Here is a 70,734-nt window from a genome sequence, read left to right on the forward strand (position 1 = left end):
AAAATGTGAGTGAGGAGCATTTTGCATGATCTATCATACATGTATTGCTTGATTTTTATTCAAATAGGTTATAAAACTTGTGTGCTAGAAGCAAGTATTTATCACACTAGAAATTAAAAAGGTAAAAATAAAGTTAGCCTATTGTCCACCTTGATGTCCTGAGAAAAAAAAATATGATAAAAATAATTCTTAGTTAATATTGTTTGCATAAGTTTAAAAATTTTAAATTAAGATATTAGAGAGAATCAATGATCTATGTTTATAAATTTTGAATATCCGACAACTTGATTTATTTCAATAATCCAAAAGATTATGTTTCTTGTCCAGTAATTTTACAAAAAACTAATAGAAACACTTAAAAAATTATTTTTTTAATTACTAAAACAAAAATGTTCATTTATTACTAAAACAAGAATGTTAATAAGGCATATACAATTAACATGTTTAATATCGATAGTGAAGAAATATATTATTGTGTTTTTCCATATTATACAAAGAGTTTACAAAATTACTCGAAACATAATATAGAAACAAATTACATTTATTTAATAATGTCGATGATATATAGATAAATTTTGGTTCAACAAATTAGTTCCCGGAAAGATTTCAAATCAAGGCTTTTGTACATCATTTTTCATTCCCAATGATTTATTATACTTGCATTTTCATTTCAACTATTTTATCTCAATTGCATTGAAAAAAAAAGGAAATTATAATATACAAGTTTTATTTGATAACATGTATTTTTTATTCTTGTAAAGAGATTTTTAAAGGAATAAAAGTCATTCATTATGCAGATGCATTTATGGCTCAATCTATGATCTAACAATAATTATATATGTGATTGACACATTATTAGCCATTTATCTTATTTTTTAGTTTTGAAACTTATTATTTTTTTTACTTACACATAATGTAACTATGGAAAAATGAAAGAGATCATGAAATATTATTTTTCTTGAGGTGCTGTATAAGATAAGAGGAGGGTTCAAATGCCTTCATTTTTTGTGCCTCCACCATACCTCCATTTTTTAAAATTTTAATAACTCAAAATTTAAAACTTAAAAGTCAAAATAAAACCGTTAGATGTGATCTATGTGCTCATAAAAAATTATCACATTTATATTTTATTTTTATGTGAATCAATAAGTTCAAAAATCAACGTCTAGAAATCATCCAAATTAGTGCGATTTTTACAAGCTCTTGATGACAATCAAAATAAAATTAAAATATCATAATTTTTTACATCTGAATAGATAAAATGATGTAGATCATATCCAATGGTTTTATTTCGACTTTTAAGTTTTAAATTTTGAATTATTAAAGTTTTTAAAAATGAAGGCATGGTGGAGACACAAAAAATTGAGACATTTGAACCCTCTTCATAAGATAATAGCTTAATTTTTTCATTCTTATATTATAATAGATGATTCAAAAGTTTTTTGGAAGGGTGTTACTGGCTTCTTAAATATTCTTCTTCCAAGTAAGCCTAATCCACATTGTCAATTAGTTAAATTCTCACACTAATTTTATTAAAATACAAGCTGAAATATCACAATATTCACATATATAGACAAAATAAGAAATCATATAGTATATAAATATATATATATTTTTAAACTATTAACAAACTAAATTATTAGATATATTTAATATATCACGTAATATGCATACACAAGAATCTACATCATTTTAATGTTATCTACTATATGCATCAAGAGTTAACAAAATCAACAACTCAAATTTTGACGATTTACCCTCTCCTGATGGCTATCGAAATGAGTATTAAAATTATATCTATTCTATTCAATTGAATGTAACTTGGGTGAGTTATCATTCAGATCACAGGGTAACTCGAATAAAAAGAAATAAAAGACAATTTAAATCCAGTTAGGTTTTTGAAGTAGGGTTCGTGCATATTTTATTAATATATATATATATATATATTTTTTTTTTAAATATCGAAAAAGCTGAATCATCTAAGGAAATTTTGAAATCTAAGAAGACCGGTTCATAATGTGTAGATAACTCAACCACTAATTTTGCCGACATCGCTAAATTTAAAAAAAGAAAAGAAAAAAAGAAAACTAAACGTTATGATCCCTAATGTCCATTACTGGTTTCGTTCAAAACACAATTTGTTTGGATGGCAACTCATCCGCATATCATTTCTCTCCTGATTTCGTTTTGGGGTCAACAATTTATTAGTTCACGTGGAGGTAAATCTTATTAATTTCATTTTGTTTGTGTCCTATGTTATAATACTAGTGGTACAATTAGCAGCATAAATTTTTCAATCGCATTAAATGAAATAAAAACGAAAAATAATGGCAAGAGTGTTCAACGTTATGAACCATAACATTCAGGGTTTTTTAGTTTTATTAATGATGTTATAAAGATTATAAACTGTATAACGGTTTTCTTAGATTTTGAATTTTCTAAAATCATTAATCTTTCTCGATATTTTTTATTTTATTTTTCTATTAATTAAAAAAATCGATATTTTATTGGGCTCGGTCCGGTCGGATATGCAACGCTCTACCGCCTCTATCGGGTCGAATAACTGCGGGTATTATACATAGATTCGAATTCAGAATCTGTGCAATACCTGACAGTTTATAATGAGATCTGAATCGTCAGTTTTGAACTGGCACGAATCACAAAACGGATTCCCTGTATCTAAATAAACACCTTATTGTACTCAGTCCGGTACCTGAGGAGATCGTACTCACATAATTCATCGACAATTCGTGCAATTGGCTAGACTCTACAGTTACCTTGCACAGTTTCCTTCTCTACAATGGCACCTTCTTCTTCCTTCTCTCCTTTTTCTTTCGGCATCTATCCATCACCCGTCTTCTTCCCCCTCCAATTTCTCCCCTTTTCCAAACCTCACCACTTCCGGTCTCGCTCCCGGATAAATGCTATCCGACAATGGCGAGAATACGAGGATGCAGTCAAAGACAAGGACCTCGCTCGTGCTCTCCGATTCCTTCAATCTACTCAATCCTCTTCCATCGATTCTTCCTCAAATTCCAATCCAGGTCTCAATATTAACTCCGGTTTTAGTGCGCTGGATTGGGAGAGGCCGGAGAGGGATTGGGAAATGCTGGATACTTGTTTGAATGCTGATGATATGAGGCTCGTTGGTAGCGCTTATGGATTTCTCCAAGGTCGAGGTCTCTTGAAAAATTTTGCAAAGTGCAGGGATATAGGTATAATTTGGAAGCCCATATTAGATTTTTTATTGTCTATAGTTTTGATTACGTCAAAAGTATGAAATGCTCTTTTGCGACTGCTCAAGTCTAAAATTTAAATATCAGTACAGTCAATTTCTGAAAATCTATGTCAAAATCAAGATAAAAAAAATACACATAGATGAAAGGAAACATTATATTGAGTTCAACTGGTTCTCAATCCCGCATTGGATCAGTATTTTCATAAATAGTAATCATTTTATTCCGTGTGTTATTTTTCATCAGAAATTGATCATCAGTTCTGTTTCCCACTTTGAAGGCTGTGAAGAAATGACTAATGTTATTTGCTTCTCTGCAGTTATTGAAGGACCAAGGGAGGTTACTCCAATGGTTTTAAAGGAATATACTGGATTGGAAGGTGAGATGTCTAAACACCCATAATCGTACCAGCTGATCAAATCATCCTGGTACAAAGACAAAATGAGAGAGCCTAGCTTCACTTATGTCTTAATTAAGCTAAAACTTTAACTAACTACCATTCTGTCAAAAGAGGACCTCCATCACAATGTGCAAGCCAACATTTCTTATAAATTTTATTTCTATTACAGCTATTAAGCTTGCACCAAAGAAGTGGGGCATGTCTGGAACCTCTCGGCTTGCTTTGATTGCATTCTTTGGAGGTTCCGCATTCTTGGTTAACCAAGGCATCGAAATTCGGCCAAATTTGGCAGCTATTCTTGCACTGGCAATTGCGGATTCAATTTTTCTTGGGGGCACGTGCCTCGCTCAAATCTCTTGCTTCTGGCCTCCACACAAGCGCCGTATAATAATTCATGAAGCCGGGCATCTTCTTACTGGTACGCTGCACAGTAAAACTTGCTAAAAAAACTATGCCGGTCTTTTGGGTCTCTACCATGGGGCTTTTGGTCTTGACTAGCTTGAACTGAAGCTTATATCGGCCTTGGCCCATATGCTGGAATTAAATTTTGATTTATAGTTCTATAATATGTTAGCATTTTGGTCTTTAGTCCACAACACATTGCTTTGCTACATTTTGCACTGTAAAATCAGTTAAGGTTGATTCAAGTTCATATAGGTGCAATTGATCCTCAATTGTTCAGTTGTGGACAAAAACATCAATTTAAGGAAATTTACACTTGTGCAACTAAACATCATATATCAATGGTGGTCTTTGTTAAACATCCTATATTACATTAGAGATAAGTACTGTTTCTTGGCAGGATAAAAGCCTGTAATTGACCCCTTTTGATTCAATCCTGACAGTTGACCAGAAAGCCAAAATTTATTTTCAGCTTATTTGATGGGTTGCCCAATAAGAGGAGTTATTTTGGATCCTTTTGTGGCTTTACAAATGGGCATCCAGGGGCAGGTACGCTTTCTCTTCATGCATTTATATTTGTGGGTTGGTAATAGGAACGTGCTAAGAATAATGTTGGTCAAAATTTGTTTTATTTCTATTTTGTATGCATAGGCAGGAACTCAATTTTGGGATGAAAAGATGGGAAGTGAACTTGCTGAGGGTCGTCTGAGCAGCACAGCTTTTGACAGGTAAAGGTGTTGATTACTACTAATTATTGAAAGATCTATTACCATGGTAGAGGTTAATTGATGGATGGTGTTCTTTAAAAATCAATTTGCTTTGTTAAAACGTCACGTATTGACATGATTCTTTTATTGGGGTCTGGTGTTGTCTGGTTCTGTTGGGTCTGTTATTGGGGCATTGATACTATCAATAGCAAAATCGAATGGTTTTTTTTTTTTTTTTTGCATATTTTTCACATGTGGAACTAGCTGGCAACATGTATTTTTGGTGCCTTTTGCAAATAATACTAGACTGTAATAAATAAAGGTAAAATTATTAAACTTTAATAAAACTGCCCTTCGGCGTTTTTAGCAAGCAATAGTTCATGAACCAGCTGTTACCAACAAAATAGTTGAAACATATTCTTTCTTAATATAACTTTGGTTAATGAGTTCTATTTTCACCAAAGGAAGGGGAAAATATGCATTTAGTGCGAACTTTCTTTTTTTTGGATGGAATATTGTTAGGTATTTATATTTCTATTTTATTATATGAGGGAGGATCTGGTGACAATTCTTTGTTTTGACAATATTGACAATTTTTCAAAAGTAAAGTTTAATTTTGGGTGGCTTGACAATTTTATAGTATCTATCAACATGTCCAATAACATACCTACAAATTTACTTTCTTTTCACTTTTATTTGACCTTTTTTTATTTTATTTTTAAATTCATTGCCGAGATTGTCAAATGATCCCACCTCTGCTTGTTTTTCTATTCTAATTGGTATGCCTTGCAGATATTGTATGGTGCTTTTTGCTGGAATAGCAGCAGAGGCACTAGTCTATGGTGAGGCTGAAGGGGGAGAGAATGATGAGAACTTGTTCAGGAGTTTGTGTGTTCTTCTCAAACCTCCTTTGACAGTACCGGAGGTCTGATATTTTCCTCCTTGTTTATCTATAACACAAAGATCTCAAGTTAAATACCTTGATTTGGTTTTTTCTACTGATTGCTTTTGGATTTATTGGGATAGTTCTCTTCTTTTTCTTTTCCTTCTTTTCCCTTTCTGTGCTTCATAACTCATAAGCTTTGTTTGTGTTTTTCTTGTACTTCATTAATTCTCTTATTTTTCTTTGTTCCATTTGGTTTTAGCACCCTTGTTCTAAAGCATTGTGATACCATCCTGTAGTCTTTTTTTTTTTTAAATCACTGAAACTCGTGATCTTTCACGGGTTGTTTTTTTATTTTGTTTTGTTGGGCTTTTAATTTGATTTAACTTAGAATTAATTCCTCGCCAGTAAAAACATGGAATAACTTCATTGACTGCTAACATTTTTTTTTTCTTAGGGAGATTTAGTTGCAGGTGTAATTCTAAAGATATAAAAGTTTATATAAACCTTTTGTTTTTTATATTAGGTTGCAAAACTTAAGCCTGCAAAAGTGAAATTGAAAGAACTCCATGCCCTAAACCCCATATTTTTAGACATAAAAGGCTAAAATGGTAAACACTGGCCCTAATCCTTGAAGATGTGTGAACCAAAATCATACAAGCATATTATGTTTATTTAGGATTTTGGTGAAAAAGATTTCTTAAATTGGTCAGGTATTAAATCTCCATTTTCTTTTAATCTCAGATGGCAAACCGGGCTCGCTGGTCAGTGATGCAATCATACAACCTTCTCAAATGGCACAAACGTGCACACAGTGCTGCAGTCAAGGCACTTGAAGCCGGTCATAGCCTCAGTGTTGTCATTAGGAGCATTGAAGAATCTCTTTCCTCTGGTGTATGACTGTACATAAATGTGTTCCCTGCTCACTAATTACATGGTTGGATTTGATACAGGATTAACCCATAGACCAGATAGACTGAAGATCCCTAAGTAGAATATGCACGCATTAAATTAGATGGAGACATTAAAATTACGGGCAAGGATCATCGCCTGAAGAGATTCTTGTAAAAAAGGAATAGAAGTTTGTAGATAGGACAAAAATTAGATTTCTTATTGAGCTCTATTCAGCTTCCAAGGGAAGCAAGAACAGCAGGTTCCTGGAAGACTAGCTTAAAATGTAAATCTATATTGTGTGGCATTGGATGGTAAATCTTCTGAATAATTACCAGTTTTGATCTTCATGTATGCTTCTAGTTTAGTCATTGTTTTCTTTCAAATTCATTATAGTTATTGATGTTAGTGTTCTTTTATTTTTTTAAGCCAAGATCTTCAATCTTTTTTTCTTTGGCCTATAATATGCTAGTTGTGGTTTGGGAATTGGGAGGGTATATCTCCTTATTGACTCCGAAAATCGGATTTGCTTTGCATCAAAATCGGATTTGCTTTAAAAAATTGCCTTATTGACTCCGAAAACCGTTCCTTACAATTTAATTTTTCCTACCGCAAAAGATTTACAGCAAATGCTATATAATAAAGAAAAAACAATTATTTGAGTATTGTCACTGTAGCACTCTCAAAATCTCCGCATACCTAGAGGTGCTACTTTTACCCGATTACCCGGATCCGATCCAGATCCGATCCGGAACCGATCCGGATCCGACCCGGAACCGACCCGGATCCGATTAATTTGGATAGGGTATGGTTTAAAAAATATAACCGATTAAATTATGGGTATGGGTACAAAATTAACAATTTAATATCCGATCTGGAACCGATACTGTAATGGGTAGGATATGGGTATCATTTAATTATCCGACCCATAACCGAACCCGACCCGATACCCGATAAAATATATATTAATAACTCTGCATCAAGTTTTTGTATTAGATAATATATTTCAGCTGAGCTATAGTTTGATAAAACTTAACCAAATTTATGCTACTGTTTTACACTACCCTTTAATTACAGCCTTAACTAGCCCTTTAATTTCTGTGCTATATTATACACATGTGACACATGACACATGAATGTCAAATTTATTCTTCCATAACCAGCTTATTTTATACCTTTTTTTCTTCTATTACATTCAATTCATAGATTCTATTACATTCAATTGGGATAATGTACTTGCAAATGTTGAATCAATAGGATAGTATTTTTTAATTTAGATAGATAACTAATAATTTAGAGTTATTATTTTTATTTTGCTATGTAGCATGATATATTTTATTATGAGTGAGTCTATGGTACTATGCATATCACGGGTTGTTACCGTGTTACGGCTCTATATTCAAGTTTTTAAATCTTAACGGTCGATCCGAACCGTTCATCTTGTTCTCCATATTAATATGTGTTTGAAAACCAAATTTTACATTTTTTGAAATTTTTTTACTATTTTTTTAGATATTTAAAAAATCACTTGATCTGAAAATTCTGGACCATCCAAAAACAGTGATTTTCAATAAATCTAAAAAAATAGTAAAAAAATTTCAAAAAATGTAAAATTTGGTCTCCAAACACATATTAATATGGAGAACAAGATGAACGGTTCGGATCGACCGTTAAGATTTAAAAACTCGAATATAGAGCCGTAACACGGTAACAACCCGTGATATGCATAGTACCATAGACTCACTCTTTTATTATTTATGAACATGATCAATAGTATAATTTTTATTTTGCAGTAGTTTTTAATTTATATTGTAATGATTTATTATATAAGATGTTTAATAAATTATAATTATATTTAAATGTAAATAATTTCTCGAATGCTTTGGAGTTGTGACCTATACCCGTTCTGGATCCGGAACCGCCCCGTATCCGAACCGGACCCGATAATCCACAAATAAGTTACGGGTATCTATCTACCCGGAACCGAAAGACTAGACCCGAAATATCTACGGGTAGATAGGTATCCAGATCCGGACCCAACCCGATTTGAAACAAATAAGTATATGGATCGAAATTTGGACCCGAACACTTTTAGGGTACGGGTCCAAATATAATAGTACCCAGACCCGACCCGACCTGATAGCACCTCTACGCATACCATCTAGAGAAATTATGTACTATAGTTTTCACTAATTATATGATCTCCATTAGTTATTATTTTAAAAAGATATTATATGATTCTCACTAATTATTATTCTAAAATCTCTACAACACTCTTCCTCTATAATCTCCATTAATTATATGGTTCTCTTTTCTCAGTCATCGCACTCATTCCCGCATCAACTTTTATAGATATAAATACTTGAAAAATAAGATATTAATAATATAAAAATAAGATATAAATACTTTGATGCATAACTTGTTATGATCTCCCTAATTATATGGTTCTCTCTCTCCACCTGTCTGATTGTTTCCATACTCCTGCATAGCCCGCTAAGGTCCTCTTTTATACTTTTTCTTAATTCTATTTTTGTGTGGATTAGAGGGATTGCTTTGAATTGGACAGTTTTTTAAGTTTGAACGATCAAAGAAGGAGAAATCAAGGAACTGAGTAGAGAGTAGATCAATGAGAGTGGTTTTAAAAAAAAAATTCAAGAAATTTTGGTTTTTTTTTTCTTATTATGATTTATTTTCGGTTTGTCTGGTTCGGTTTTTAATCAGTTGATAGACTAAAATGGTTCGGTTCGGTTCTGTTTTTGAAAATCGAAAAAAGTTTGGTTTGACTATTTTAGTTCAGTTTCAACTGAACCGATTGTTTGAACACCCCTAGTCAGATATGGACGAGATTGAACATAGAAAAAAAAATCCACCTTTAAAAATGTGTATGGTGTCCCCGTGTAGTTTGAGTGGTCTCTCACAGGTATTTATGGTGCGGATATATTTGAGAGATTTGATTGAGACAATTATTTACGTAAAAATTGTCCACCTTATGGGTATAAATACTTCATTGCATATGTATTAATAATTTAGAAAAAAATCACGTGCTGGAGTTTTTGTGGTTCCCCAGATAGTTATAGTAGTTATGGTGCGAGTATAGTGCGGGTACTGTTATCAGTTTTCAATAAAGAATTCAACGAATGCTAACGTTTGTCTAAATATAACAAAGAATGAGCTAGACTTAGATGTTATAAATAACATAAGATCTTCAGTGTTATTATCTAAAAAATATATCGTATAAATTTCAAACAATAAATCTAAACTGTTAAAACTACGTACTTTGTCATTGATGCGTTTACATATCAAATTAAATAACCAACCACTCAAGCAACCAATTTGAGACCAACCGGAAATTCAAGATTTTCTTTCTTGGGCCTTCTCTCCTTGGGCCCTCGCTCTCACTTTCATGGCTTCTGCTGTTGCTTTGCAAGACCTGGAGTCTGCTATGCATCGAGTTCTTGCGGAGTTCAAACGCCTGCAGCCATTAACTCATTGTACCACGGATACCTCCCTTACTGCCTCATCCAATCCGGCTCTAGTCACTCAGCCACCCATCACCGTCCGTCCTCATCCAGACGGTTTTAGTTCTTGGCAACCCTTCCGTCTCTCGAAGATTCCACCTCTTTCCAACTTTGCCGCTGCTCTCCCCTCCATTCTTGGTCCTTTCTCCAGTTCCGGTTCTGGGCTTCAGAGATCCTCTACGTCTCTTCCCCAACCCTCCAACCCGTCACATGTACAGCAACAGCTTTCGGAGTCCCTTTAGTTGCTCCTGACCCGCATCCGCCTCCTCTCTCTGCACATAATCCGCCTCATGTCCCAATTTCTTCTACCCTAAACCCTAATCCCCCTCTTTCTTCTTTGAAAACCAGTCTTCCCTCTCCTGCTCATAAGAAAATCAACACAATCCGCAAGTCTACTACAACAAAGAAACCTTCTTGTTACCGCTGTGGGGAACGGGGTCATGTAGCCTCATCCTGTCGTAGTTCTCTTGTGTGTTTCGCTTGCCACAAGGTTGGTCATCGATCTGTTCAGTGCAAAAACCCTACCTGTCTTCTTAACCCTTCTTCACCTACTGCCTCTCAGATGGACTCTCTCAACACCCGACCTTCTATGAAATTTTTCTCAAACAAAGACACTTGCCGTTTGCGTGAAATCCTTCTAAAGGGGGTTGTCCTCTTTGATCAGCAAAACAGGGGTCCTCAATACATCCATTCTCATTTACGTGCTCGTTTTTCCTCTATGCCTGACTGGTCGTGGGTTCCTCGCAAATTAGCATCTCAATACTATCTTATTGATCCCCCTGATGAGGAATGGCGTACTATTGCGCTCAGAGAGAAAGTTATCTCTTTAGGAGATGTGCTTTTTCCTATCGAACCCTTCTCCTTCGCTCGATTTTCTAAGGGTTATAGGCCACATAACTTTTGGGTCAATATTATAGGATTCCCTCAAGATCTATGGATACCCAGTGAAATTCGTCGGGTTGCAGAAAATTTGGGTGGCGTTTGGTTAGCCACTGACCCTCAATCATTCGATTGTCATGATTTTGAGATTCTGCGGATTAAGATTGGGGTTCCAGATCGGGCAGTCATCCCTTCTTGCCGCCGTCTTCAGTTCACCGATGAAGATAAATCTGTCACTTATCATGATCTTTTCGTGGTAGTTGAAGATCCTACAGCTATCGATCCTCAGCCTGTTAGACATCAGATTCCTTTCAATGCAGTCATTGCTCCACCTCCGCCAGTGGCCCTACCACCTCCTCCGCCTCTACCAGTGGTCCTACCGCCTCCTCCTCCTCCACCTGTTCCTACCCATCCTGCTGCCACCTTTGTTCCCCCTTCTAAGCCGATTTCTCCCAAATCGGTACCCCACTCAACCTTTCCTGACACCTCTAACTCCTTCTCTGTGCTTGCCAACACAGCCCTCGAGTTGGAAGGCTTAACCTCTGACATTCTTCCTTCCCACAACGAACCCACCCCTCCTGCCAATGACCCTTGGGAGATGGCGGTGGCGAATCAGACTAATCCAACCATTCAGGAACCACCATTTAAGGGCAAGGGCAAACTATCAGACTCTTCCTCCACTGAGCCGCGTAATAGCTTGCGTTTGAAGCTGATGTCCACCACTGACAGCAAAGGAACAACTGACAAACCAGTCAGGCGCAGTACTGGTAAAGGTATTCAGAAATTACTTGATCAATTCCCCTATGCTCACTTAACTGATTCTGAATTGATTTCTATGTACGAGATTGGTGGTTTTTGTTTAGGTCCCACTGAGGACATCAAAAACAAAGTTGTCCAAAAATTTCATACTATCTCTAAACTTGGTCTTTCATCAGTTTTAGATGTTTTACAAGCAAATAACCTTGCTGTTCATTTACCCTCCTCTTTGACTGATATTAGCGATTTGGTGCTACAAGCACCACAATCAGGGGCTTTGTCTTCTTCTAATGGTTAGATGCCTTACTTGGAATGCCAAAGGTTTAGGTACGGCAGTCAAACGTAGATTAGTAACTGATTATGTGAACCAACATTCCATTGACATTGTCGGTATTTTAGAAACTAAGAAAGAACATTTTACTGAACGAATGCTTAATAATATGGGCAAAACCATGACCCATTGGATTCAAAGACCTTCTCTAGGATTATCTGGTGGTATTTTGGTTGGCTTTGATGGCTCACAATTTGAAATGCTTAATAATTGGCTAGGAGACTTTTCCATATCCATACATTTTAAAAATAGGATTGATCATTTTGAGTGGGTATATACAGTTGTTTATGGTCCAGTTCTGTCAACCAAGAGATCTGATTTTTTCAATGAACTAAGATTAATTCATAGCTATGGCATAGATGCTTGGCTATTAACTGGGGATTTTAACCTCATTAGACATAGAACTGAAAAAATTGGTCATTCTTTTAATATTGCTTTAAGCAATAGATTTAATTCCATTTTAGCTAGGCTGCAACTCCTTGAAATTTCTTTGTCAGATAGAAAATATACTTGGTCTAAATCAATTCATTCTACTTCCCATTATCTCTTAGATAGAGTCTTCTGTTCATTGGAGTGGGAGGCACACTATCATTCCCATCAATTAACTTCTTTGCCTAGATTCATGTCTGATCACAACCCTATCATACTACAAACCTCTGCTCCTCTTTTTAACACTACAGTCCCTCTGCGATTTGAAAAATCATGGCTTGCACAAGAGGGATTCATTGAATTAATGACTGAATGGTGGCAGACAATCCAATTAGGCTTTGATTTAGGTAAATCTTGGCAAGTCAAACTTCAATTTCTAAGGAAAAAACTTAGGAGCTGGCATGCTAATGTTATGGGAGCTCAGAAAAGATCCAAACAAAATCTCCTCTCTCAAATTTCTAAATTTGAAGAATTAGACGAGTCTAACTCTCTTGCTCCTATTGATTTTGAGGTTTGGAATCAATGCCAATCTGCTCTTCATCAACTTTACTTGAATGAAGAGGCCTATTGGCATCAAAGATCTCGAATTCAATGGTGTTTACAAGGGGATCTTAATACACGATTTTTCCATGTGACAACCTCTTCTAGAAAAGGAAAAAATACGATTTTTTCCCTTGAAATTGATGGTTTTACTTGTTTTGATCCTGTCTTGCTGCGGAAACATGTTACTGACTTTTACAAAACTCTCCTGGGAACCACCATTGAGAGGGATATTTCTCTAAATCCAAATTTATGGTCTGAATCTGAAAGATTGACAGTCTCTCAGAGCATCAGTCTTGAATCCCCATTTTCTTTAGAAGAAATACGACTAACACTTTTCTCTTGTAACCCAAACAAGGCACCTGGCCCTGATGGGCTGGCCTTCTTATTCTATCAGTCTTTCTGGGATTTGGTTAAAGGAGACCTCTTTCATCTCTTTGAAGCTTTTTTTAACAATTCTCTCGACCTTTCTAAATTGAACTTAGCTTCTTTGTGCCTCATTCCCAAGAAGGCAGATCCCAAACTGGTCACTAACTATCGGCCCATTAGCTTAATAAATTGTAGTTTTAAGCTAATTACAAAAGTTCTAACTAATAGATTAGGGAAGGTTATTGATTCTCTTATTAGTGACTCACAAACAGCCTTCATTAAAGGTAGACTTATCATTGACAACATTGCTTGCGCCCATGAGGTATTACATACTATTCATAAAAAAAACTGCAAGGGGTTTTATTCAAATTGGATTATGAGAAAGCTTTTGATCGGGTTAATTGGGCTTTTCTCCTTGAAATCCTCAAAGCCAGAGGGTTTGGTAACCTTTTCATTACTTGGATTGACTCTATTCTTCGTAGTGGTCAAACTTGTATCAATTTCAATGAGGTTAATGGTCCTTACTTTAAATGCAAAAGAGGGTTACGACAAGGTGATCCCTTGTCCCCTCTTTTATTCAATTTAGTGGCAGATGCACTAAATAAATCATTTCACAAACTTCAATCAGCTGGTATACTATCTGGTTTAGGTAATTTTGGCACTTTAGGTCCAGTTTTAAATTTGCAATTTGCCGACGACACTTTGTTGTTTCTAAAAGCTGAGCCTAAAATGATTGAAACCCTCAAACTACACCTAATTGCCTTTGAAAACCTCTCAGGCATGAAAATTAACTATGATAAGTCCGAAATGATTCCCCTCAACCTAAATCTAGCTGAGGGAGAGGTATTGGCCTCTATTTTTGGCTGTAAAACAGCTAAGTTGCCCTTAACTTATTTGGGTCTCCCTCTTCATTTCAAAAAACCCTCAATCAAGGATTGGAAGGTTGTCATTGACAAGATTATCTCTAGAATACAAGGTTGGAAAGGAAAGTTATTGTCCTATGGGGGTAGACTGATTTTACTCAATTCTGTCCTTTCTTCTATCCCTATCTACTTGTTAGTTTGTAATAATCTAGAAGTCAATAATACGTTAATTTATCATAAAGCTTTGTTCATGAATTGAATGTTTATTTATATATCATTTTGTTGCCTTGAGTATTATTGAATTTATGGATCATTTCGAGTTCATGACTGAAATTGTGAAACTCCATAATATAGATGATATATACTCTTAAAAGGTCACTGACCAAGGTAATTAGCAGGAACACTAATTACCGCGATAAGGTTAGTATGTGGATTAAAAGATGGTTAAGTTTTACAAACCACCTGACACGAGATGTCATTTTAATCACATAGATACATGTTCTAGGAACATGGTATTTGACAGACCCCGAATGAAACATTAAATAGAATTGTGTTCGTGTCATTTATGTTTTCATTCAGTGTCACGTTCTACAGTATGAGGTATTTATCGTTCCCACTGAGAAATATGTATGTGTGATTGTTATCCACCGCTGTCCGTAAAAAGCAGTCATAACGGTAGCTTTTCCATATGTATAGCTTAGCTGAGGAAGTGATAGTTTACCAAGAATACTATTTGTCCCTCGTATCTCTATACGAGCTATAGCATCACTGGGCCCCTTGATAGAGTAAGATTATCTGCTAGCGGTATAATTACAAGAGTAATTATATTTGATAATCTGCTCAAGATCAAGAAAAGATTAAGTTAGCAAGGATGACACACATCTACCTTGAAACTAATCTGATAGCTATGAGACAGAAGAACAGACACAAGTAAATTGTTTACTGGATCGTGATATTGTACAGTACAGCATCATCTGTGTAATTGGATGGTCATGATGTGTTGCCAGATGCCACCCATGACTAACAGAAGTTAAAACAGTTTTAACTCTGTTTACCAACATAACACAGATCCTATTGGGTCACACCATATAGGAGTTAATCGGAGAATCTTATTTTGATTGATTATAAATTGGTTATGATCAATGATAAGATGGTTATAATTAATTATACATGTTATAATTAAATTATAAATGTTATGTAAAAATAACAAGCAAAAACATTGGTTAATTTATAAACGTGTATGACACGTTGTATAAAAGTTAACCGGTTAATTTATAAATGTGCAGGACACATTGTATAAATTATCGAAACAACAAATAACCGCAAGAAAAATATATATAATTATTCAGAATAATTATACGAATATTATTTGTGTTCGGGCCGAGGGCATTCGAGTCTTTTCAGATTCGTCCTTATCCGCATGACACGTCATCGATCCTATCCAGATGACACGTCATCGATACCGAAACAAATAACCGAAAGAAAAATATATATATAATTGTTCAGAATAATTATACGAATATTATTTGTGTTCGGGCCGAGGGCATTCGGGTCTTTTCAGATTCGTGCTTATCCGCATGACACGTCATTGATCCTATCCAGATAACATGTCATCAATCCTATCCACAAGGGCAAAATGGTCATTTCACACCTATGCCACCTTGCATGTGTAGAAGCATGGAGAAGAATGTGGAAGGGTGTGGAAGGGGTATTTTGGTCATTTCACATATAAAAGGATGAGGTGTCAATGGCATATCTTGTAAATAGGCCGAACTTGGAGGGCATTTTGGTCTTTTGCAACCGAATCTAAACACTATAAATAGGGGTGGAGGGGTAGAGAGAGAAACATATATTCACATATATACATATGCACATTCACATGTATCTTTTCGTGCAGAAACGAATCGGTATTTTCTCTCTTTCTCGGTTTCTCTCCCAAATGGTGTTTCGGTTGAGAAAAGAAAGTTATACGTAGTTGACGTATAATCTTGCGGGTTGTTGTGGAGTATATTTACGGGATCGATGAATAGTGTTTTACCGAATTTAGCGGTATGTCAGTTTTGCATATTGATGAAACTGAGCAACCGAAAATTCGTGTTTACGGGTTTTCGTCTTTTCCCCGTGAATAGTGTTTTTGCAGAATTCCGCGGTTTACGGTATTTCTGGCAGAAGAAATAAACCGCTCTCCGGTTAGTCCTGGTGGATAACCGATAGAGGCATCAGACGTCTGATGCTCCGTTCCGAGTCGATTCCTTCCCTGGTGAGGCTCTACTCGCTCGGTCTGCATTCCAACTGTGATTTGGAAACAAGGTATAAATATGTTATATTAATCTATTTAATTTGTAAGTAGATTAAAGTTTTAGAAATCAATCATGGAGTAGATCTGTAAAAGGATTAAATTGGGTTTTGATGCCAAAGGAATACTGAAGGTGGACCGCCTTGGAAAGTTTCCTGACATACCCCGTTTAATCCTGAGCTTAAGTTGGCCGTAGAAATTTTTGTTCTGCGGTCATTCCGCACCTTAAGCCTAAACGGTTTCCGGTTAGCACCGCGTGAACCCCAACAGTGGTATCAGAGCACAAGGCTCTCCCGCTGATTGATTTTCTAAAAGTTATAACTTATGCAAATTAAGTGCATATACCGCATATCAGTTTAATTCTTACATTTGCAGCTTAAGTCCAAAACCGATTAGAAATGAGATTTTCTTGGATCGGTTCTACCGACTAAGAAAGTTAAATTAGATTTAAGCTTTCTTTATGCTTTCTTATGAAATGTAAACTTTTACATTTCTTGGATCGGTTTTCCGACCGAGAAAGATAAAATAGGATTTTATGCTTTCTTTATGTTTTCGTTTTCAAAACTTTCAACTGCGTTTGAGTATATCTAAGAATGTGATGAAGCAATAAAGTACCCAAGTAAGAACTGCTAATCTCCACCCGTAAAAGACAAGGTTAATGACAAGAAAAGTCTCGACTTTTCGTCTAACCCTCTTTTACGTGTCCTGATAGCTGGCCCAAAGGGGACTTTGTCACGTTACCAAATTGCTTTAATGCTTTTGAAATAGCAAAATTTAGTGTAAGTTTTTCGCCTTTTCGAAAACCTTCGGATAAGTAAAGTTCATCGAAGAATGTGATGAAGCAATAAAGTACCTGAGTAAGAGCTGTCATTTCCACACAAGAAAGAGATGGTTCTGTCTAGGAAAGATTGAGTCTAAGCGGTCCTCGTGACCCCAATCTTTCCTGGGAGCCCCTTTCACGTGTCCTAATGACTGGCCCAAAAGGAACTTTGTCACGTTACCAAATTGCTTTATGGACCGAAAAGAATATATGATTTTAAAACATATAAATTGTTTATGTGCTTTAAATGGTATAAATAAGAACTGAGCATAGCTGCAAAATAAAGAATTGGTAACTGATAGATTATATACCCGACTTGGTCCCGTATATAAGTAAATTAGATTTACAGCTTAGAGTAAATTAGATTTACTGCTTTAAAATGAAAATGGGTAAAACTAGATTTACCGTCTTTCCAAGGAACCGTGAAAGAAAATTTTCTTTGAAGAAAAATATGAATGTGGGATCACATTTGACATTGTTTCTTTCTGACTTCCTTTCCACGACTGCTTGCTGAAGCATATGAAAGAGGTCTTTTAGGAAAATGTAAATGGGATCATATTCACTATTCTTTCTGTCTGACTTCCTTTCCACGACTGCTTAGTGAAGCATATGAAAGAGGTCTTTGAGGAAGATAGGAATTGGATCACAATCGATATTTTTCTGACAAGCAACTTTCACGTGTCCGTAACGCTGACCAAGGTCAACATTACGAACTGAAAGAAATATACGTGACTCGGTCACATATATAGGTAAATCAGATTTACTGCTATCATATAAAAACGTATAGATTAGATTTACCGTTTTTATAAGAAACCATATAAACTACCTCTACAAGATAGACGGTAGCTAAAGTCAGTTACAAGAACTGACTGCTTAACAAAGCTAAGCGTATCAAAGAGGTACTGATAAGAACATAAACTAATGGAGATCACATTTCGTATTCAAGACTTCCTTTCCACGACTGCTTAATGAAGCATATGAAAGATGTCGTTATAAAGATACGAATAGAATCACATTTAGTCATTCTTACATATGCTGAGAAAAGAAAGTAATGGGGATCACATTCGATATTTTAGACTTCCTTTTCACGACTGCTTAATGAAGCATATGAAAGAGGTCGCTATAAAGATACGAATAGAATCACATTAATTGTTCTTTCTGACATAAGATAAGAAAAGAAATGGAGATCACATTCAGTATTCAAGACTTCATTTCCATAATTGCTTAATGAAGCATATGAAAGAAGTCGCTATAAAGATACGAATAGAATCACATTAGTCGTTCTTTCTCACATTCCCCTTTGGAGATTGCTGGCACTGTTAAGCATAAACACCAACCCATTAAATATTAAGTAGTATGCCCTTCCCACTCTATCCTCCTCAAACCACTGTTCATTGGTTGATGGGTAAACTACTCAGTAGACATCGCCTTTTACCTTTGGTGGTCGAGGGTTATGTCCGACATATCAAACCAAATAGAGTGAGGTTACTTACCGATGATTTCCAAAACAGTTTTGGGCTCGGGGCAAAGTCTTCGTTAAATACACGTGATGTTTTAACGAAACCAAGAATCACAAAGAGATGTGATTAGTAAGTTTGCTTACCTAAGATAACTAACAGCCATGATATGCATACACTGCCTTGGTTATTAGTGAAAATATGGATCTTGGTCCTACTGCAAACGGGAATATAACAAATTTGCAGTGGGAGTTTTATTATTGGAATAAAACATTACATGAACAAAGCTAAAATCTTTACTTTAAACGTTGTAGAAATATGGCTAAATAAACGTCTTTCTCTTTACGCTCCCTACTCGAAAAGGTAGACATACGTGAGAAAAAGGGAATATATCCTAAATACACCGGTCCCTGCTGAAATAGTAGAGAGCAGCTCTGTCAGTACTCACACGCTTCATATGACAAGTGATGATGAGAAACTGGAGAAGCTTAACTGTCCGTGGAGCCACGAGTTGGCCACGGAAGTTATCCTGAACTCATTTCCTCCCAGCTATTCGGAGTTCATTGTGAACTCCCATAAGCAAGAGTTGGATAAGAGCTTGCAGGAGCTCCAAGAGATGCTGAGGATCACTGATAAAGACATTGAGAATAGCTCTCATGTCCTCATGATCCAAGAAGGTGGGAGGAAGATCAAGAAAGCAAAAGGGAAAAACGGCGATTAAGTACAAAGGCAAAGGGAAGTTGGTTCCAGGAACGAACTCTCCCAAGATAAATGTTTCTGCTAACTCTGACTGCTATTTTAGCAATAGCAAAGGTCACTGGAAGAGAAACTGCCCGGAGTATCTTGGAGATATGAAGTTTGAGAATGTCTCAAAAGTCTCAGTCTCAAGTATTTATGTTATTGAAATTAATGTTGCGACCTCTTTTAATGATTGGGTACTGGCTACTGGATCATGTGCTCATATTTGCACGAATATGCACGCACTAAAAGGAAGTTACGCAATAAGGAAGTACAACTCCGAGTTGAAAACGGAGCACAAGTTGCAGCTGTTACAGTCGGTAGGATAAAATTGTACTTGCCTAGCGGGTTTATTCTGGAACTAGAAAATGTTTATTTTGTTCCTACCATTTCTAGAAATATCATATCAATCTCGTGTTTAGAGATGAATGGTTTCTCGTTTGTTATAAAGGACAATAGATGTTCTATTTATAAAAATGAGACATATTATGGATCATCTTACTTGTTAAATGATCTTTATATGCTAGAAATGGAAAACCACGTGTTTAACATCAATAACAAAAGACTCAAAACGTTTCATGAAAGTATTGATTTACATGAGACATAAGTCTGAATCCTTTGACGAGTTTAAGGAATTTAAGACTAAAGTAGAAAATCAACTGAACAAAAGTATTAAGGCATTACGGTAGGACCGTGATAGCAAATACTTGAGTTATGGTTTTCAAAACGTACTTAAAGGAATGTGAGATAGTCTCACAACTCACACCTCTAGAAACACCGCAATATTACAGTGTTGCCAAGAAAATGAAACAAACCATGCTGGACATGATTCGTTCCATGATGAGTAACGCCACCCTTCCCAAAATCATTTTGGGGACACGCACTAGATACTGCCGCACTAACGATAAATATGGTTCCATCCAAGTCAGTTGAAAAGACTCCATACGAGTTATGGTTTGGGAAATCCCAAATATGTCTTATCTTAAAAATGGGGTTGCGAAGTATTTGTCAAACGTCTGACGTCTGACAAACTTGGTCCCAAATCTGACAAGTGCTTTTTCGTAGAGTATCCTAAGGAAACGAAAGGATATTACTTCTATTACCAGTCCGAGAACAAATTAGTTGTTGCTCGTCATGGTATACTTTTGGAGAACAAGTTTCTTGCAAAAGGAAGTAGTGGGAGTAATGTAATACTTGAAGAAATTCAAGATACATCACACAATACAATATCTGAACTAGATCAGATTAACCCACCTCTTGATTTTTTGGCTGATGAGCATCTGGAAGTACCAAGTCCACAAATAGTTGTGGATGAGGTTCTAGTCTCGAGCTCAAGTGCTTCAACGCAAGTTGAAGTAGAACTGGATCCGCAGACAGTTGTGGATCAAGTTCGACAGCCTGAAGAACAAGTGCTACGTAGGTCAATGAGAACAGTCCATGCACCCGAGAGGTACTTGGGACTGCACGAGGTCTCAGTTTTGACACTGAAGATCCTCTGACCTATGCGGAAGCAATGGATAGGCCTAACTCTGATAAATGGCTGGAGGCCATAAGATCCGAAATACAGTCCATGTATGACAACACGGTTTGGAACCTAGTTGTACCACTTGATGGGGTGAAGCCCATAGCTAACAAGTGGGTTTTCAAAGGAAAACAGACATGGATGACAATATGACTATTTACAAAGCACGGCTAGTAGCGAAAAGGTTTCAAACAAATTCTGGGAATTGATGAAACTTTTTCACCCGTGGCTATGTTTAAGTCAATTCGGATACTCCTAGCAATTGCCGCATTTCATGATGATGAAATATGGCAAATGGATGTCAAAACCGCATTCTTAAATGGAAATTTAAGAAGAGGATGTGTACATGACACAGCCTACGGGTTTTGAAGATCCAAAGAATGCTGGGAAGGTATGCAAACTTCTTGAATCCATTTATGGATTGAAGCATGCATCACGGAGTTGGAATCTTCGATTTGGCGAAGAAGTCAAAAGCTTGACTTCGTCAGATGCGAAGAAGAATCTTATGTGTACAGAAAAACTAGTGGGAGTGTCATCGCCTTTCTTAAATCTTATATGTAGATAACATACTCTTAATAGGAAACGATATTCCTCTATTGCAATTAGCCAAGTCTTCATTAAAGAAAAGTTTTCTCGATGAAGGACTTGGGCGAGGATGTCTATATACTAGGCATAAAGATCTACTGAGGTAGATCAAAGAGACTTATAGGATTAAGTCAAAGCACGTACATTGACAAAGTGCTGAATAGGTTCAGCATGCAGGATTCTAAGAGAGAATTCCTGCCAATGAATCATGGTGCACTGCTTAGCAAGACTCAGTGTCCTTCGACAACTAATGAGCAAAGCACTATGAGAAGAGTACCATACGCTTCGGCTATTGGCTCTATCATAAACACCATGTTGTGCACTCGCCCTGATGTCTCGTATGCTTTGAGTATGACGAGTAGATATCAGGCTAATCCAGGCATAAAGCACTGGAATGATGTAAATAATATCCTTAAGTTCTTGAGGAGAACTAAGGATATGTTTCTCGTCTACAACGTTATCACCTAATACGAGAGATCGTAAACATCATAAGATGCTTATAATTAATTATAAAAGATATAATTAATATAAAGGTGATGTAAAGATAAGTAGAGTTGACACAGTCAGCAACACAGCTGATCCACTCACAAAATCTCTTCCTCAAGCCAAGCACGAGATGCTTAATGCTTCTATGGGTCTGGAACACATAGAAGATTGGCTGTGAGATTTTCTCAGGATCTACGAGATCTTAGAGAATAAAGAGTTTTGTATATAAGTAGGGTCTACGATGATTGACTCCTAGCTTAAGTGGGAGATTGTTAGTTTGTAATAATCTAGAAGTCAATAATACGTTAATTTATCATAAAGCTTTGTTCATGAATTGAATGTTTATTTATATATCATTTTGTTGCCTTGAGTATTATTGAATTTATGGATCATTTCGAGTTCATGACTGAAATTGTGAAACTCCATAATATAGATGATATATACTCTTAAAAGGTCACTGACCAAGGTAATTAGCAGGAACACTAATTACCGCGATAAGGTTAGTATGTGGATTAAAAGATGGTTAAGTTTTACAAACCACCTGACACGAGATGTCATTTTAATCACATAGATACATGTTCTAGGAACATGGTATTTGACAGACCCCGAATGAAACATTAAATAGAATTGTGTTCGTGTCATTTATGTTTTCATTCAGTGTCACGTTCTACAGTATGAGGTATTTATCGTTCCCACTGAGAAATATGTATGTGTGATTGTTATCCACCGCTGTCCGTAAAAAGCAGTCATAACGGTAGCTTTTCCATATGTATAGCTTAGCTGAGGAAGTGATAGTTTACCAAGAATACTATTTGTCCCTCGTATCTCTATACGAGCTATAGCATCACTGGGCCCCTTGATAGAGTAAGATTATCTGCTAGCGGTATAATTACAAGAGTAATTATATTTGATAATCTGCTCAAGATCAAGAAAAGATTAAGTTAGCAAGGATGACACACATCTACCTTGAAACTAATCTGATAGCTATGAGACAGAAGAACAGACACAAGTAAATTGTTTACTGGATCGTGATATTGTACAGTACAGCATCATCTGTGTAATTGGATGGTCATGATGTGTTGCCAGATGCCACCCATGACTAACAGAAGTTAAAACAGTTTTAACTCTGTTTACCAACATAACACAGATCCTATTGGGTCACACCATATAGGAGTTAATCGGAGAATCTTATTTTGATTGATTATAAATTGGTTATGATCAATGATAAGATGGTTATAATTAATTATACATGTTATAATTAAATTATAAATGTTATGTAAAAATAACAAGCAAAAACATTGGTTAATTTATAAACGTGTATGACACGTTGTATAAAAGTTAACCGGTTAATTTATAAATGTGCAGGACACATTGTATAAATTATCGAAACAACAAATAACCGCAAGAAAAATATATATAATTATTCAGAATAATTATACGAATATTATTTGTGTTCGGGCCGAGGGCATTCGAGTCTTTTCAGATTCGTCCTTATCCGCATGACACGTCATCGATCCTATCCAGATGACACGTCATCGATACCGAAACAAATAACCGAAAGAAAAATATATATATAATTGTTCAGAATAATTATACGAATATTATTTGTGTTCGGGCCGAGGGCATTCGGGTCTTTTCAGATTCGTGCTTATCCGCATGACACGTCATTGATCCTATCCAGATAACATGTCATCAATCCTATCCACAAGGGCAAAATGGTCATTTCACACCTATGCCACCTTGCATGTGTAGAAGCATGGAGAAGAATGTGGAAGGGTGTGGAAGGGGTATTTTGGTCATTTCACATATAAAAGGATGAGGTGTCAATGGCATATCTTGTAAATAGGCCGAACTTGGAGGGCATTTTGGTCTTTTGCAACCGAATCTAAACACTATAAATAGGGGTGGAGGGGTAGAGAGAGAAACATATATTCACATATATACATATGCACATTCACATGTATCTTTTCGTGCAGAAACGAATCGGTATTTTCTCTCTTTCTCGGTTTCTCTCCCAAATGGTGTTTCGGTTGAGAAAAGAAAGTTATACGTAGTTGACGTATAATCTTGCGGGTTGTTGTGGAGTATATTTACGGGATCGATGAATAGTGTTTTACCGAATTTAGCGGTATGTCAGTTTTGCATATTGATGAAACTGAGCAACCGAAAATTCGTGTTTACGGGTTTTCGTCTTTTCCCCGTGAATAGTGTTTTTGCAGAATTCCGCGGTTTACGGTATTTCTGGCAGAAGAAATAAACCGCTCTCCGGTTAGTCCTGGTGGATAACCGATAGAGGCATCAGACGTCTGATGCTCCGTTCCGAGTCGATTCCTTCCCTGGTGAGGCTCTACTCGCTCGGTCTGCATTCCAACTGTGATTTGGAAACAAGGTATAAATATGTTATATTAATCTATTTAATTTGTAAGTAGATTAAAGTTTTAGAAATCAATCATGGAGTAGATCTGTAAAAGGATTAAATTGGGTTTTGATGCCAAAGGAATACTGAAGGTGGACCGCCTTGGAAAGTTTCCTGACATACCCCGTTTAATCCTGAGCTTAAGTTGGCCGTAGAAATTTTTGTTCTGCGGTCATTCCGCACCTTAAGCCTAAACGGTTTCCGGTTAGCACCGCGTGAACCCCAACACTACTGGCTCTCAGTATTTAAGATGCCTTCTAAAGTGAGGGACAAAATTGACCAATTGAGAAAACGATTCCTTTGGTATGGAGGACATGCAGTAAAGAAAAAATACTATTTAGTTTCTTGGGAAACTGTTTGTAAATCTAAATCTCAAGGTGGTTTAGGGATTATTGATCTTAAAAGGCTTAACCAAGCCTTATTAGCCAAATGGTGGATTCGGTTTCAAGATCCATCCATTTCTGGCATGTGGAAAACCATCCTTTTAGCCAAATATGGTCAGTCCGGCTATTCTTCTACTTGTTCCTCATTTTGAGCTGGTATCCTTAAAGGTACAGCTGTAGTTGAGTTGGGTCTTACTAGACACCTTGGTAATGGTTCTACAATTAAATTTTGGACAGATCGATGGTGTTTGGAACATCCTTTATCTCTCTTATACCCAAATCTCTTTCACCATTTCTCTGACCCTGATCTTTTAGTTGTAGAAGCTTTTGAGCATTCTTCTTTACAATTGCATTTTACAAGACAGTTAACAGGCATTTTGCTCACTGAGTGGCATTCTCTCCACACTAAGCTGATTAATTGTACCCCTAATCCTTCTATTTCTGATACCCTTTCATGGAGATGGTCTAATATCGGAACATTTTCAGTCCATTCTTTCTATTTATGGTTAGAATATGGAGGCATAAAAAATTCTACTTATACTACTATTTGGTTGTCTAAAATGCCCCTTAAGATCAAAATTTTCCTCTATCTCCTAAAAAGAAATAAAATATTGACTAAAAGTAATCTTTTAAAGAAAGGCTGGCAAGGAGATACATCTTGTCATTTTTGTGGGGGATTTGAAACTACTGATCACTTATTTGTACAATGCAGTTTCATAAATTCTATTTGGCAATGGATAGCTTTACATAATAATTTTACTTTTCAAGGCTCTTGTATGGATGACATATGGTTTCTTAATGCTTCTATACCTCTAAAAAATGCTCCTTTAGTTGAAGTAGTTAGAGGAGCTGTTCTTTGGTGTGTTTGGTTGGAACGAAACAAGATGTGTTTTCAAAACACTTGTGTTCCATCTTTAAAATCTGTGGGTTCCAAGATCATCTCTCTTGTTAGTTTTTGGTGCAAAACTCTACTCTCTGGTTCTTTGCTTCATTTATCTTTAATATTACCTTTAGATACTAATGATTTGCATACTTAGGAATTGATTCCTTTACTATCAGAGGAAGAGGGAATTACAATAGAGGAGGAAGGGGTCCAAGAAGAGGTAAGGGTAACCACCCCACTGAGACAGCCCGATACAACCCTTATTCTTGGGTCAACCCCGCCTACTTAGCTTAATAGTTGCGTTGGATGTAATAAGTTAGTTTTTTAGTTTTGCTTGCATGCTATTGTTGACTTATTATATGCCTTATCTGTTTTAGGTATGCTCTTCTTATATACTTTCTTTTGGCTATGCTGATACTGGTTTTTTGCTAGTATCTTTTGTATATGCTGAAAAGCTCTAGTTGTTTGGAGCTACTCAGTATTTGAACATGTAGATTTCATAATGAAATCGGTAGGTATTCATCCACTTTCTCAAAAAAAAAAAAAAACATATCAAATTTATAAATTTTTGAATTCACTTCATATATAGTCAAGCGATTAAAACATGATGAATTTTAAATTAATTTTAATACATTCATTTGACTTAATACCAAAAGAACTAACTTTTTCACATATTTGACATGTAATTATATCAATAACGAATTTGAATTTATCGTTTGAAATTTATATAAGATGTCTGTACTATCCTTACTCATAAATAATATAATAAAGAATTCAATAAATGCTAACGTCTGTCTAAATATGCGTTGTTGTTTCTTAATATAATTAAAAAAATTTAGATGGTATATCTTTCCCTGATTCCAGTTCTATGGCACAATAAATACCGAAATATTCTAGTTACTATCTTAAAAAATCAAAATTACAACAAAATTTCAACTTTACCATCATTTTCTGAAAATGCCCAAAATTGTGTGGACTGTGGAGAGCTGAAAATTGCGCTATACACACAGCTTAATTCTGCAATAAAAGTTATTGTAAAAATTTGAAGCTGGGTGGAATAAAATTATTCTAAAAAATTTTGATTTCAGAAGTGGCAGGGGCCGCGCGAACGCGTACCCCCTCTACAACAAATTACGACGTCCACTCTGCCACTTGGGCAGATGGTAGGCCAGCGCTCCCACTAAGTGCAATGTGGGCCACTAGTCTAGGCCATGCTCCTTCTTGATCGAGCATCGACCCCGTCCAGGTAAGTACTTGACACGGTTGTACCCAGACGTGTTTTATAGCCCCTCTAGCTGCCCCTATCTTGTTGTTAGGTGTGGTGGGACTAAGTGAATACATGTGAAAACCGGACAAAGCGCCTGCTGATTCTAATATGTTAAGTGGGCTGCCGAGTTTTTTGGGCTGTGGTCCGTCACTAATGATTCTACTTATTTAGATGCACTTTCGGCCCACTTTCTCTCTGATTGTCAGATATCCCCTTTTCTTTTTGTTCCTTTTTATTTTTCTCCAGTTCGAGCAGTCTGAGGATCAGTAAAGATGGGAGAGGAGAAATCGAGAAAGAGGCGATCTTCTCCTTCACCTTCGCCTGGTAATTATCTATATATTTCAAAAACAAAGATTATTTTCGGACCTAGTGTAGATTTTTATTATTTACGGATTTCGTTGGGGACATCTGTGTATATTGGACGAAGAGGAGAGGAGAAAGCATAGGAAGAAGAGGCATGGTAGAGAAGACGAAGAACAACAAGAGGAGAAAAAGAGAAGGAGAAGAGAAAAGGAAAAGAAGAGAGAGAAATCAAGCAAGCAAGGTAGAACCTCTGAAGAAGACAAAGGTTATCCTTTTTTTTTTTTTTTTTCCTATTCAAGCAGTTATTTTAAATCTACAAGTGATATGCATCAAGTCGTTGTAATTTTGGAGCCTAGGTATATCAATTATACAAAACTTTTGTCAAAAAAAGAAGAAGGTGGAATTAGTCTTGTCTATCTGCAAGATATTCAAAATTACAATTAAGATTTGTAACTCAGGTCTAAGTGTGAGACTGTGAAGCCTTTGTCACATGAGCTTGTCATCCATTATATATTTATATTCACATGACACCTGGTGCCACCAGCCACCTATAACCTTGGTTTGTCGGCTGACATTGATTCACCACTTGTGGTCAGACTTAATTTCTAACACCAAGATACGAAGATTTTTGACAATAATTCTTAGGGATATTAAAATGGAGCTGTTTACTAGAGTAATGTTGGACACAGTTAAGATGTGCCACATATAATATTTATGTTTAGAACGACTTTGATACCGAGCAAACTTTTGTTATATCTTTTCCTTTTGTTTCCAAGGGTATATGATAGGAGTTAGTCTATGGTGCTTTTCCTAGTTCTAATTGACCGGTTCTACAGTTTTTGAGAGTCAAAAGTTTCAAACGACGGATTTGAGCTTCTGAATTCGATTTACCTATCAAAATTTTGCTGGACGCCAAATTCTGCATACATTTATATGATATTTTTACTACTTTCTTTATATGGGAAAAACCATTCCCATTGGATGGTCTAGAATTTTTAAAATCAATGGTTTTATCCCTATCCAGAATCAGTATGAAATATTACAACACAAAAGATAAAATTTGATTTGCTACAAGATTGCAATTTAGATTGAATTGAACGGCTCGGACCAGTCGTTTGAATCTCAAAAGAGATTTGGGGCATAGCTGCATAGCACTGGCCAATGGGTGCTATACTGCTATGCATAGTACTATAGACTTGATATGGTATTAGGCAGAAGCATCATACCTACACATACCTACATAACTATATTAATATAGCAAGTTTGGTAGAGTAGGGTATGAGGAAGCCCTCAAGCAGGGGTTATGCAGGGCATATGAGAATACCTGGTCTGTTTTCAATTGAGATTATGCAACATGAGCATGTATAAACCCAGTTATAGCACAAATGTCTGAATGAACTCAAAAATAAAAATCTTTAAATGTCTGATACCATGTAATTCAATTACAGGTAAATGATGCTTACTAAATAATAGTTAGAACTATTCATTTGTGCTATAAGTTTTATACGAATGTTCTCCATTGCAAGGCCTATCTGTTGTTCTCTTCTATTACTTTTTCTGTTTCGGATATTCAGAAAAGAATTTACTTCAGTTATAACTTAGTCGCAATGTTTAGCACTTGATTCAAACTAAAATTATTTTGCATATGGCATCAGAGAAGAAGCCAAAGGATAAGCACAAGCACAGAAAGAAAGACACAGTTTCTGTAAGTAACTCCTACATATGTATGTACCTTTTGAACTTAGGAATTGAAGTTGGATAAATTTCAAATTATTTGACACTTTTCGTGTAAATTTCTTCATCTTGGTCGTTGGTTTTAGCAACTGAAAGTTCATTCTATTCAAACAAGTGATCAGTTTGTATTGGTTCTAGACCTGCCTGGTTCAGTATCAAAATGGCACAATACAGACTGCATGTGCATAAAACTTGATTTCTGCATGGAACTTTTTGACAAGAGCTCAAAATAAATTGAACAAAGAAGCAGGGATTTATATTGAACTATTATATGTTGTTAGAGGTACTGGATCAGTTTGAATGACGACCTCTGATCCTAGTTTAATTGAACTATCTTATGACTTTCTTTGGCAGAAAATGCCCTTATCAGTATAATGGGATGTGCGAGTCGTGTACTGGTAGAAAATGTTAGAAGCTGTAGTCATTATCATGATAAATCTTACTTGATTTTTGCTCTGAAATAGGATTTTAAGCAGCTGTCAGAAGAAGACTATTTTTCTAAGAACAATGAGTTTGCTACTTGGTTGAAGGAAGAGAAAAGCATCTTCTTCTCTGATCTTTCATCTGAATCCGCACACGACTTATTCTCAGGTTTTATTAAGAAGTGGAATAGTGGAAAGTTGGAGCAACGATATTATGAGGGCATAAGCAGCGGTCCCCGGTCGGCTCATAAATGGAAGATTAAAGCCTGATCTTTATGGCTTTTCTTTCTTGGCTTGCTTTCAAGTCAAGATGAAATTAGAAGCTTGTATCATTTTCTTGTTAGGTGCTTAGCAGCAAAAAAAATGAAAAATTGTTACACAGTTGTTTGTCTAAATGTTTTGTCATACCTATCTTTTCGTGTTCTATTGCAAAGTATTGTTCTGTTGGTGGGTACTTGTTTTGCTTTTCTTTTTTCTTATATATAAGGGGCTGTTAACTTGACTTTCTTTTGTAGAAAGATGTGGCCCCTGACAATCTTGGAATTCAGATCCAGTCAGGTCAGGACCTGACCTGGTAGAATGAGATTCGGACCGTTTATTTTAATCTAGCATGAATCTCAAAGGCAGGTCCGAAAAAAATCGCTCGGCTGGTCTGGGATTAACTCAGGTACCTAGCTGAGGCGATACAATCTAGTTAGGCTTGCAGTTTTGTAGGTACTTGCTTGAAGAAGAAAACACAATGTGTGGTAGATATGTTGCTAAAGATTGCTCTCTTCCTGTTTTCTATTGATTTTCTTTTCAAATTTTAATCAACAACGCAGTAGCTAGTTTATAGCAGTAGGTTCAAGTATTTGTATGGATTTTGATTAAAAGGTCTTGAGAAGCGAATAGTTCCACATATTCAATTTCAATGAATTCCTACAAATTGAATCTTTCTTCTTTTTTCCGCGTGGAATATTCAATCGATGCGCTTTCAAAAGATCTGTCTTGACATGTTAAACTTGTTTAGTTGTAGTGTGCCCTACATGAGCACCTGATCAAGTGGAACATTTATCTATTGGGTTGGGGTTGGTGCGCAGCGTTTGTTAGTGCGTTTCTGTTTGGTTCGGTGGATGTGATGTTTAGGTTTTTTCATACTTCAAATCTCTAGGGTTAGGTTACGGATCGCTTTAGCTTTGTAACTAAACTATTTTCCCAAACTTGAGAAATATAATATTTGAAATGAAGGTTCAACAGTGATGTTCTAGGAAAACTTCACAGATAAATACTAATTTAGCAAAAGTCAGCACTCAGAGGAGAAAGCATAACAAATAAATTTTGAATTTATTCCATGATTCAAGAAACATTGAGAAAGCAACACTGGACAGGAAAGAAAGGAAACTTCACTGTCACACAACCAAGGTAAACAGAAACACCAGTGTAACTAAAACTGGGAAATTTGTTTTTGTTTTCCTAAAAATTTGTTCAAAGCAGCTGAAATCAATGCTTAGCATCCTCTTCTTCACAAAATTTGGTGTATTTGTCAGAGTCCATCAAAGAGCTCAACTCTCCTTCATCACTCAATTTCACCTTTATTATCCACCCCTTTTCATATGGGCTTGCATTGACCTATTGTTGATTAAAAAACAGAAAAAAAAAACTCTCAATTGACAAAATAACTCAAACTTCGTTCAAAATAGCAAATCACGGAGAATTGAGACATAATAGCAAATAGAGGATTCGATTGGGCAAAATTGGTTTAAAATTACACCTGATTGGTCAAAATTCAGTGCTGGGGTTGATGCCGAACTTAAGAGTAATGGTGCAGTATAAAAGAAAAAAAATACCATCCTTTTTAAAAAATTTATAACGTCTTCACAAAGGGTACTGATAAATCCAGTACAAGCTTGAAATAGCTATCATTTTCATGACTGAAAATGCAATCACAAAGGATAATGATAATAATGGTGCTATAAGACAACGGGAAAAAGATTAAAAAACTGCAGTTTCCCAGTACACATTTTTTTCGTCTAAAATAATCATAGACATGATAGCAAGAGATTGTACCAGGCCAGGAGCCGAGCTGAGCTGATCATTGACCTCAACAACCTTACCAGAAACGGGAGAAATGATGTCACTTGTTGCTTTTACACTTTCTACTGCACCAAAATTTGCACCCTGACCTACAGTCCCGCCCACTTCAGGTAACTCCACATACACCACATCTCCCAAGTGATCCTGTATCATATTACCAAACATCATCTACCACAATCAAAGCAGAACAAATTCAACAAAGCAAAAAGAGAGGGTTTTTTGACATATACACGGGTACACCCATGCTCTACGAATATTCAGATTGACGTATTAATTCTAACATGTGCAGCTAGGGTTCACTCAGATGGTATCTGCCCTCAAATGTGCAGCAGCTACTACCCAATCAAACAGAATTATCCTTCTATTGCAGAGCTAAATTTAAAATTTAAATGTGATAAATTATTTTGGAATACTACCATCCATACAATGCATAACTGTACCTCAGTTATGATTTAATTTTACCCTATTAAAGAAAGAAAGAGAATGAAAACCTGGGCATGATCAGTTATGCCAACAGTAGCAGAATCACCATCAATTTTAACCCACTCATGCGTTTCAGCATACTTCAAATCCTTCAACACTGTTAATTCAATTAAAAATAAGTAAGGACTGAGCATTCATGTTTCATTCCATAACATAAATTTCAAACTGTTTCTACGAACCACCAGCCAAAAAAGTATCCAAATTAACCTCAATTGAGTCCCATTAAACTTCAATTATGCAAATCCTTGATTTGCACTTCAGATTGAATGTCATCTGAATTTGCAACAATTAATCCTCAGTTACACAACCAAGACACAATTTAGACAAAGCATCTTCATATGCACAACAATCAACAAACAAGTAATCGACCTTGTTAACTCTCCAAAGAAGCTTTGTATGAAGTTACAATTTATCCAAATTTACGTTAGTCACTTAAATAATCCTGAACTAAGGAAGTAGCTTTGATTAAGGAACAATTAGCCTAAAGTTGGTTGCAATTGTGGTGCAGCTAACACAAAAAGATGCAATTTCAAAGGTATGCATCCAGTAGTCTAGAAAAAGAATTAAGGGAATAGTGCAAGATGAAACAACCAAGATTGTTGGAATAAGTGTGTGAAAATTGTTCCTCAAAATTTTGTGCTTAGCCTTTTGTAGATTCAGAAGAGAGATTCAAACAGTGGAGACCACGGCTTGGAAGGTCTATGACCAAAATGATACATGGTTTGCTGTAGTGAATTGAACAATTTTACATGCATCAAGTTAAACACACTAAAAAAGTTAAATTCAGTATGTGTTTGATAATATCATGGTTTTAGGTTATCAGTTCAAACTCATCATATTCCGCAAAATACATTTATTTTATTGAAAATAGTATCCCCAACAGATAACCTGTTTCCTCTAATTCATAAAAAAATTATGCGCATTACATAATACTATAATGTGGAGACAAGGTATCTTTTGAGAAAAATTAAGGCCATCACACTTTAAGACAAAACAACAGTAGACAAGGTATCTTTTGAGAAAAAATACAAAAAAGTGGAGAAAAAAAGATGAAAAATGGGGAACAAAAGGTACAACCTTCATCACATATAATAAAAAAAAGAAAAAATATTTCAGAGATCCCATCATTATCAGATAAAGAGACGATTCTTTCTATTTCAGGACAGTAAAAAATGGGATTTGACGAAACCCATGAATAGAGGATGAAACAGCTGAATATCCTTACCGCTAAAAAGGATCAATCTTTTTCACTCACAAATAAAGACAAATTTGGTCAATTGGATTCGAAAAGGATCGCAATAAAATAGGTACGAATTGAGAAGACAAAAAAATTTCCCAAGTGACCTTCATATTGACAATACAGAAAGGTTGATCAGCCAAAGCAAAATCACACTACAATGAGAAACAGAAAAGATTGAAAGTAAGAATACTGAACTACATAGATCGTCACTTTACCAGTAGAAAAGGCACGGTTGAAGGTGGAGATGCGAAGGTAAGAGGCGGCTCTTGATGCCCACAGAAGTCTAGAAGCCATGATCGCACTACCCTTTCTCTCTTTCTCTCTCTACGCTTTTCCCAAGTTGGTGCAAAATATTTGGGGTGCGTACAAGGAATGATTTTGCACTTTAAACCCCCAAAGCCCCAAAATAAGGGTTTCTTACAAGTTTACAACTCGTGAATTCTGTGGCACAAACAGTGAAACAGACAGACCACACCGAATCTGATATCGCTGACACTGCTCACAGATCTACGGAACAGATTATTTAAAAATAGTAAAAGATAAACACAATAATCTGTCATTGAATTTTTGGATAATGGTATTACGCACGTATCACCCCAGATTTGTTAAACACCATAATCTGTCATTGTATAATATATATAATGTTACATAATGAAACATTAACTAATAAACATGGCCGCCAATTGTGCGCCAGATTCAATTTAATGTGGTACAAACAACTTTGGTAATGAACCTTATGAATACTTTCTTAACATAAGTAGATAACAAAAAAAAATTGTAACCGTTGGTGATGACTGATGACTGATGACTGATGAATCGACGAATGTGGAGGTGATTTTTTGAAGCTTGGGTTCGGAGGAATTATAAAATAAAATGTAAATAAAGATTAATTATATAAAAAATTTCATGACATTATCTATAACATTTTACTTTAAACTAGAAAATAATTTCATTCTCTGCATGTTCTGACTAATTTGTCGGGATAACATCATTTGTCAAAATAAATAAAAATAATGTTAAGTTAAAAAAAACTTTTAAAATAACATACGTCAAAATTAACAAAACCAATAATAAAATAAAATAAAAAAATAACTGGGTCGCATAAGCCAAGTTGCAATTGAATATAACGCACAACGATAATAATAAAGCTCGCTGAATAATTCAGTTTAAAATATATTTTTTATTATTTTACAAGTACAGCGCACCAAACCAAAACCACCTAAAAAATTATATTTATGTTTTCTCATTTTTATTATAAACTTTTGTCGTCTTGAGAAACCCACCAACAACCACCATCTTTGAAGTGGGTGACATACTGACAGGGTCAGACGTCCGGAGCCACCGAATATATAGTGCGCTGTGCGCTTCTTCCGTTACAATCTTTTTATATATCCTGTTGTAGAGGGTCGATTTTTATATTGAACCCGCTACAATATCACCTATACGGGAATGATGACAATATAGATCAGAGAAATCCACTAGTAGTTGAGGAATTCGTATCCTCTGAGATATCTCAAACTTTGCGTGACTTTATGGAAAGTCATAACCGTTTAAATACGTTCTACACGAATCTCAAAGCACACATAATACTGACCCCTACATCACCCCTGAATAGGCGAATTCGTATCCTCTGAGATATCTCAAACTTTACGTGATCTTTTGGAAAATCCCAATCGTTTAAATACTATCTGCACGAATCTCAAAGCACACATAATACTGACCCCTACATCACCCCCGAATAGGCACCGGACACGTCGGTCACTCAAAAATTGAGATATCTCAGAGGATACGCACCCCGAATAGGCACCGGACATGTCGATCACGCAAAAGTTGAGATATCTCAGAGGATACGCACTCATAGTTGAGTTGAGTGGAGACTTGAGAGTAAATGCTGGGCTGGCCACTAGTGGAGTGGTGGACTAATGGTAGGAAGTCATATTGTTTTTGAGGTAACAAAAAATTTGGGTTTAGATTACGACCGTCCGATCAGAAATTCGGACTCTGAAGTAAGATGAATGGGACCTCTTTAATATTCGTGCAAAATCAGATTGAACGGTCTGGATCTAAACTCAAATTTTCTATTACCTTAGGTGATATGAATTCATGGGGATCAGGGAGGATACGAATCTATTGCTATTCTTTTAAAAATAGCAGCTTCATACTCTTCATTTGTGTCTCTATCTCTCTCTTTAAAAGAGAAGGAGAGAGAGTAAAGAAAAAGTAGAGAGATAAAGGGGAGAGAGATAGAGAGGATAGCAGGAAGAGTAGGAAATTTGAAGAGCACAGGATTTCATTCCATATCAAGAATGTGCACCCCTCATCTACTTTGGCTACTTACCTCACACCATAGCAAACACCACGGCAAACAGTGTTTAAAACATAAATTTAAATTTATTGTATTAAATTAACATAATTTCATAACATAATCCAAACGTTATTGTTCACAGTGTTTTGTTTAAAAAAGATTAATATTTGTTCAACCGGTGGAACAAAAATAAGTTAATTGCACTATTCATTTTTGCCTTCATCGTGACAAAAGTGTGTTTTCAGAACTACATACGCCTTCGTTCCTTATACTTGAATATTTTGAGAAAAAAAAAATTGTTTTCCACCACATTTTCCTTCAATTTCACGGAAATAAATCTACTGTGATTCTAAAGAGATCACAGGACCCTGCGATTCCAAATCTAACATTCTACTTTTTGAAATACACATATTTCAATAATACTTATTTTTCATGCACGAATCTCTAAACAGATAAATAGATGGATATGAAATAACAGAATTCTGCGATCTCTTTAGAATCACAGCAGATTTATTTCCCAATTTCACCATCTATCATATTCATACCTAAATAGAAAATCTTGTGACAAACATTGTAAATTAAGAGAACTACGAAGATTCTTTCAGATTCTTTGCTAACAAATTCTCTCAGCAAAGAGACACTTTTATTAGACGAAGAAAATTCAATCCTAAATTACCTCTTCTGTATATTATATTAAAAATGAAATCAATCCTTGTTGGAGTTTATTTTAAATTTTTAGTAGACATCATTCGAACTATTTTATCGACGTGTGAATTATTTTATAGAAATCGACCAAACGATATGATGCTATATATCATCTGAGGTAGGGCTGCTAATGAGTCGAACCGGCTCGCGAATTAATGAATTGAGCTGCTCAATATTTCATAATGAATCGGATTCGAAACTAAAAAATGTCCTAACTCGACTCGGCTCACTTTTGAAAGAAAAAAAATCGGATCAGCTCGACTCGCGAGCTCGCGAATCAGCTCATATTACATGTTAAAAAAATGATCATTTAATTATTTTAGAGAAATGATTGAAGTGGGATAGAGGTATTCTTGTGACTTTAAATTATATGTTGAAAAACTTTGATTATTTTTTAAAGAAATGATCTAAAGAAATTAAAAAATTTTTTTTTTTTTTTTAAAATAATATCAAAATGCCGGCTCATATTACATGTTGAAAACTTTGAAATTTAAAAAAGAAAAAATTTGAAATATGAAAAAATTTGAAATATGAAAAAATTTGAAATATGAAAAATTTTGAAATATGAAAAATTTGAAATCTGAAAAAATTTAAAATCTGAAAAAATTTGAAATCTGAAAAAAAATTTGAAATCTGATAAATTTGAAATCTGAAAAAATTTGAAATTTGAACTTTTTCCAAATTTGAACTTTTTTTCAAATTTCAATTTTTTCAGATTTCAAAAATTTTCAGATTTCAAATTTTTTTAGATTTTTCATTTTTCATATTTCAATTTTTTTCATATTTCAATTTTTTCATTTTTCAAATTTCAATGTTATGGGCTCGCATTTTGAAATTATTTTAAAGAAATGATCGTTTTTTCAAATTTTGCTTAGATCATTTCTTTAAAAAATAATCAAAGTTTTTCAATATGTAATTTAAAGTAACAAGAATATCTCTATTCCACTTCGATCATTTCTTTAAAATAGTTAAATGATCATTTTTTCAACATGTAATATGAGCCGGCTCGTGAGCTCGAGCCAAGTACTTACATGAGCCGAGTCGAGCCGAGTATTTACATGAGCCGAGCCGAGCTGAGCTGAGTTTTTTTCTATTAAAAGTGAGCCAAGTTAGAGCCGAATCATTTTGCTTCTCTCATTGAGCCGAGCTGAGTTTGAGCCGAACCTTAATCATTAGCAGTCCTAATCTGAGGCAAATATCTATAAGAGGATAAGAAGTCACAGCTGAGTTTGTAGTTAATGTTTTTCTCGAGTCGATGGCAATCTTGCGGCCCAGATGGTTCATAGATCTACAGGCCGAAAATGGGCCTGGCTATTGAGTCTCCAGGGCCGTGGGCTGGAGCCTTGCCAATCATTTTTATGGCATTTACGCTAAATTACACACAAGTGGTTGAGCTGATTTTGCCGCAAGAGGTGTTATATGCTACGCTGCTACAGTCATAGGTTCGTAGCCCATAGACAGATAGAATTTTTCTGTGCTTGGGAACCGAATTTCTTATCTAGCTGTTGTTAATTTGTTATCCAATAGTGGATGCCATCCCTGTTGGTTATTACTTTTTTTTTTAAATACTGACAGCGGCTGTCAGTGCGCTGTTGGTTATTACTTACTACGTCATTTTTCCTATACAGTTTTCCCGTGCTTGAAAATGTTTAACCTAGCATAATTCTATGATTTCCGATGGAGATGCAATTAGATAATAATTACTGAAAAGAGAAATAAATTATCATTGGAAAGTTAATTGAAGAGCCTGCATGGAGCCCTTATTCTAAGGCTTTATTAATTTATAATGCCTAATTTAGCTCATATATATCTATTCTCCAGAACAAAGAAGAATACCGGAGAGCAACTAGGTACCAAGATCTCTTGAATTTGTCAGGTAAAACAAAATTAGCAAAGAGCTACAAGACGAAAAGGAAGTGAACCTCTCAAAATCAAGGAACCAGCTCAAGGCTAACTCGTGGCTCCTAAAACACCCATAAACTACTTGATATCCACTTGTCGATGTATCGTGGTCACTTTATTCCATCCATCCATCTGTATCTCCTCCATTTCACTTCAAGTTGTTATTCTCCACAAGCTTCATATCCACTCTCTCTCTCTCTATATATATACACATACTGATACAGTAGGGACCTATTGTTAAAAGGTTATTAGTTGAAAGGTGAGCTGTAACTTAAATATGATGGAAAAGAAGGCAGTCATCGGTGAAACTGACATGTTGCAAGTGATGCAGCAAGATGCACTTCGTTTCGCCGGGAAGGCACTTGATCAGTATGATGTCACCGATTCAACCGAGATAGCCCATCTCATTAAAAAGGTAGTTCATCAATTAAACAATGAATTAATTACATATTGTTTCCTTGCTTGAACCTGTCTCAACAAAGTGTAAATATTAATGCAGGAGTTTGATCGGCTGTATGGACAGGGGTGGCAGTGCATTGTAGGAAGAGATTTCGGTTGTTTCGTGACGCACCAGAGTGGCTGTTTCATATACTTCACCATAGGAACCCTCTCTATTTTGCTTTTCAGAGGTGCAGTTGCTTCAGAAGATGAGACGGGGTGCCAAATTGCCATGGAGCCTGATCAGCCATGAACTATAATTTGTTTTTTTTTGTTTTTATTTAGTAATTTTGTTTTTTGGATTTGAGATTTTGAGGCAGTCATAGCAGGCTCCACGTCCTTAGGTTATTCATTTGAAATAAATAAAAAACCTCAGATTCATGGAGAACTATTGTTAGTATTCTTCATAGTTAAGTAGATGTCATTTACACAACAACTAGGATGCGTTTGTATAAGAAAAACTTCATCTGCTTGATTTACAGCAGGTTACCGGCTTTTACCTTTCTTGGTTTATTTATGGTGATATATAGGAATTGGAGAATTGAATATTCTCCTTTGCAAAGAAGGAAGTTAGGATTGTATCCGTTGTGATCTTTTTTTTTTTGATGAATAAATGCACTAGGGAAGGTCTGTTGAGACCAGCATTAAAAATCATTCGAGTAGCAGTTAAATTTCCATTAAAGAAAGTTTCCAAAAGAAAAAAATAAAAAAAAGGTCATCGTTGAAATTGCATGATAATTCAATTAAAACCCCTACAAAAAGCATTTTGAATCATTGAAGGTTCTGAAGTACCCTCCCAAGCATAACCGTAATTGGAGGTAATTAAAGTGAATTAAATATCAACTATCGGCTCAGAAAGTGAATCGCAGGTATTATACACAGGAAGATGAAACAAGTACAGCTTAAAATGAATAATCAACCAGGTGGCCATTTCATCTGCCTTCCTCCAAGTACATGCAAATGTAAATGATACACTGATTGACCTGAGATCAAACAAATTTATGGTGTTACTAAGCAATTCCAAAAGAAATATGCAAAACCAGTAGCAGAATGAACCAATGCAGTTTTTAAAAGGAACTGATACAGCTATTTTATTACTCGGGCCATTGCATTGCGTTTATAGGACATACTTACTAGGAGGGAACTAAGATTATGACTAAGTGCCAGGAGCTGTGGTTACAATTGAAAATTGGAACAAACAGCCAGGTCCATGTTATGCTCGCATCCCAAAAGATGCAACTTGAACACTTCAAGTATTGGTGCAATAAACAGATTCACTTGATTACGTCCTAATAATAGAAGAAGCCTCTACTTTTAACTTCCTGCATATTATTTACATGTGTAGTATTTAGTGCAGCAATCTTTAATTTAATTAAGATTACAGTTATCATGTCATGGAACCGCATGCTCAGCACGCATCGTGAGGGGACTTGCCTCTCTACGCAGAGACGCAGATTAAATTCCCGCAAGAAGCATTCAAAGGACACAAGGGTTATTGGGGCCCTTGTATATAAAAAAAATCACTTCATGACAGCACATACATTCATCAATATACAGATGAGTAGTTAAAGAACGAGTTATATAGGAGCTGGATCTAAGCTTTCAAAAGGTGAAGAATTTTCAGCATATAACAAAAATACGAGGGTACTTCTGCAATTCTCTAACAAGGATGCCTTTTGGAGTTTTCCAAAAAAAAAAAAATATAGGATAGAAAACAGAGAGACAGAAGAAGAAAGACAACTTACAGGCATCGGGACCATTATTTATGACGACACGGAAGCCTTCAGCTATGCCTTCCTTGTCTGCTACTATTTTTGAGGCATAAAGTAGCTGCCCCAAAATTTCACCATGCCTTGCTTCGGCCTAAAAAAACAAACAGCTTAAACAATGACAACTTGGTTTTCCACTGGAAGACTGCCATACCAAAGATGAAAAAAATGTTTGCACTATATTTTTGTGTGATATGGACTGCCCAGTTGTAATCTAATAGCCTCAACATTATATGGAATTAGAATACAGTTTCAAGTTTCAACTCAATCAAATTTTATATACTGTTAGCCTACAAAATTTCAGTACCAGCAAATGGCATCAACTGCACTAATATTTCTGCAGACTGGTTTTGGCATTTGATCTATTCTCCTATCGGTTGTATCAGCTAAAGTCTGGTACGCAGAAAGTTATAATACAGTGACAAGTAACAACACATTAAAGTACTAAAATGATTAAAAGATTACCTTTGAAAGTTGTGTTAGACCATCCCTCAATTTTGGTATTATTAAAATATGAATGGGGGCTTGGGGGTTAACATCCCTGAATGCCAACACCTTATCATCTTCATATACTATATCTGATGGTATTTCCTTTGCAATTATCTTGTCAAATCTAGCATTAGAAACAGAATGGTTATACAACACGGTAAGTATAGCGATGTTGTTTAATAAATAGTACATTGTAATGTAATGTAGGGTAACTTAGTTATAAGAGGTGGATAGCAGTAGGACCATGTAAATAATTTTTATTTAAATATAATTGTTAGAGGCATAAAGCCATCTAACCTTAAAAAAAAAGTATAGGATCTCGTCAACATGTAGAAGTTAGAAAAACCTTTCAAATTAAATGATAAATCCATTGGTTAGGATATGCGAAGCTAACAGAATGGACTACATGTAAAAATTAGCACCATTCATGTTATTTAAATTGATTATTCACAGAATGAAAAACTATTGGGCCAAAAAGTTTAGTAAGAGTTGCCTTTTTGTTTGACATTGAGCAAAAATTTTAGACCTCAAAACTTTCTGTCAACGAACCCTCAATGTTTAATTAATTAGGATGTAATAAGCATCCTCGAAATTGCATGCACACAACCGTAGCTGACAAATAATTGAATTAAAAGTAGCTCATTTGCAGTCAACCAATATGAAATACCGTTTGCCATGACAAAGCAATAAAATGAAGAATTAAAAATTAGCTAAATAAATAATAAAGTATGGTACACACATTGTGGGGCCGCCAGTATCTACAGCAGATTTTGCAGCAGCCTCTTCATTAGAAGATGCTGTTATATGTCGTACAAATCTGAATAGCACAAGTACCACTGTTAATTTACAACAAATTTTGAAGTGGAAAAATAACCAATTGAAATAACTCATAAATTTAATTCTACACAAGAGAAAAATATCCTATCGGTACCAATTGTGCAAAAGCTTGAAAGTCACTACTGAACTGAGGCTTTACTTCAAAACATTAATGTTTCAATTAATTCTCCTATGGCTGATCTTTACGTTACATTCTCATTGTAGGTAATTTATTTAATCTATTTAATTGCTTAAGTTGCCACGAACTTAATTCAGCCTCCACATTTGATTAAAGTAAATTTGCAACTAAGCGAATCTCACTGTACCACCAATGTTTTCGTGTTTTCATTTGTCATGGATAATTCATAAAAAAAAAACGTAAACTGAGGGAAGAGAAGAGAGGGAGAGAGAGACCTGTTTGGTCGAAGAGGAGCGGAAAATGCACCGAGGGAACCGAAAGAGAGATGCGATAAGGCATTGTTGCGTATCGCGTAAGGCCGTGCCAAACGAGAGTACCTACCAATTGAAAGGGAACTCGAATAAGAGAGAGATGAGAGAGAGAGAGAGAGATGAGTAGGTATAGGAAGTACCTGAGGAGAGAGAAGGAAGACGCAAGTGCCGCGGCCATTGTCGGCTGCGAAATGAGGCGATTAGGATTTCTCTCGAGTTACTACAGTCGCGTGTCATCAGCCCGGGTTTTTCCCCGTGGCAATGGATCGGTAACACAAATAAACATCAGTGTGCCCAACAGCCCAAGCATTCGGATTATTTCGGGACGAGGGATTCAATTATACACTATATTTTTATAAACTATATTATATTTTTATAAGTTATTTTTGTAATTTTAAAATTTTTATTATATTTTTATAAGTTATTTTTGTGATTTTAAAATTTAAATAGTCTATCCGAATCATTTAACGTGATGTCCATATTAAAATGTGGTTGGGACCAAATTTTATATTTTTTGGAAATTTATTACTATTTATTTAGAGTTTTTTAAAATTGTTGTTTGTCAATGGTCCAAAATTGTCTGAAAATAACATTTTTGTACACATCTTAATAAATACCAAAAAAATTTCAAAAAATGTAAAATTTGGTCTCCAAGCACATTTTAATATAGAGATCATGTTGAACGGTTCGAATCGACTATTTTAATTTTGAAATCGCAAAATTAACTTATAAAAGTATGGTGTCATAATATATCACCATAAAATAATGTAATTGAATCACTCCTCTTATTTTGGACATGGCAGAGCTTTAATATTACTGTTGCTATGTCAATTAACTACTTTTTTTTATTAAATTGTTTCTGAACTATAGAGGTCAAACACCTCCCTGCTCTTCACAACAATCCGTGACTAACTGTCATTATGCTGACGATACCATATTATTTCTTAATGCTGATCAGCGGAATGTTGAAAGAGCATGGTGGTTAATGGTCATGTTTGAATCTATCTCTGGTATTCGAATGAACTTGGATAAAACTGCTCTCTACCCGATTAACTTAGATATCCATGCCAGTCAACTGATGGCTGATACATTCCACTGCCAATTGGCTCAATTTCCGTTCAAATATTTAGGGGTTCCTCTATCTGATACAAAATTACTCGTTTGGGATTGGGGATTCTTAATCGACAAATTTGGTAAGAAATTGCAAGGTTGGAAGGGGCAGTCTTTGTCTCTAGGTGGTAGGATTACCTTGATTAATGCAGTCCTGTCTTCAGTACCATTATACACCCTTTCACTTTATCGATTACCTAAGAAAATCCTTAAAAAGATTGATCAAATTAGGAGGCAGTTCCTTTGGCAAGGGACATGTCTCAAAAAAAAATATTCCCTTCTGAATTGGCCTAGTGTCTGTCTCACCAAGGAATTTGGTGGCATGGGCATTTTAGACCTCGATCAAATGAATTGTGCATTGCTGTTGAAATGGTGGTGGCGGGTTAATGATCCTCAATATATGAGTTTATGGAAAGAAATATTGCTTGCCAACCTTCATTCTTCCATACCTCCTTCTCCATTCTGGAAGTCTATCCAAAACATTGCGCATATAGGTGAGTTGGGTGCCAAGAAAATACCTGGCAGTCAGGGACAGGTACAGTTTTGGCATGACACTTGGTTCCAGCAATGCCCCTTGTATATTTCTTTTTATAATCTGTATTCTGTTTGTTCTAACCCACATATATCAGTTCAAGAGGTGGTGGCAACCCAGGGAAGGTGCCTCAGATTTCGTCGGGGTATCACCGGGGTACTCCTTCAAGATTGGACTAAAGTCATGGGGATTATCAGCTCCATTGCCTTTACACATGGGACAGATCAGATGGCTTGGCAATGGACCTCGACTGGCAAATATACGGTTCAATCCGTTTACCAGTTTCTCAACTTTCGAGGGGTCCGAAAAATTAAACCTCTATTATGGTGGAAGCTCCCTGTACCCCCAAAAATTAGAGCATTTATGTGGTTGTTACACAAGAATAAGATTCTTACCAAAGTTAGGTTGCACGAACGCGGGTGGGATGGTGATATGACATGTCAATTCTGTCCCTCTGCTGAGGATGTTAATCATTTATTTCTTCACTGTTACTTTGCTAAACATATTTGGTTTCACATGGGACATTGTCAAGCACTGAACCCCTCATGGCAGTCTTTAGAGGATGTGGTCACTTTTGCTTTGACTCTTTCTAAAATTAGGAAAACAGCGTTTCTCATAGTTGTGAGTGCTGTGTTATGGTGCATTTGGAGACACCGGAATGATCTCTGTTTCCATAACTCTATTCATCATTCTAGCCGATTGATTATCTTACAAATTATTTCTATTGTTTCTTATTGGACAGGTCACCTTAGTGAGGAGATGCAGCAAGCTGTGCAGGAATGGTTGCCGGCCGACTTGGATGCCGTGCCCCTGCAGGTGGCGCCCCCTGAGATGGAGCAGATGATTGTCTGGCTGTCTGCGGATTCCACCTAATGGGTCTCGAACGCTTTGTGCGTTGTCTACATTTCTACTTTAACATGTAGTGATTAGCACTTATGTGGCTTCTGGAGTGTTAGTAGTTTCTTGATTGGCTGCATGGATTTTGTTTTCTTTTCATACTATGGTTTCTTTTGTTTGTTCGTTTTTGTGTACTTAGTAGGCTTACAAGGAACTTGAGATGTAAGTTGTGGCAAAGTTTCATATTAATGAAACGGGCTTATGCCTTTTTTTCAAAACTATAGAGGTCAAACAAAAAAATTTCTACGTGAATAGAGGTCAATTTGACGAAAAATATTATTTTATTCTAAATTATATAAAAAACTATACATAAATATATAACAAAAAAAACTAAATGTCAATTCATCCCATTCTCTTTTCTTCCTTCTGCGCCTAACCTTAATATTTTTTAAATGTTATTATTGAGAATTAAATCCGAGTCTTCTCGAAAGAGAGACGGAACGTCTGTTAACTATTCCTAAGCAAACTTGTTTTTGTCAACTAAAAAATATCAATACAATCGTTTTTAAAATGGAGTTTGCAAATCTTAGTGACTCAGTCATTGGATTTAACCGTATGGGCACCATGTGGTTCAAATATGCTAAAATACAATTTTCTTCCTTCCTTTTACTTCCTTTATAAAAAAAACATTTGAGTTACTTTTAATTGAGGTTAGTCTTTTGAAACGCATTTGCACTCTCAATTTTCTTTTTTTGGTTCGCATTTTGCTCTCTCCAACTTCAAAACAATATTTTTGTCTTGGACGTACTTGAATTCGGATATGCTGAATGGGTACTTTTTAAGTCGGACTATATTAGGCCAGTAAAACACATGCATTAGATTCTGTACGGTATTATGCAAACATATGCCCACAAATACTTGCTCTGGCAAGGTAAAACTCATCTCCGATCATTGTTCAAGCCCCTCTACTATCTAATGCCAACCTTTCATCCTCCAAGTTACAATCAACAACAGCAAAAATGTGACTGGAAAGGGAGGACAAAAGACAATTGCCCAGATTGCTGAACAAGTGAGGAAATAAAGATATTATGAAAATAAAAAGTGTAGAGAAGAAAATAGAAGTTCATTTTATTTCTAATTTAGCCATGGCATACATGATTGGAACAAATACAAGGTCTAGACTCAGAAAGGGCAGATTGGAGTTTTGAGTAACTAATCATGACCCGAAACTAAGTTTAATGACTTGAACTAGGCAGTTTTTGAATATAAATATGGGCAGCAACCATATATTTATTAAATTAGAAAACTAGTACTTGACTGATTAGAAACTTAAAAAGTGACTGCACATATTACAGAAGACACAAACAAAAGACTCTTTGCAACTCATTAGTCTTTCTACTTGCTTCTCAAACTTCCTCACTAGTCAGGTTCAATTTGTACATAGATGGTACTATCAAACTATACCTACCTATACAGAGGAGAAAGGCAACCTACCTTCCATTTCTCATTTTAAATATTTTCCAAATATTCACCTGAACAGTAATCACTTGGAGTTAACTCCATGTAACTTGAGTTACCTGAAATTGATGAGGACATTTGTTAGTTTAATAAATTATTGTGCAACACTGCAGATTCAATGTTATAATATTGGCATATGTTGTACTAATCCACATATCACCTTCTTCCGGTTATATTTTGGCTTTTGGTGGTTAAGTGTGCGTGCGTGAGAGAGAGACAGAGAGAGAGAAGCCAGTTCTAACCATGATTAGCGATAGTCTAAAGCACCAGCATTAAGTGTGAAAGGAAAAGTCAAAGGGCCTGCATGAAATGTAAACTACACTGCATCAGTTCTTATGCATGATATTCACATTAATCTAAAGTGCAAGTGAATGAACAATGGTTTGTATTTGTGATAAATATTAATCTTAGCACATAAAAAACTTGGATAGTAAAATAACTTATTCACACCACCTGGAAAAGTCAAAGGGCCTGCATGAAATGTAAACTACACTGCATCAGTTCTTATGCATGATATTCACATTAATCTAAACTTGGATAGTAAGAACTACAAGACTGATACCAACGGCCTACTATTAATAACACAAATAATAAAATATTTGGTCCCCACATAGTTGGATACAAGCATGTACATTGTTTTCTAAAATCAACTAACACCTTTCCTTTTATTCGACCTTGCCAGGTAAAATTCTGTCTAAAAGTCCTGTTAAATTACTGGGCACTAACCAATATGTAGGCGGTTTGTAATCTCTTTGCTTGTTTTTCTTTTTTCATGGAAAAAGAGCATATTCCACAGTCCACCCATATGCAAGCCAGTGAAATCTCCTCCCTCTTAAATTAATTGTATTACTTCACTTTACAAGTGCATAAATAGAACTTTCAAAGTATATTTATTATGTTTCTAAAAAAATCATGTATTCAACTGATAATTAATTATCAATAAAGTACCTTCAGATGTGCCAGCTATATAATTTGCATGCCCTGGCAACCCCCCACTAACACTAATAACATTTTCCACTGCAAGAGCTGACAAATCTGGGTTTCTTTCTTGCATAGCACGCTCAACCTGATCCAACAATGCACCCGCTTCACTTTCCATGTATGAAGCTGCATCAACATTACCCACTGCACGTGCAACCAACAAACCAAAAGCCCGACAGAGGTAATTCATCCTTTTCCCACGAGAAATTGCAAAGTCACCCTCAAAAGAACAACTTTTTGCATCTTTCCTCCATCTTTTTAGAAGTAGCTGTTCAGGTAATTCCTTGATATTTCTTGTATCAAGCACCTTTAACACGTGCCTGCAAGGGATCCCAAGAAACTCAAACTTTTTGCATGTGCAAGACACCATACCATCAAGGGAATCAAATTTTACAAAATGGTCCTTGGACATTTTGGAATTTTCTTCCTCAACTGAGACTTTGTATTCAGAAATAGCCCCCACTTCATCAGAATTGTACACCATGCAATCCATGTATAATTCAAATTCTCTCTCAAACATTTTGAAAGCTGTAGGAGTGTATGAATTGGCAGCTTGCCTCAAAATTCGCATTGAAGGCGGTTTTTTTGTGCTTTGGTTTGAGATGATTTCAATTTGCACCTCATCAAATCTCCTATCTTCAATTATCTTTTCATATTGGTCAAGAAAGCACATCATATCCTTTTCTGCTGGCAACATTTTCTTAAGTTCAGAACTCAAGCTGTCCTTCTGTTGAACAGCTTTGAAATCTCCATAAAAAGCCTCACGGCCATATACGAGAGCCCATTTTTCTCTCTCTTTGAACAAATTTAACAACCATTTATTATCTTTTAAATCATACTTTTCCAACATTTCATCCCATGATAAGAGAAATTCCTCTTCTTCTTCGCAGTCAAAAAGACATTTACTAAAATCAAACCCAAGAGTTCTGGACCCATGAAATGCCTGGCTCAGCTCCTCAAGAGCATTCTGGTAAATTTGCCAAACACAATACCTATGTGTGGTACCTGGCCAGCTCAATAGTATAGCATCTTTTATCTCCTCATCCCGATCAGTCAAAATTGTTTTTGGCACTTTCCCGTTCATGGCAATTTTAAACGTCTCAAAAAGCCACTTGAAAGAATTTAAACTTTCATCATACATCAAAGCAGATCCAAATATGATAGTTTGCTTATGGTGATTCAAACCTGTAAATATGGCAAGTGGGCGATTGTAACCGTAGATCCGATAACCAGTATCTAAACAAACCACATCACCAAAATGCATGAAATCAGTAATTGACTTCGCATCAGCCCAGAAAATGTTTGTGATTTTATCATTTTCATCAGATTTCATTGCATAGAAAAATGAGGGTTTCTCCACTTGCATCCTTTGCAGGTATTCTAGCACAGCTCCCACATCTCCCACCTGTGTTGTTTTTACCCTTTTCCCACTTGAAGATTTCAAAAGTTTCTCTTCCTTGAGAGAATCCTCCTTTCCCAAAATCTCATCTTGATCTGTTACTATATCAGTTCCAGTTTCTAAAACTAGGTTAGATGAGGAAGATATCAATAGTTGGTGGTTGTGACAAGTCACAAACTCAGTCACATGATATTTACCATTCTCTCCCAGCCGTACCACCATGCAAGCAGGGCAGCCAGTACGGGTCTCTGGTCGAGGGTTTTTGACCCGTTTTGCTCCCTTCTTTCTCTCCCTAAACCCTTCTTTTGAACATACAAATACCCTCCTTGTAATAACATCATCAGGTCCTACTGTCATACTAGCCCGCCTCACAGTAAACCCTATCTTTCCTGCATACATGCTATAAAACTCATATGCTGCCTCCTCCGTCTCGAACTCCGGCGTTTTTATACTTTCATCCACTAAATTTTCCCTAATAGCACGTGCCTTCCTCCTCAACTTTTTACTCCTTAATGTCTGAATAGTTGTACCGGTGGCAAGTGAGTGGTTGTGACTTGGTACGAACTCAGTGACCCGGTACTTGCCATTACTTGTCAGTCTAATGGTCATGCATGCGGGGCACCCTATGCGGGTTTCAGGTCTTGGGCATTTAGCCTCTTTTGCACCCTTCTTCTTTTCCCGAAATCCTTCTCGGGAGCACACAAAGGTTCGCCGTGTAATTACATTTTTAGACGTAGTCCAGAGAGTTGATCGGCGCACACAGAAGCCTACCTTCTCAGCATAAGTGTTGTAGAAATCATATGCGTCATTTTCAGTGTCAAATAGCATGTCAAGCTTTGGGACCATGCTTGAGTCACTGATGTCAGCAGTGATGTAGGCCTCAGGTTTTGTGCTGCCAGGTGTTTGTTTCTCCTGTTTTCAGATTTAATAAAAAAGGAATAAATAACCAGAAACTAAACCAAAGTGCTTTCTTAAGAAAATAAATAATGGGATGTTACCAGAAAACAGCAATATCTGGTAAAGGAGCACAAGTGCCAGATTCTAGTATTAGTATGAGCTATGGGAAAAATAAGATGAAAGAGAAATAATAAAAACAGGTACCGGTCATCCAGATAACCTATGATCTGACCTTACGAATATGTTTGCATCAGTGTCCACTAATTTAGATAGATACATCTAAATCTAAACAGGTCAGCCAGAGGGTGGAAGGGCCGAAGGGGGTTATGCATGTGTGTGTGTGTGTGTGTGTTTGTGTGTGTGAGAGAGAGAGAGAGAGTACTGTATCATGCAATATCAGAGCATTAGGTTGTGACTGGAGAGCTTGATGTTGGGGCCACGCTGGATAAGGAGACAAAAGGACCAAATTGTGAGACCATGTGGAACTCATGCTCGGATCAGAGCTAGAATTAGGGTTTGGGTTAGCGTGTCCAACTGAGGAAGGGACAACTGCTACTGGTACCAGGGCTGGAACTGGTGCCATTGCAACCCCAGGTGGTTTGTCCTTCGCACTCATTGGCAGGTTATTATGTTAAATAGGATCAACTTATGCAAAAGCATAAACTCTGGTTTCTGCATCAAAGTGAAAGGAAAAAAAAGTTAAAAAAATTATATTATGGTACTGTCCAAGGAACAATGCCACCTATTTTGGTGCTGTACAAGTCTAAGTTCTTCGGTACAGTATTAGTACCATTCTTATATAACCAAACCACTATGCTGTTTAGTTTCATCATGGTATTGATTATGTACCAGCTAAAATTTTGGCTTATGGGAGTCACATCCCTTGCTACTATCAGTATCAGTAAGTAATAAACGGAGCGAGCGGGTGGCCGGCGGGGCCCAGGACTCCTATTATTGTTTTTTTTGTGAAGTACCTTGCCTTAAAATTAGGCGATTATTGGGCGATCCAAACCGACTGCCGCGGTTGAATCGGGACGGGGTGAACCAGCGGTTGGCCGATGCCTCCTACTCACCGTCCCAGCTGCGCACTGTGACTGATTGATTGTTCAAATGCGAAGGTAGATGATGTGATTAGTTATGGGAATAGAGATTTGGGGACAGGCCCAAGTAAGTTTCTTTAGAGGAGGAGAGGATGGGTCTGTTAGGTGGGGCCAGATGGGCAGAAGAAAAAAAACATTTTTTCGGCGACCAGCTAGGAAACCAAATCAAAGCTACACTAGTTTGATTACACAAGTTCAGTTTAAGTTTGAATAAGATTCAAACTGAACTGGTTTGATTTATTTTAGAATAAATTTCAATTGACAAGTTAATTACATTTTTTTTTTGAATCGAAGTCAATCAAATCACGAATTACGAGTTTTTTTTTTACAGCTCTACCGCTCTTAGTTATTTTTTGAAAATTGGATAACTTAAACTAAGCATTGCATTGGATCTTATATGATAATATCAAGTATCTATTTGTACCTATTTGAAATGAAACCTTAATTTTGCACTAAGTCCCCGGTGTTGTTCTAATTTGAATGGTACATGATAATTTGAGATTTGAATCTAAATAGTTCGTGAATCAATTTCGAACGAACTATACCCAGATTGAGTTTGAGTTGGAATAAGATTCGAACCGAACTGATTTGATTTGTTTTACAACGAACTTCAATTGAACGAGTTAGTTGCGACTTTTTTTCGAATCGAAGTCGGTCAAATCACAAATTACGAGCTTTTTTTGAAGCCCTAGACCAGCTATTATTATTATTTTCTATTAATTAGGTTATAAATATAAATTAGAGATATACATTTGTATTTATTGAATTGAAAAGGTTAGATAGTGCCGGCCGGACAATACATTGCATCTCTTTTTTTTAGTTCTAATTATTTATGCTTGTTACCTTTTCATTTCTATCTTCTTTCTTAAATTTCTTATGAATTCTAAAAAAAATTAAATAAATTAATTGAGTACAATGCAATATTCTTACAAGATCTTACAGGAAATATCTATGCTAATTTATCATAAATTGTGCTCTATATTACTTCACAAACAAGTTACTTTGATAAATAATTAATGTTTGGAGCATTGGAAACTTTTGCCTATCTTATTAACTTTCAGTACCTTCTTTTTTTTCTATTTTTAATTATCTACTTGTACGCAATTGTTTTCAATTAGAAGAATATGTACTCCATATTACTTCATTCATGATCTAGTTTTTAATAGAAAATATATGTCAATTGTACTCCAAAGTCTAAATTAGTTCTTTTATCAACTATATGTGTAATATTTTGTTTTTATTTGTCTTTAAAATTCATAATTATCTATTTCTATACCATTAGTTGTATCAAACTTTTACTCCGTTACTCGATATGTTAGTTACCGAGTGCACCACGACCTTATTACTCGCTATTTAATTTCTTTGCGAGTAAATATTCATTGTTGCCTTGATTAGATACCTGTTGATGGATCTTTTCACATATTTTTATGTTATGTCGAAACTTCTGGACTTCAAATACTTTCGCTAATTTTTTTTTTTATTATTATTGAAGTTTCATAAAATCTTTTGTGTAATTTTAAGAAAGAAAATTTCATTTACGATGACAGATAAATAAGATCACACTTGATTTGTGACAAGATACTTATTGTAGATATGTGACACATGGCATGTTAGGGGTGCAAATGGATAGGATATTATTCATTCACATCTGTAATTGTATCGTATTCGAATGTTGCGGATTCGACTATTTGAATACATATAGTTTGTATATATGAATACATTTTCAATTTCGAAAGCTGTTGTGGATAATTATATGTATTTGTATATTTTAAAATTTTCAGATATCTATTTGTGCATATACGGGCATGAACATGGATAATTATTTGTTTGCTGTAGAATCATATATATTTAGAGAGGAGAATATTTTTGTTAAAAATATGATTATGTCGGTGATTAATTTTAGTTAACAAGATATATATCTCTAATAACCTAACAAGTATAGAACTAGGGTGTTCTTAAGCTCACCAAAGTGCTTGGTGAGTTTAATTCCAAAAATTATTAGATTAGCTTCAAACAATAAATTCAAACCTTGAAACCGATTTACTTCATGAGTGATGAATTTCAAATTAATTTTGTATAAAGTCAAGTTGTCAAAAAGTGTTAAAAAAATGAACGCACTAGAATTAATTTATAAACCTTTTAATTTTGACCGCTTGACTTTATACTAAAATAATTCAAAAACTTAAAATATTTGCATGTAAATTCATCACTTGTGAAGTAAATGAATTTCAACGGCTTAGATTTGTAGTTTGAAACCGATATAATATATTTTAGAGTTACAAAATTCAAGAGAAAGAGAAAATCTCATGACTTATTCTCACCAGTAATCAAGAAAGAAAAAACTTGATCTGTTTTTTTTCCAGAGATGAGTGGGGAGGGAGAGGGAGGAGACAAAACCGAAATCAATCTATTTTTCCACTACTTTTAAAAATCCAGGAGGAACAAGTGCTCCAAAATGTTATTTTATTTTAATCCTTTAAATTTACTTTTTATTTGATTATTTAAAAATATAGTAAAGAGTTTATTCTACCACTTACTCTACAAAACTTTGAAAAGAGACATTTGTTTTCAATTAAATATAAAAGACTCGTAAAACTGACAAGCGTGCTATGGAGCTCAGGTAAAATAAAAGAGTTGAAAAGCATCTCACAAGGCAGCATCTCTTATGCATGAGAGAGAACAAAAAGATATGCTAGATATAAAAAACATCTCGCAAGATAGAACATGAGGGTCCTCGGTAGCATTAGGAATAAGCACAAACTAATAAAACGGTAAAAGCAATCAAAATATCATTACAAAAATACAGGCTAATATTATTTCAGCAATGTCTACTCGTCATCCTTGTAGGGGTATTCCTCTGGAACTTGCTTAAGAAGCTTCACACGCAACTCATATGCATCATCTCCATTCAACATATCACGTATCCATGTTATTTCAGTCTTCATTGATACCTAAAATTAAAACAAGTTGCTGAGTGCTCAGAAAATTCAACAGCTTGAGATACAACCATTCAATATCCAGGGATTGTACACTCATTGTTTTAATACTTCCAATTATATCAGATTTAAGTTTGATTTTAGTTTCACATGTACTGATAAAGCAATGGAATGCAACAATTAAGCATCTAATCTTATACCAATAGGGACATGTACTGGCCCATATCCAATCTGACAAAAAGATGCAATGCCAAAAGAAACCTACACCTAAACCCCGCAACCCAAGAGCCCATCCTAACAGCAGAGTAAAATTTAAAATCAGACTGTACCGAGAAACTGCTTCCAATATGAACCAACGCAAGAAAATTGACCCATCTAAACCTGTTCCATTATTGACTGGCAAATCTATTAACCAGAAGCAAACTAAAATCAACTTAGGGCAAGCTACCAAACTAGAAAACAAACCATCTCAAGTGCGCCTCTGACAACACCGCTTAGGATGTTGCAATACCGGAGGCCCTGGCATGTGTCAGGCAGCTCCACAAAGTCTACCAGGGGGTTGTCTTCTAGCACCAGACTGCATGTCGTCCCCTCAGCATCCCAGTTGGCCACCGTTGCTGCCACACCGAGAAACATCTTAAACCCAACCTGACATTTGCACAGAAGTTTTGTCAGAGCTAAGCATCTTTAACATAATAGAATTGCACAGTATTGGTGTAATAGTTCGGTTGGATACAGGACTAGGCTTCCTTCATTTGTGTACACTTCATTTCTCTAATCAGGTTGCTGTTTATCTGGGTCAATGCAACGTACATATGCTGGTATGGCACACAACAAGTTTGCAGTATTCATACTCACGTACACATCCTGGTTTCTGTACTAAACCTGATAAAGTATGGGAATTTAGCTGCCAAAACTTCTATTTATGAGGCAAAACCTTCTTTAGTGCCTCTATTCCATTTAGTCTATGCTAAACACGAGAGTTCTCTTTTTACTGACAAAGTAAGAATCCAGAAACAGACATGCTGACTTTACAACATAACAAAACGCTTCCACAATTAAATCAACAAGTACGAGAAAAGGTACTTGACTACAAAGACTTGCAGCCAAGCTAACATGTACAGCACAACAGCTTAGAGAACTCAAATGAAAAATGGTTGAAAAGAAATTCAAACAGCTTATAAAGAAAAATGTACCTTGGCAATAACATCAGCAGTTTCTCTGAAATCAACACATCTTGATACATTTGACTTTGCAAGAAATTCATCGATCAATCTTACTCCAATATTGTAACCCCTTAAGAGCAAGGAAAGCTTCAAATTAGGATATATCAAGGAAATAGTCAGTAAAATGATTTGTGACGAAAAAAAGAACAACATTCTAGAGAGGACAACAAATACAGCTGGCAGGAACTTAGCATGATTGTACAGCAGAGGCTTTATTGGGGGACAATGGGTTAAAATTTCAGAGAAAGTTGCAAAGTCTAAGCATCAAGTGGGTTAATTTGGGAAGTATTAAAAATTATGCAGACAGAATTTTCCAATTGGAGGGCTACAAGAGCATAACTACATAATTAGCTTGAGTTGAGGTAAACTGGACAGACATGGTATTTGATGCACAAATTAAGTCTTGATGAGCTTAATAAGCAATATTTATAATTTTTAGGGCAGTTGTTACAATTGAACATTGATTGTGACTAAATAAGGACCAAGTTTTAAGTTGAGTAATTCTGCACTTTGAACCCTCGTGAATATATAATATACTGCAGATAACCAAAATATACACTGCAATAAATAACCCTAAGCAGCCATATAAATAGGAAATAAGTGATTTCCCATTTCAAATAGATCATTTTACTGTCCAAAAGGTATCAGTCAGATACAAAAATTCAATTTCAGATCTAATATTAGATCAACATGCCAACGCCTATTACAGATTCCTCATTGAAACAACGAATGGTATATCCTTATTCACAGTTATATCAGGTAATGCAGAGAAAAAATTAAAGGAAAAAGAAATATCTTGAAAAAAAAAATGAGGAACCAGGATGAAAAAAAAAACATAATACATCTGATCTAGCTGCTTGTTAACCTCCTCCACCTCCTCGAGATCCGTTAGAAGCTGCCTGACGATAGCGCCATAAGTTAAGGTGAACAACTCTGCATTCTATCCCAATAAAAATAAATCAGAATTAGTTAGAATTGATCATACAAGTCGAGATCAGAACTAAATAAAGAGAGAGATAAGGTTTTATGAGTCCACATACGACGCGCTCGACACTGGCGAAAACAGCGTCACCGGACTTGGGTACGAGAGGCGCCATCGCTGGGAATAGGATCGAAGATCGGAACCAAAGAAAGAGAAAAGTCTCCTGTACTATACTTCACTCAGAGAAATGTTCCATATTTTCTGTGATCGACACTAAAAATGAATTCTATGTAACAGGTCATGGTGGCTGTAATAAGACGACTGTTACAGAGAGGCTTGTAAAGTGATCAGGCTTTAAAGTTTAGAGATTGGGCCTGGTGAGTGGGCTTTTTAAGATTCTCATTCTCTCCACTCTATTTATATTTGTAAATGATGATTGTAATTCATTCAATAGGCCCAAATACTAATTCATTCAGATAATTCTTCTCCAAAACATCAACGATGCTGTCATGTAATTAATTATTTAATTGGTCTTTTCTCTTGATAAATACACACACATTTTTTTTTAACAAAAATCGATATATATGTTGACTATGTGTTTGGCCCATTTGTATCATGAAAATTAAGCCGGCCCGTACACAAATGGACGTATTTATTCGAGGATTTGGGTTATTACAAGTGACGTTGGCCCATCTGGAAGAATCAAAATAGTTAAAAATTTCAGATTATTGTTATTGAGAGAATCTCTGCATGTGCATTCCATCACATGAAGCCAATATAATTTCGGCAAACAAACAAAAATATACATATTGTTAACAATAGAACAGTTAATATGAAAAAAATAAAGATAAAGGAAGTGCTTTCTCAACCCTTTAATCGGAAAATCCTATGTCCAAAATCCTTCGAATAAACATGTTAGGATAAATCATTAGGATAAAAATGTCACTTCGTCTAGGATAACACATTTCCACCAATTCGAATTTTTGGAAAAAAAAAAAATTAGATAAGAATCCCTTTTTTCCATTATTTTATTAAAGGAAGGCATGGTCAAGGTCCGACTCACAAGGCCTCAGTTACTCAGTAATTAAATAATAAAAGTAAGTAAAAAAAGGTAATGTGGATTCTTGATCTCAATTCCAAATTTCCAATGCCTTATATGAGATCGGGTACAAAAACAAGGATTATTATTTTTTTTTTGACAATATAAACAGCTCGTAGCTCTTCCTTCCATTCATTCGTCTTTTACAGCAAAAAATGATATCCCATGACAATTGCTCCAAAAGGAAACTAAAACAGAAATTACAGTACTATCACTAACTACATCTAACGGTTGTTTGATAATCCACTAGAGATGCCCGGATTTGTAATCGCCACAAAACGAGAAGAGAAGGAATAGTGGAATTGAGTCGACTCATCATCCAGTCCGAAACCGTCTCGGTCAAAGTTCCTCGCATAGCTTAACGGATCATATTGGCAACGAAAAGTGGCAGGTCTAGAGGCCGTGCAAAGTAGCCTACTTTGTTTTCTCAATTTTTGCATCAATCGGCCGAGGCCGCAGCCTGGTCGGCACCGGCATTGGCTGGCATTGCTAGATTGACTGCTCGGGCCAGTCTGAGGAGTAGCAGTTGCTACTTGTGCCATTTTTTTTTTAGATTTCTAGATCTCACAAGGTTCTTTGCAATGAAGTTTTAGTTAGAGAGAGAGGGGGAGGGAGGTGGATATGAGGAATGATGTTATGACTAGAAACACTAGTCATACTTATTTATATAAGTGGAAAGGAATAGAAATTGATGATTAAGTTAAGAATAATTAAATTATAGGGAATTTTACTAATTAGCGCCTGCAGGGAGTTCCATATTTGCAAAAACACCCTTTGGATGGCCGAGTTCAATGTTTCCGTACTTTTATGATAAAGAATTATGTTCACTATTTTAAAATGAATGTGAAGAGAGTGCTTTAACAGAGAAAATAACAAATCAGATAAATTGAAATGGGATACCAGAAACAGATAAAATATATCTTATACATTAGATAAGAAATCACTGTTTTGTATGAGCTTGTTGTGTCTGGGATTTGTATACTCTTGTCAAATGGCAGGTTCCATTATTTTGGAAATTTAATTAATAAGAAACAAAAAATAATGAAAAAAAAAAGAGGAAAGGAGACACTTTTTTTTTTTTTTTGCATTGAAGGAGCTACCTTATTGCATAAATTATAAAGGACTTGTACGAACGAAAGAAAATAAATAACACATGGACGCATGCTCAAAAGTCAAAAGTAACTAAATAGAAGCATAAAAATTACCAATTGCACAATTTGTTAACTAAGAAAAACAAAGAAAACAAAATACTTGAAAATGAAATAACTTGAATAGAAAAACACACATCATGCAATTATACTACTTGGGTCTATATGTGTGCTACTTGCGCGGTTACGCCACGCCTTATCAAATCCGGAATTTTTATTTTATTTTTTCTATTCGTTCAATTTAGACGAAGAGATCTGATCCGCACCACTGATAATTCATCTTTTTTGCATATGATTTATATTTGATCCATCAATTTTTAATACGATGGACGGAGTATATAGAGAGAGTAAAAAATTTTAAAAGATGAATAATAATAGAGAATCAGCTCAAAGACAATATTCTATGTTTAAAAAAAACGTGAGTTTATAATCTGAATGAAGATTCTTTCTGAAAATTGAAACATAAGAAACTAAATTTCTATTTTCCTCTTTATAAAAAAATGGATTAGAGCATAGACAGATCCAACTGAAATTTTTATTCATATCCTCAATTTTTTTTCTTTACAAATATACCCTAATTTTTTTATAAAACTACCCCAACCGCTGATTTTTTCAGCTGTTATCACTTTTTTTTTTTTTAAATTTTAAGAAGACATGACCTCCAAATTTTGTTACAGAAACATCGATATTTTTGTATTGAAATACTAATACACTTATGCTGAGATTAACTATGGTAGAAAATATTAGGGTGTCACCAATGTTTTCGCATTGAAACATCGATGTACTTATGCTTGATTAAGTCCAAACTAATATTTATAAAAATAAAATGTTAGGGCATATTTATAAAAAAAATCTTGAAGATATGAATAAAAATTTCGGCAAATCCCATATGATATATACTGCTCTGTGTTGATTAAGGCCGGCCCTTTTTTAATAAAAAAAATAGTACAATTTTCTTGTTTGTTGTTCAAGTCTAGCACGTGGATAAACACATGGGTTTGGACTTTGGAGGCAACGCCAATATCACATGCTATTCACTGCGAGAGTAAACAACACTCATGCACCTCGCATTTATGTTCATTAATTCATTCTCTAGTCTCTAGTCTTTAGGGCCATGTTTGGTTGTGGAGTAAGAGCTCGAGTAAGCCCTTACTCCACGCTTAAGAAGTCAAACGAGAAGTAATATAGGCGGTTTAAGATGGAGTAAAATTTGAGTTAAACCGGAGTAACTTATACCACCTAGAGAGGTGATTTAGCTTACTCCACCAAATATGATTAATTTACTCCGGCTTAGCTTGGAGTAAGAAATTTAATCCGGTTTAACTTTACTCTACAACCAAACATGACCTAGGTCTTTAGTACACTTATATTTATAAAATTCACGCTCAAACACTACTACTACTACTATCCAGCAAAGAAGCAAATTGCATTTACTTTTTTTTTTAAAACCTTCGCAGTTTGAAAGTTAGTACAATAGAGGAGGGCATACATGCTCCATTGCTTTTATTCTCCAATCTTATCTCATATTTTAATTTCTGATTTCAAAGTTCAAATAAACGATTTGAACTTCTCAACACGATATCCATATTGTACTATTTTTTGAGATTGTACCTATTTCAAAAAATAATACAAAGAAGTAGAGGTGCCCTCATTAAAATGTTACTAGATTGGTTAACAATATACTTTTTTGGTGATTGAATTTTGCCTCGATTGTATTTGCTTTTTTTTTTTTTTCATTCTGTTCATGCAATCATAATCGTTACTATCCAACAAAATATAAAATTTAGTCTTCAAATGCATTTTAATGTGAATATTGTGTTGAACGGTTCGAATCATTTATTTGAACTTTAAAATCAAAAATAAAAATATAGAGTATGATTGGAGCATGAAAACAATGAAACATTTAAGCTCTCCTCTATATATAATCAAGCAAAATGAACATGGAAATACATTGTAATGCACGGAATATATATGCGGAGAGAGTAATTGTTAAATCATCTCTAGCATCAAAATCCGATGATCATTCAAATTTAAATTCTCCGCATAAGAGTAAAATGTGTCCGTTAACATTCTCTATACCGAACCTTTTAAAAAAACATTCTCTATACTCATTACAACTCATTTTCAAGTTAATTTTGCTTAATTATAATGAGCTTGAACTTAAAACTAGTTCTATATTGAAATTGTACTCCTCATTTTCAAAAAGAAATAAATGTAATTTGTTAAATGCACAAGTTGCATCTATTCTCTATGAGGGTACACCTGACTGGGGTGTCAATGGTACCTTTTTAGCCATTTATTCTACTCGTATCGTATTCAATAAGACAAGTATAGTGTCAATGGTACCTTTCGAATCTGGTCCTCTCTGATTTTTGCGATGCTTCGAATTCTGTTTTGGAATCAGATGAGAAAAAACTAGATTACGAAACCGTCAATTCTTTAAAATAGTAAAGTTCTAAAATCTTGTGGTGGTGATCTAGTGATGTGTCTCTTAACAGACCAATGTCGAATACATCTTTCTAATTAAATAAAAACTTGTGAATTGTGAATTGCGGTATTTTGTTCTTCACCAAGTATAGAAAAAAAAAATTAAGGTCTGCAATATCTCAACTCACGCACATATATTTTTTTCATATATAAAATTGAATTTGCAACCTTTGAGGTTTCACAATAATATTTTTGTAACATATCTTAATTAAAGTCAACGTTGTAAATAATTACTGTGGCATAAAGTGTGACTAATTAAGTCAAAAGTTTATTTATGGCCAAAAAAAAACAAAATGACAACCTTCTTGTTTACAATGATTAATTTACGATGTTTATATCTTTGTCATTTTTATTAATAATTTAAATTCGAAATAAAGCCATTCAAAACTATATATAAAAAAAAAATCAACGGTTACTTGCCCCGGTTGATTTATTTACCTTCTAATTTTGTACAAACAAAAGCAAGATTTTATGATTCTTTGTGTAGATGTATTACTTTATAGAAGTAGAGAACATAATCAATCTAAAATTTTTGAATTTGAAAAAAAAAATTATTATGATGGAAAAGAAAACGCTGAAACCCTATCCAAATATATCTGAACTTAGATACTTGTGATGCAAAGAAATAGCTTACCTACCATTTTGCAAATGATTGTGTATATATATGCACCTTTTCAAGAATATTTTGTATAGCAAAGTAGCATTTGAAGTTTGAACCCGGACAAAAGAAAGGTCAACACACCTTGGGTTTGACCTCCAATCAAAGGTAGCTTGTTATATTCTTTCAGATTACATATACATAGCCATGATGCATCTAATGATAGAGCACTTAAATAAGAGCAACATCTGAACTCCTACTCTTAGCTAGGTTCGTATATTTTTATTTTCAAGTTACGAGGTCATACAATTTGCAAATCTTCCCTTCAAAATATTGATTTGCTAATACCGTATATAGGATATAAACTGGAAATGGCTCTCAGGTGTAGCTGAATATCATTTTTTTTTAAAAAGTGGCTTAATAAATAGTAAAAAAATTTAGAAAAATATAAAATTTGGTCTCCAAGCACAATTTAATATGGAGAACAACTTGAACGGTTCGAATCAACGTTTTGAACTTTAAAAATTAAAAAACGAATTGGTAGCACCAAAGCTCAGAAACTACCACTTTGATCTTAGCCAACCTCTCTCTCTCTCTCTCTCTCTATATATATATATATTTCGTTCAATTTCTTTTCTCTTTCTTTTTCTCTTCTTATATCTAACAAATCATCCTGTATAGACTTTATCATAATACCATAAAACTCGGACCATTCTTTTTTTTGATAAGTAGTGGTATTACCACCGATTTCATATATGAAATCCAAAATACTTCGTAACAAGGTATCCAAAATGGAGACCAAGGTTAAGAAGTAAAATGTCTTACAACAAAACAGATAAGATGAAGTAAAAACAGCTCCTGCATACAAACCAGAAATAAGAAAGCAGAAAACGACTAACCAAAACATACAAACTTATAAACTGATAAACTGAGAATAGAAACTACTCCAGGGCCTCCCAATCTACGTCATCATCTTCATTTTGAACGTCTCCAGACGTTGGACTTAGGCGGTTGCCACTGCCACCATCCCGGGGAGTATTGTGAGGTGCATCGGCCAGAGACAGCAGCAGGTCCACTGTTTGAGCAGTGTCCAGCCTGTCTGAATCTGCCATCGGAACTTGGTCTGGGAGGTCCTTAAGATCAGATGGCATCATTAGACTTAATTTAAGTAAAGAGTTTTTAGGAATAGAAGTGCACCATAAATGTGCTAAGGAGATAACCTTAGCACCAATCGTTTTAACCGGTAAGGGGGCTGTAGGATTAAAACAAACCCTATTTCTCTCTAACCATATTGTCCAAAGGACAGAGGCAAACAGTAAAAGTAGGGTATGTTTATCTTTCAACGGTATACTTGCTGCAATTAACCAAAGATCATCTAAATTAACACCAGTAAAAATAAAATTATTATAGGAAGCAATCCAGTTCCAAATACATTGAACATAGGAACATCCTACAAACAAATGATCTGCACTTTCAGGTGCAGAACAAAATGCACAGGTAACCTCACCAGGCCAACTTTTCTCTCTTAGGTTGGTTTTGGTGAGAAGTTTATCCCTTTTTAACAGCCACAAGAATATTTTAATTTTCAGAGGTATATGGGATGCCCATATATATTTGTATTCAGAATTTGGAAAACCTCCAAATTGTAACCATTGATAGAAAGACTGTACCGTAAAAGAATCATTTTGGGACCATCTCCAAATTAATCTATCTTCTAAGTTAGAAGAAAGAGTAAAGTGGAGAAACATATGTTGCAAAGTTTTCCATTCTTCCATATAAATTCCTGTCAACTGCCTCCTGAAAGTCAAAGATAGATAAGAAAAGGCAAAAGCCTCTGCAACAGAGATGAATCTATCATTAGCTATAGAAAACAGGTTAGGGAAGAGATGCTGCAATGCATGTTCAGAGTGCCATCTATATAACCAAAAGGTCGTGGTAAGACCATTGCCTATTTCTTTATTAATCCCCAAATTGATAACCATACAATCTTTAAGGATTGATTTCCAGAATGGTGAACAAATAGAAATAGAAGTTCTGCAACCATATTTGCTTTGAAGAATATCATTTCATCTGCCATGAACTGAGTTATCATTAAATCTAATCCACCACTTAGCTAAAAGAGATTGATTCATTAACTTTAAATCAAGAATACCCAGACCCCCTTGATCTTTACTTTTACAAACCACTCTCCATGCTACCAAAGAGTATTTTCTTTTGGTGGAGTTACCACCATGCCATAGAAACTTTCGTCTAATTTTGTCTATCTTTTGCCGAATATTAGTTGGCATCCTATACATGGATAGCCAATACAAAGGTATGGCAGATATCACAGAATTTAACAGAGTGACTCTACCTCCCAATGAGAGTAAAGAACATTTCCAACCCTGTAATCTTTTTTCTATTTTATCAATGAGTATTTGCCAATCAAGAACAGATAGTTTAGAAGTATTAATTGGCACACCTAAGTAAGTGAGAGGTAAAGAGGCAACCTTACAACCCAATATTGAGGCAAGAACAGTAGTGTCCTCCTCAAGTAAATTGAGAGAATACATTTCACTTTTGTCAAAATTAATTTTGAGACCTGATAGATTTTCAAAGCCTACTAGTAACCATTTAACATGTGTCAAGACCTGAGGGTCTGCTTTTAAAAATAATAAAGTGTTATCAGCAAAATGGAGATTGAGAACATTTCCCACATTAGGAAAATTTACAAGTCCTTCAATAAGACCCTCAGCCATTGCCTTGGAGAGGATCTTATTTAAGGCATCAGTAACAAGAATAAAAAGGAAAGGGGAAAGGGGGTCTCCTTGTCTCACTCCTCTTTTACAAGAAAAATAAGGACCTAAATTACCATTTAGATTCACACAGGTTCTGCTACCCTCTAATATTGATTTAATCCAAGTAATAAATTTACAACTAAAACCTCTGTAATCTAAAATTTCCAACAGAAAGTCCCAATTAACATGGTCAAAGGCTTTTTCAAAATCTAATTTAAAAAGAACTCCCTTCTGTTTTTTTATTTTAACCTGATGAAGCACTTTATGAGCACATACTACATTATCTAAGATTAATCTCCCCTTAACATAAGCTGTTTGGGAAGAGTCAATCAAAGTATCCATTACACAAGCTAGCCTATCGGCTAGAAGTTTTGTAATTAATTTAAAACTACAATTTATTAAACTAATTGGTCTAAAATTCCGAATTGTAGCTGCATTGTCTTTTTTAGGAATCAAGCAAATACTGGCTAAGTTAAATTTAGAAACATCTAAATTATGGTCATAAAAAGCTTGAAACAGTTGGAGAATATCAGGTTTCAACAATTCCCAAAATGATTGACAAAATTGAAATGACATCCCATCTGGACCAGGTGCCTTAGATGGATTACAAGTAAGCACTACTTGATGAATTTCGTCTAAAGTAAATGGAGCCTCTAAGAAAGCAGCTTGAATTGAATTCAGATTTTCGGTAGCATGCCATAAATTAGATTGCAGATGCAAGATTCTATGAGTGGAAGAACCCATAAGCCATTTGTAAAAATGGGTAACATGTTGCAACAGCACTTTTGGATCAATACAGGACACCCCATCTATCTCTAAGCTAGTAATAGTATTCTTTTTCTTTCTAGTAGTGGCAATAATATGAAAAAATTTGGTATTTAAATCTCCTTCTAAAAGCCAGTTTAGTTTGGATCTTTGCTGCCAAAATTGTTCCTCAGCTAAATATAATTGATGCAATTCATGCTGACAGTTTTTCCAGTTGGACAGATCAAAGTCTGTCAAGATATCTTCTTCTAATTGTTGCTCAAAATATCCTATTTGAGTCAACAAATGGGACTTAGCTCTTTTCTGTTCTCCTTTTAAATTAGAACTCCATCCTCGTAATTTTTGTCTTAAATGTTGCAATTTATATTTCCAACTAATTCCAAAATCCTTAGTAATAGGACATTCCAACCACCATTTAACTACCATATCATAAAAACCATCAATGGCCAGCCAAGTTTTATCAAACTTTAAAGATTTTGAATGTGAGATTTGAATAGAATGAGTATCTAAGATAAGGGGGGTATGATCAGAATAGGCTCTAGGCAAGGAGGTTACCTTTGCAAAATTAAAATGAGAATTCCAAGAGAGAGAACACAAAGCTCTATCTAATAAAGCTTGAGAATGAGAGTTTAAAGATCTAGCCCAAGTAAATTTTTTATCTAATAAAGGAAGTTCTATAAGTGCATTATCTCTAGTAAAATTATTAAAACGATTACTAATGACATGATTAAATGATTGGCCAGATCGTTCAGATCTACGCCTAATTATATTAAAATCACCAATAAGTAGCCAAGCATCGATTCCTAAATTACCAATATCATTTAGTTCCGAGAGAAAAGATCGTCTAGTAGTTGTTGATAAAGGCCCATACACAGTTGTTAGACACCATTCAAAATTATCTAATTTGTTACACAGATGTAGAGAAATAGAATAGGCCTTAATGTAAGTAGCATGAACAGTAAACAGAGATTCATTATAACCTAAAATAATACCACCCGAAGCACCAGCAGAAGGTAAAACAGTCCAATGAGTAACATGGGTACTCAAAGATCTTAACATACGTTCCGAAAATTCCTCTTTTTTAGTCTCCTGTATACAAACAATATCAATATGATTATCCTTAATTAAATCACTTAAGTATCGCCTTTTAACTAAAAGGCCCAGACCCTTTGCATTCCGATTAAGGATCTTAACCATTAGAAATAGTTAGATCCCCAGTTTGATTAGAAGTCAGAGGCAAATCCTGACTTCCAATCACAGAATCAGAGTGGTTCTGTATAACAACAGAACTAGGAATAGAACCAGAAGGCATGCAATCAGAAATAACAGTAACAAAATTGGGCTTAGATAAAGCCCTCAAGGATTGAACAATCTTAATACTTTCATCTACAGTAGAGCCTAAAAGAAAGCCACTAATTTCATATAATTTAATTAAATCTAAATCGGTCAGAGTAGAGTAGGGAAACTGGTCTATGAGAAATTGAATACCTGTAGTGGCCTTAACAGGTTTAGCGGAGTCCTTGTCCCCCCTGCAACCTGACCGTCTTTTTGCACCTACCATCTGGTTCAGCTTAACCCTCAAACTGCTACGAGTTTCTTCATTAGAAGAAGGAGGCTCCAAAGACTTGCCTTTACGTTTTCTTTCTTTCACTTTGTCCTTTTCCTGCTGAATTGCCACCTCCCACGGATCAGTCGGAGGTGGGGGCGGTGGCAAATCAAAGGGATGTGACTCTGACCAGGGATCATAATCTAACACCATACTAGAACCCACAGCAGTAGGACCAGTAGGATTATCAGACAGGGAAGTAAGTGGAGTAAAGCGGTTATCACTCCCAAATTGTGTAGAGGGAGCAGAAGAGGGTAGTGAACCAGTGATAGGATGCATCTCAAGAGGTGAAGTAACTGGGGGTGGTATAGGGGGCAAGACTGGTGGAGGAGGTGGTGGGCAAATAGAGGGATGAGGAAAATGAGGGAGAGGAGGAGGGTGAGAAGAAGAAGGGGCAGAGAAGGATTTTTCTTGCCAGTATGAACGTCTTACCTCAGGCGACTGTTTACCATCGCCCTCCACCACAAATTGTGTTAGTTTGTAATAATCTAGAAGTCAATAATACGATAATTAATCATAAAGCTTTGTTCATGAATTGAATGTTTATTTATAAATCATTTTGTTGCCTTGAGTATTATTGCATTTATGGATCATTTCGAGTTCATGACTGAAATTGTGAAACTCCATAATATAGATGATATATACTCTTAATCTTAAAAGGTCACTAACCAAGGTAATTAGCAGGAACACTAATTACCGCTATAAGGTTAGTATGTGGATTGAAAGATGGTTAAGTTTTACAAACCACCTGACACGAGATGTCATTTTAATCACATAGATACATGTTCAAGGAACATGGTATTTGACAGACCCCGAATGAAACATTAAATAGAATTGTGTTCGTGTCATTTATGTTTTTCATTCAGTGTCAAAGTTCTACAGTATGAGGTATTTATCGTTCCCACTAAGAAATATATATGAGTAAGTGTTATCTAACGCTGTCCGTAAAAAGCAGCCATAACGGTAGCATTTCCATATATATAACTTAGCTGAGGAAGTGATAGTCTGCCAAGAATACTATTTGTCCCTCGTATCTCTATACGAGCTATAGCATCACTGGGCCCCTTGATAGAGTTAGATTATCTGCATGCGGTATAATTACAAGAGTAATTATATTTGATAATCTACTCAAGATCAAGAAAAGATACAGTTAACAAGGATGACACATATCTACCTTAAAACTGATCTGATAGCTACGAGACAGAAGAACTGACACAAGTAAATTGTTTACTGGATCGTGATATTGTACAGTACAGCATCATCTGTGTAATTGGATGGTCATGATGTGTTGCCAGATGCCACCCATGACTAACAGAAGTTAAAACAGTTTTAACTCTGTTTACCAACATAACACAGATCCTATTGGGTCACACCATATAGGAGCTACTCGGAGAATCTTACTGATTAATTATAAATTGATTATAATTAATATTAAGATGGTTATAATTAATTATACGTGATATAATTAAATTATAAATATCATTTAGAATGACAAGCAGAAACAACGGTTAATTTATAAACGTACACGTTACGTTGTATAAAAGTTACCGAACAATAACCGAAAAGAAATATAATTGTACATGACAATTATATATATATGATTTGGAATTTTAATTGTTAATTATGGATTTGAATTATGGGTTTAAAAGCCCAAAATAATCAAAGCCTTAATTAAAATTAAAGGCCCAAAGTCAAAGCCCAAAATCAAAGCCTTTTACTATTCATGCCTTAATGGGCCAAGGGCAAAATGGTCATTTCACACCTATGCCACCTTGCATGACACCTTAGGGGTGTAGAAGCATGGAGAAGAGTGTGGAAGGGTGTGGAAGGGGTATTTTGGTCTTTTCACATATTAAAGGATGAGGTGTCAAGGGCTTTTGGTAAATAGATTTGTTTTGAGGGGTATTTTGGTCTTTTGCGAACCTCCTCAAAACACTATAAATAGAGGGGTGAGGGTAGAGAGAAAATTTGCTAATTCACATGTTAATCTGATTACTTTGTTAATCGGTTTTTCTCTCTTCCCTGATTTCGGTTATTACGAGATTCGGAAAAATATATTTTTGCAAACTCTGCGGTATTTCGTGTTTTGCTTTTTAAGTGAAACTGAATAACTTGGAGTCTTAAATATATTTAATCTGTCCCTATTTCGGTGAATAGTGTTTCTGCAGAATTCCGCGGTTTACGGTATTTCTGGCAGAAGAAGTAAATCGCTCTCCGGTTAGTCCTGGTGGATAACCAATAGAGGTATCACACGTGTGATACTGCGAGTCGATTCCATCCCTGGTGAGGCTCTACTCGCTCGGTCTGCATTCCAACTAAGATTTGGAATCAAGGTATAAATTGTTATATTAATCTATTTAATTTGTAAATAGATTTAATGCTTTAGGAAATCAATTATGGAGTAGATCTGTAAATAGAATTAAACGAATCTTCTTGATTCATTTAATCCGTAGCTTAAGTTAGATGTAAAAATTTTTGTTTTACTCTTTCCGCAGCTTAAGCTAATTAAATGGGTTTGAACCGTTCCTCGAAACCCAACAGTGGTATCAGAGCACAAGGCTCTCCCGCTGATTGATTTTCTAAAGTTATAACGTATGCAAATAAGGTGCATGTACCGCGTATCGGTTTAAATTCTTACATTTGCAGCACAAGTCCAAAACCGATTAGAAATGAGATTTTCTTGGTTCGGTTTTTCCGACTAAGAAAGTTAAATTAGATTTACGCTTTCTTTATGCTTTCTTTATATTTTCGTTTTCAAAAACTTTTGATCGCGTTAAAGTTCATCGAAGAATGTGATGAAGCAATAAAGTACCTTAGTAAGAGCTGTCATTTCCACACCGTAAAAGAGATGGTTCTGTCTAGGAAAGATTGAGTCTAAGCGGTCCTTGTGACCCCGATCTTTCCTGGGAGCCCCTTTTACACGTCCTAATGGCTGGCCGAAAAGGAACTTTGTCACGTTACCAAATTGCTTTAACGCTTTTGAAATGGCAAAATTTAGTGTAAATCTTTCGCCTTTTCGAAAACCTTCGGAAAATAAAGTTCATCGAAGAATGTGATGAAGCAATAAAGTACCTTAGTAAGAACTGTCATTTCCACACCGTAAAAGAGATGGTTCTGTCTAGGAAAGATTGAGTCTAAGCGGTCCTCGTGACCCCAATCTTTCCTGGGGGCCCCTTTTACATGTCCTAATGACTGGCCCAAAAGGAACTTTGTCACGTTACCAAATTGCTTTATGGAACGAAAAGAATATTTGTTTTAAAAACATGTAAACTGTTTATATGCTTTAAAACGGTATAGAATAAAGAACTGAGCATAACTGCAAAATAAAGAATTAGGAACTGATAAATAAATATACCTGACTTGGTCCCGTATATAAGTAAATTAGATTTACTGCTTTGATATGAACTGAATAAATTAGATTTATCGCTTTCATGGAACCGTGAAAGAACGTGATGTCAAAGAAAGATTTGTGAAGGAACTCACCGTTGTCTTTCTGGCAGACGACTTTCACGTGTCCGCTAGAATGTCTAAAGTCAGTTGCAAGAACTGACTGCTTAACAAAAGCTAAGCATATGAAAGAGATACTGCTAAAAGAAAAGAAAGTAATGGAGATCATATTCGGTATTCTTTCTAGACTTCCTTTCCACGACTGCTTAATGAAGCATATGAAAGAGGTCTCTTTAAATACGAATAAAATCACATTAGTCGTTCTTTCTGACACGTTAAGAATAGAAAGTAATGGAGATCATATTCGGTATTCTTTCTAGACTTCCTTTCCACGACTGCTTAATGAAGCATATGAAAGAGGTCTCTTTAGATACGAATAAAAATAACATTATTCATTCGTTCTGACATATCTATTTTAGAGATTGCTGGCACTGTTAAGCATAAACACCAACCCATTAAATACTAAGTAGTATGCCCTTCCCACTCTATCCTCCTCAAACCATTGTTCATTGGTTGATGATTAAACTACTCAGTAGACATCGCCTTTTACCTTTGGTGGTCGAGGGTTATGTCCGACATATCAAACCAAATAGAGTGAGGTTACTTACCAATGATTTCCAAAACAGTTTTGGGCTTGGGGCAAAGTTTTCGTTAAATACACGTGATGTTTTAACGAAACCAAGAATCGCAAAGAGATGTGATTAGCATGTTTGTTTACCTAAGATAACTGATAGCCATGATATGCATACACTGCCTTGGTTATTGGTGAAAACATGGATCTTGGTCCTACTGCAAAACGGGAATAAAACAAATTTGCAGTGGGAGTTTTATCATTAGAATAAAACATTACATGAACAAAGCTAAAATCTTTACTTTTAACGTTGTAGTAATATGGCTAAAGAAACGTCCTTCTCTCTATGCTCCCTGCTCGAAAAACAAACACGTGAGAAAAGGGAATATATCCGAAATACACCGGTCCCTGCTAAAATAGTAGAGAGCAGCTCTGTCAGTACTCACACGCTTCGTATGACAAGCGATGATGAGAAACTGGAGAAGCTTAACTGTCCGTGGAGCCACGAGTTGGCCACGGAAGTTATCCTGAACTCATTTCCTCCCAGCTATTCGGAGTTCATTGTGAACTCCCATAAGCAAGAGTTGGATAA

The 70,734-nt window shown here is 35.4% G+C and overlaps 7 protein-coding genes and 1 non-coding gene across 12 annotated transcripts; 3 read left to right on the top strand and 5 right to left on the bottom strand.

Moving 5' to 3' along the window:
* The first annotated feature begins 2,745 nt into the window (after positions 1 to 2,745).
* On the top strand, positions 2,746 to 6,869 carry LOC144561558 (ATP-dependent zinc metalloprotease). The gene is made up of 7 exons (XM_078310535.1): positions 2,746 to 3,215; positions 3,556 to 3,615; positions 3,806 to 4,054; positions 4,511 to 4,587; positions 4,690 to 4,766; positions 5,538 to 5,670; positions 6,373 to 6,869. The coding sequence occupies exons 1-7, from the start codon at positions 2,801 to 2,803 to the stop codon at positions 6,526 to 6,528; spliced, it is 1,167 nt and encodes a 388-aa protein (XP_078166661.1). The 5' UTR covers positions 2,746 to 2,800; the 3' UTR covers positions 6,529 to 6,869.
* Positions 6,870 to 26,884: 20,015 nt separating this feature from the next.
* LOC144562491 (U1 spliceosomal RNA) lies at positions 26,885 to 27,044 on the bottom strand. The gene has a single exon (XR_013514108.1). It is a non-coding gene; the product is annotated as a U1 spliceosomal RNA (small nuclear RNA).
* Positions 27,045 to 27,234: 190 nt separating this feature from the next.
* Positions 27,235 to 29,887, top strand: SCI1 (splicing regulatory glutamine/lysine-rich-like protein). Its single transcript, XM_078311109.1, has 4 exons — positions 27,235 to 27,381; positions 27,485 to 27,625; positions 29,016 to 29,065; positions 29,559 to 29,887. Exons 1-4 carry the CDS (start codon positions 27,330 to 27,332, stop codon positions 29,784 to 29,786), a joined length of 471 nt encoding a protein of 156 aa, XP_078167235.1. The 5' UTR covers positions 27,235 to 27,329; the 3' UTR covers positions 29,787 to 29,887.
* A 918-nt stretch (positions 29,888 to 30,805) lies between these two features.
* Positions 30,806 to 33,757, bottom strand: LOC144561785 (Single hybrid motif superfamily protein). Its single transcript, XM_078310877.1, has 4 exons — positions 33,528 to 33,757; positions 32,081 to 32,169; positions 31,563 to 31,733; positions 30,806 to 31,124 (listed from the first exon to the last, which is right to left on the bottom strand). Exons 1-4 carry the CDS (start codon positions 33,604 to 33,606, stop codon positions 30,996 to 30,998), a joined length of 468 nt encoding a protein of 155 aa, XP_078167003.1. The 5' UTR covers positions 33,607 to 33,757; the 3' UTR covers positions 30,806 to 30,995.
* A 4,556-nt stretch (positions 33,758 to 38,313) lies between these two features.
* LOC144561561 (uncharacterized) lies at positions 38,314 to 39,159 on the top strand. The gene is made up of 2 exons (XM_078310538.1): positions 38,314 to 38,639; positions 38,724 to 39,159. Exons 1-2 carry the CDS (start codon positions 38,502 to 38,504, stop codon positions 38,913 to 38,915), a joined length of 330 nt encoding a protein of 109 aa, XP_078166664.1. The 5' UTR covers positions 38,314 to 38,501; the 3' UTR covers positions 38,916 to 39,159.
* A 323-nt stretch (positions 39,160 to 39,482) lies between these two features.
* On the bottom strand, positions 39,483 to 42,471 carry LOC144561559 (14 kDa zinc-binding protein-like). 2 transcript variants are annotated; one of them, XM_078310536.1, is made up of 6 exons: positions 42,327 to 42,471; positions 42,151 to 42,252; positions 41,660 to 41,737; positions 40,897 to 41,044; positions 40,408 to 40,525; positions 39,483 to 39,645 (listed from the first exon to the last, which is right to left on the bottom strand). In XM_078310536.1, exons 1-6 carry the CDS (start codon positions 42,362 to 42,364, stop codon positions 39,578 to 39,580), a joined length of 552 nt encoding a protein of 183 aa, XP_078166662.1. In that variant the 5' UTR covers positions 42,365 to 42,471; the 3' UTR covers positions 39,483 to 39,577. The 2 variants fall into 2 exon arrangements, with proteins under 2 accessions (XP_078166662.1, XP_078166663.1); XM_078310537.1 differs by lacking the exon at positions 39,483 to 39,645 and adding an exon at positions 39,860 to 39,984.
* Positions 42,472 to 45,345: 2,874 nt separating this feature from the next.
* On the bottom strand, positions 45,346 to 50,681 carry LOC144561990 (protein FAR1-RELATED SEQUENCE 5-like). Of its 4 annotated transcripts, none has more exons than XM_078311105.1 (5): positions 50,435 to 50,681; positions 49,843 to 50,132; positions 47,132 to 49,475; positions 46,426 to 46,483; positions 45,346 to 46,242 (listed from the first exon to the last, which is right to left on the bottom strand). In XM_078311105.1, exons 2-4 carry the CDS (start codon positions 50,074 to 50,076, stop codon positions 46,431 to 46,433), a joined length of 2,631 nt encoding a protein of 876 aa, XP_078167231.1. In that variant the 5' UTR covers positions 50,077 to 50,132; positions 50,435 to 50,681; the 3' UTR covers positions 45,346 to 46,242; positions 46,426 to 46,430. The 4 variants fall into 4 exon arrangements, with proteins under 4 accessions (XP_078167231.1, XP_078167233.1, XP_078167232.1 ...); XM_078311107.1 differs by having other exon boundaries at positions 46,426 to 46,499; XM_078311106.1 differs by having other exon boundaries at positions 50,440 to 50,623.
* Positions 50,682 to 53,235: 2,554 nt separating this feature from the next.
* Positions 53,236 to 55,972, bottom strand: LOC144561562 (Transport protein particle (TRAPP) component). The gene is made up of 5 exons (XM_078310539.1): positions 55,763 to 55,972; positions 55,565 to 55,662; positions 54,693 to 54,792; positions 53,962 to 54,144; positions 53,236 to 53,511 (listed from the first exon to the last, which is right to left on the bottom strand). The coding sequence occupies exons 1-5, from the start codon at positions 55,817 to 55,819 to the stop codon at positions 53,389 to 53,391; spliced, it is 561 nt and encodes a 186-aa protein (XP_078166665.1). The 5' UTR covers positions 55,820 to 55,972; the 3' UTR covers positions 53,236 to 53,388.
* Positions 55,973 to 70,734: the final 14,762 nt, after the last annotated feature.

Source organism: Carex rostrata, chromosome 11, assembly GCF_964058835.1.
Source record: "Carex rostrata chromosome 11, lpCarRost1.2, whole genome shotgun sequence".
In the NCBI taxonomy this organism is placed as follows: Eukaryota; Viridiplantae; Streptophyta; class Magnoliopsida; order Poales; family Cyperaceae; genus Carex; species Carex rostrata.

Bases quoted from the DNA above. Each gene is read 5' to 3' on its own strand.
- LOC144561562 (XM_078310539.1), bottom strand. From the start codon at position 55,819: ATGGCGCCTCTCGTACCCAAGTCCGGTGACGCTGTTTTCGCCAGTGTC. The intron at 54,793-55,564 runs GTATTATGTTTT...CTTGCTCTTAAG, and splicing joins AACAAGCAGCTAGATCAGAT to GGGTTACAATATTGGAGTAA. The intron at 54,145-54,692 runs GTACATTTTTCT...TGCAAATGTCAG, and splicing joins CTGCTGATGTTATTGCCAAG to GTTGGGTTTAAGATGTTTCT.
- LOC144561990 (XM_078311104.1), bottom strand. From the start codon at position 50,076: ATGAGTGCGAAGGACAAACCACCTGGGGTTGCAATGGCACCAGTTCCA. The intron at 49,476-49,842 runs GTACTCTCTCTC...ATCTGAAAACAG, and splicing joins CTCTGATATTGCATGATACA to GAGAAACAAACACCTGGCAG. The intron at 46,243-47,131 runs GTACTTTATTGA...CATCAATTTCAG, and splicing joins TATAGCTGGCACATCTGAAG to GTAACTCAAGTTACATGGAG.
- LOC144561561 (XM_078310538.1), top strand. From the start codon at position 38,502: ATGATGGAAAAGAAGGCAGTCATCGGTGAAACTGACATGTTGCAAGTG. The intron at 38,640-38,723 runs GTAGTTCATCAA...ATATTAATGCAG, and splicing joins TAGCCCATCTCATTAAAAAG to GAGTTTGATCGGCTGTATGG.
- LOC144561785 (XM_078310877.1), bottom strand. From the start codon at position 33,606: ATGGCTTCTAGACTTCTGTGGGCATCAAGAGCCGCCTCTTACCTTCGC. The intron at 32,170-33,527 runs GTAAAGTGACGA...TTGAATTAACAG, and splicing joins CAACCGTGCCTTTTCTACTG to TGTTGAAGGATTTGAAGTAT. The intron at 31,734-32,080 runs GTTTTCATTCTC...AATATGATACAG, and splicing joins GCATAACTGATCATGCCCAG to GATCACTTGGGAGATGTGGT.
- LOC144561559 (XM_078310536.1), bottom strand. From the start codon at position 42,364: ATGGCCGCGGCACTTGCGTCTTCCTTCTCTCTCCTCAG. The intron at 41,045-41,659 runs GTGTGTACCATA...TTCTAATGCTAG, and splicing joins GATACTGGCGGCCCCACAAT to ATTTGACAAGATAATTGCAA. The intron at 40,526-40,896 runs GTAATCTTTTAA...TTGTTTTTTTAG, and splicing joins GTCTAACACAACTTTCAAAG to GCCGAAGCAAGGCATGGTGA.
- SCI1 (XM_078311109.1), top strand. From the start codon at position 27,330: ATGGGAGAGGAGAAATCGAGAAAGAGGCGATCTTCTCCTTCACCTTCG. The intron at 27,382-27,484 runs GTAATTATCTAT...TATTGGACGAAG, and splicing joins TTCTCCTTCACCTTCGCCTG to AGGAGAGGAGAAAGCATAGG. The intron at 29,066-29,558 runs GTAAGTAACTCC...GCTCTGAAATAG, and splicing joins GAAAGAAAGACACAGTTTCT to GATTTTAAGCAGCTGTCAGA.
- LOC144561558 (XM_078310535.1), top strand. From the start codon at position 2,801: ATGGCACCTTCTTCTTCCTTCTCTCCTTTTTCTTTCGGCATCTATCCA. The intron at 3,616-3,805 runs GTGAGATGTCTA...TTTCTATTACAG, and splicing joins GGAATATACTGGATTGGAAG to CTATTAAGCTTGCACCAAAG. The intron at 4,055-4,510 runs GTACGCTGCACA...ATTTATTTTCAG, and splicing joins AGCCGGGCATCTTCTTACTG to CTTATTTGATGGGTTGCCCA.